The 72,089-nt window shown below is 45.3% G+C and overlaps 3 protein-coding genes and 1 long non-coding RNA gene across 7 annotated transcripts in view; 2 read left to right on the top strand and 2 right to left on the bottom strand.

Moving 5' to 3' along the window:
• The window catches only part of parn (poly(A)-specific ribonuclease (deadenylation nuclease)), a 153,535-nt gene extending 143,633 nt beyond the window's left edge, over positions 1-9,902 (bottom strand). Inside the window, exons 1-3 of one of the 3 annotated variants that reach the window (XM_072481641.1) lie at positions 9,815-9,902; positions 5,702-5,779; positions 3,602-3,681 (exon numbers count right to left, since the gene is read on the bottom strand). In XM_072481641.1, coding sequence (XP_072337742.1) covers positions 3,602-3,681; positions 5,702-5,779; positions 9,815-9,833 — 177 coding nt within the window. In that variant the 5' untranslated portion in view covers positions 9,834-9,902. Of the gene's footprint in view, positions 1-3,601; positions 3,682-5,701; positions 5,780-9,373; positions 9,531-9,814 lie in introns of those variants that run through there. The other 2 variants (XM_072481642.1, XM_072481643.1) reach the window with 2 other exon arrangements.
• A 114-nt stretch (positions 9,903-10,016) lies between these two features.
• On the top strand, positions 10,017-14,250 carry LOC140394402 (uncharacterized). The gene is made up of 2 exons (XR_011935872.1): positions 10,017-11,401; positions 13,562-14,250. It is a non-coding gene; the product is annotated as an uncharacterized lncRNA (long non-coding RNA).
• Positions 14,251-27,382: 13,132 nt separating this feature from the next.
• LOC140394400 (bifunctional apoptosis regulator-like) lies at positions 27,383-49,737 on the top strand. Of its 2 annotated transcripts, XM_072481639.1 has the most exons (10): positions 27,383-27,535; positions 30,940-31,100; positions 35,837-35,923; positions 36,344-36,678; positions 38,647-38,845; positions 40,432-40,598; positions 41,272-41,416; positions 44,061-44,237; positions 47,601-47,800; positions 48,898-49,737. In XM_072481639.1, the coding sequence occupies exons 3-10, from the start codon at positions 35,852-35,854 to the stop codon at positions 49,088-49,090; spliced, it is 1,488 nt and encodes a 495-aa protein (XP_072337740.1). In that variant the 5' UTR covers positions 27,383-27,535; positions 30,940-31,100; positions 35,837-35,851; the 3' UTR covers positions 49,091-49,737. The 2 variants fall into 2 exon arrangements, with proteins under 2 accessions (XP_072337740.1, XP_072337741.1); XM_072481640.1 differs by lacking the exon at positions 35,837-35,923.
• A 15,620-nt stretch (positions 49,738-65,357) lies between these two features.
• The window catches only part of LOC140394399 (5'(3')-deoxyribonucleotidase, mitochondrial-like), an 18,378-nt gene continuing 11,646 nt past the window's right edge, over positions 65,358-72,089 (bottom strand). The window contains exons 4-5 of the mRNA XM_072481637.1: positions 71,527-71,641; positions 65,358-68,992 (exon numbers count right to left, since the gene is read on the bottom strand). Coding sequence (XP_072337738.1) covers positions 68,853-68,992; positions 71,527-71,641 — 255 coding nt within the window. The 3' untranslated portion in view covers positions 65,358-68,852. The remainder of the gene's footprint in view (positions 68,993-71,526; positions 71,642-72,089) is intronic.

Genomic DNA, 72,089 nt, shown 5'->3' with positions numbered 1-72,089 from the left:
GATCTGATGCAGTGTGGGTCCTATAGACCTATTTCACTATTGAACGTGGACGCCAAACTGCTAGCAAAGGTGCTGGCATCGAGGATAGAGGACTGTGTCCCAGGGGTGGTGCACGAAGACCAGACAGGGTTCGTAAAAGGGAGACAATTGAATGTTAACGTGCGACAGCTATTAGGGGTGATAATGATGCCCTCAGTGGAGGGGGAGGCAGAGATAGTGGCGGCAATGGACACAGAGAAGGCATTTGATAGGGTGGAGTGGGAGTATTTATGGGAAGTGTTAAGGAGGTTTGGGTACGGATTTATTCGCTGGGTTAGACTACTTTATGGGGCTCCAACGGCAAGTGTAGTTACAGGTCGACATAGATCGGAGTATTTCCGATTATGTAGGGGAACAAGACAGGGATGCCCGCTGTCTCCATTGTCGTTTGCGCTGGCAATTGAACCTCTGGCCATGGCGCTGAGAGACTCCAGGAAATGGAGAGGGGTGACTAGAGGGGGAGAAGAATACCGAGTCTCGTTATACGCGGATGACCTATTGCTATACGTGTCGGACCCAGCGGGGTGGTGGAATGATAGAGGTTATGCGAATCTTGAGGAGGTTCGGGGAATTTTCGGGGTATAGGTTAAACATGGGGAAGAGTGAATTATATGTGATACATCCAGGGGACCAGAGTAGAGAGATAGAAGGCTTACCGCTAAGGAAAGTGGAAAGAAACTTCCGATACTTGGGGATTCAGATCGCTAGGAGCTGGGGAACCTTGCACAGACTTAATCTGACATGGCTGGTAGAACAAATGGAGGAGGACTTTAAGAGGTGGGACATGCAGCCTTTATCGCTGGCGGGCAGGGTGCAGGCAATTAAGATGATGGTCCTCCCGAGGTTCTTATTTGTATTTCAATGTCTCCCTATTTTAATCACCAGGACCTTTTTAAATAAAATAGATAGGAGCATTACGAGCTTTGTGTGGGCAGGGAAAGTTCCGAGAGTAAGGAGGGGGTTCCTGCAGCGCAGTAGGGACAGAGGAGGACTGGCACTACCGAATTTGGGAGATTATTATTGGGCCGCCAATGTTGCAATGATACGTAGATGGATGATGGAGGGTGAGGGAGCGGCGTGGAAAAGGCTGGAGAGAAGGTCCTGTAAAGGGACGAGTCTAGAGGCGCTGGTGACGGCGCCGCTACCGTTCTCACCGAAAAAGTACACCACGAACCCGGTGGTGGCGGCAACACTGAACATATGGGGACAGTGGAGGCGACAGAGAGGGGTGCGGGGAGCCCTGGTGGGGTCCCCTATCAGGAACAACCATAGGTTCGCCCCAAGAAGAATGGATGGAGGATTTCAGAGCTGGCACCTGTTGGGAATTAGGAAGGTGGGAGATTTATTCATAGATGGGACTTTTGCGAGCTTGGGAGCACTGGAGGAAAAGTATAAGTTACCCCGGGGGAATTTCTTGAGATATATGCAGGTGAGGGCGTTTACTAGACAACAGGTGAGGGAATTTCCACGGCTCCCGACACAGGGGATACAGGACAGGGTGCTTTCAGGGGTGTGGGTCGAAGAGGGCAAGGGGTCAGAGATTTATAGAGAGATGAGGGAAGAGGGGGAGGAGTCGGTGGGCGAACTAAAAAGAAAGTGGGAAGAAGAATTAGGGGAGGAGATAGAGGAGGGTATGTGGGCTGATGCCCTAAGCAGGGTAAATTCCTCTTCCTCATGCGCCAGGCTTAGCCTGATTCAATTTAAGGTGCTACATAGAGCACACATAACAGGGGCAAGATTGAGCAGGTTCTTTGGAGTGGAGGACAAATGTGGGAGGTGTGGCGGGAGCCCGGCAAACCACGCACATATGTTTTGGGCGTGCCCGGCACTGGAAGGGTATTGGAAGGGAGTGACGGGAGTGATTTCACAGGTGGTGAAGGCCCGGGTCAAACCAGGCTGGGGGTTAGCTCTATTTGGAGTTGCGGAAGAGCCGGGAGTGCAGGAGGCGAAAGAGGCCGATGTCGTGGCCTTTGCGTCCCTCGTATCCCGGCGCAGGATCCTACTCATGTGGAAGGAGGCGAAACCCCCCGGACTGGAGGCCTGGGTAAACGATATGGCGGGGTTTATTAAACTGGAGCAGATAAAGTTTGCCCTGAGAGGATCGGCTCAAGGGTTCACCAGGCGGTGGCAGCCATTTCTCGACTACCTAGGGGAACGTTAGAGGGAAGACGGATGACCAGCAGCAGCAACCCCGGGGGGGGGGGGGGGGGGGGGGGGGGGGGGCAGTTGAGTATAGGTCAATAGAGTACGAGGTTTTGTTACTTGTATATTATTACTACTATTATTATTATTATTGTTAAAAAGTTTTAAAATTTCTGTTTTGTTCTTGTTATCGTTTCGCTGGTTTTGTAAGCGGGAAAAATTTTGCTCAGGGAAAAAATTTCAATAAAATATATTTTTTTAAAAAACAGGAAGGCAGATTACTACCTGAAGGTTGTAAATTGGGAGAGGGGAGTGTGCAGTGGGACCTGGGTGTCCTTGTGCACCATTCGCTGACGGTAAGCTAAAGAAAGCTAATGGTATGTTGGCCTTCATTGCAATCGGTTTTGAGTCTAGAAGCAGAGATGTGTTGCTGCATTTGTACAGTGCCTTGACGAGGCCACACTTGGAGTATTGTGTGCAGTTTTGGTCTCCTTCTCCGAGGAAGAATGTTCTTGCTCTCGAGTGAGTGCAGCGAAGGTTTACCAGACTGATTCCAGGGATGCCGGGACTGTCATACGAGGAGAGATTGACTAGGTTGGGATAGTTCTCGCTGGAGTTCATAAGAATGAGGGGGGATCTCATAGAGACTTATAAAATTCTAACAGGACTAGACAGGGTAGATGCAAGGAAGATGTTACCAATGATAGGTGTCTCCAGAACCAGGGGTTACAGCCTGAGAATTCAGGGTAAACCATTTCGGACAGAGATAAGGAGACACTTCTTCACACAAAGAGTGGTGAGCCTGTGGAATTCAGTATCACAGAAAGTAGTTGATGCTAAAACTTTGAATATATTCAAGAAGGGGCTGGATATAGCACTTGGGGAGAATGGGATCAAAAGCTATGGAGAGAAAGCAGGATTAGGCTATTGAATTGGATGATCAACCAGGATTGTGATGAATGGCGGAGCAGGCTCGAAGGGCCAAAATGCCTCCTCCTGCTCCTATCTTCTATGTAACTATGTATCTATGTACTAGCAACACTCTTTTCATCTTCAAAAGGTTGTTTTTTTCTCTCTCCCAATGCACTCCCCACCACTCAAATAAAATGGGAAAACTCACCCTGTTCTGGAGGATATCACCATATTGTGCTTGGAAGGCTCTATAGTTCCTTGCAACAGGACGGGTTTATTAAAAAAAAAAAATTAAATAAATAAAAAATGTTTTTAAAAATTTAATTTTTTTAAAATTTAAACTTCCGACTTCACATCACCTTTCTCCACCCAAGCTCATTTTGTTCAGAGGCTGGGTTGTGAACCAACAAAACCAGTCTGCCCCATTTCACAACCTGCAGACTTTGACAGCTTTCAATATGCACAATCACAATGAATTGAAAAAAAAAAACACATTTGCCTAGTTTACCTTTTTCAGCTTTTGATACCTTTCTTCTGGGGTATCCAAGCCATTTGTCAGTGTGGTCACTGAAGGTCCATCACTTATTCCTGAAACAATACAAAAAAGGGTATGGTGCAATTTTTATGCATCTACAGTAACAGCCAATGTCACAAATGTTAAGATCTCACGTTCTTCTCACTTCAAGTTCAAGGTGTGCACTGAACTACACATGCTTGGCTGCAATGATGATTTACACTAAAACCATGATAGGTCTCCAAGGACCTAGCAGTGTCTACTGAGCCTAATCCACTGTGGAGAGAAAGGTCCTGCAATATTCAAACTATTAGAATTCTTATCACTCACTGTGTGTATTCCAAGAACGGGGCTGAAATATCTATGCAACATATCTCACTCTGACTGAGTTATGCCTCAAATGTAGAATACCAAGCAACCTAGGGTTCATTCTTAGTAATCTCACTCAACACGCATTTATTCCAGTCACTGATTTCTGAACCAGCTGAATTCCAGAAACCGCCCAAAACCGCTTCAGTCACTAAGCCCACATGGTACCAAGCAGGATGTAAAAATATTGCAACATTCTACTCTTCCTGAGGCGGCTTGCAATAAAAATATATCATGATCAGATTGCTGGTGATGTGGAATTTGAAGCTGTCAACCATCTCCATCGTGGCCCCGTTGATGCAGACAGGGGTGTGGCTGTTGACGCAGACAGGGGTGTGTACGATACTTTGCTTCCTGAAGTCAGTGACCAGCTCTTCAGTTTTGCTGACATTGATAGTTGTTGAGGAACATTGCCTAGTTCTTCTTTGGCAGCGGTATGATGGTGGTCTTCCTGAAGCAGGTGGGGACCTCGGAGTGGAGTAGGGAGAGGTTGAAGATGTCTGCGAATACATCTGTCAGCTGATCCACGCAGGATCTGAGTGCACCACCAGGGTCCCCGTCAGGACCCGTCGCATTCCGAGGGTTCACTTTCAATAAGGCCGCTCTGACTTCGGAAGCTGTGATGGTGGGTATCGGATGTGTCCGGGGTTGCTGGGGCAGTTGACAGCGTTTTGAAGGTTGCCTACTTGAACTGAGCATAGAATGCATTGAGTTCATCGGGGAGAGGTGCGCTGCTACCAGAGATTTTGCTCCACTTCACTTTGTAGCCCGTTATGTTGTTTTTAAGCCTTGCCACAACCAACGAAAGTCTGTGACGTTAGTCTGTGAGTCTAGCTTGGTCTGTATTGTCTCTTGGCATTCCTGATGACTTTGCGGAGGTTCGTACCTGGAATTCTTGTATAGGTCAGGATTGTCTGACCTGAACACCTCAGTCCTGCCCTTCAGTAGGGAGTCAATCTCCCGATTAATCCATGGTTAACACCTTTGCTAAGCATGAATCTGAGTTTTACCCTTTCTCACAACGAAACATTAAATTAAACTCACTTAAAAACATGCCTTAATTTCTAATATCTCAACAAGGCAAACATAGATCACTTAAAACCACCTCTGCTTCCTGACAATCCTCTAAACTCAAATGGATACAGACCCAGCATAGATGTGGTCCCAGCCTAGATGTCTCAATTCTACAACTGTAGCGTGACATCCCTGTTTACATTTTCCATTACCCTTGCAATAAACAACATTCTGTTTGCCATTTGTTATAACTAACCACTGCTATAACTAACAATAGAATTCCTGGCAAATCCAACAGCAACACGACAATGTCAACACATATACTTGCATTACAATTCCAGCTACAATAAGCTTTCCCTAGATGTTTTTGTAAATTTTTTCCAAGATGGTAATATAGGCTAAAGGAAAAGACAAGTGTCCCAATGGACTAGAAGCTTTGGCCAGATAGTTGTCACTTCTTACTTGCAGCTGAAGAATTATTAAAACCTGCAGTGACTAATAAAGAAATTCTGGCCTTATCTAGAGACAGCTTATGCTAATAAATATGAGAACATAGGAAAAATATTAATTCATTCAGCTCATATATGTGACTGTAGCGTGCAAATGTTTGTTTAAGAATCCGAATAGACAATTCTACCTCAAAGTGGTATCCCTTCCAAAGCAAATGCGATGAATTTAAGGGGCTTTATGCATAACTATTAGAGTGAATACCTGAAAATTCTCCATCAATTGCCAGAAAATCGGCTTCTTCAATAGCTTCATATATTAGGTTTAGGCACTCCTTAAAATCTGTTGAAAAACCACAAACACATAGTAATTATAGCACAGATGCAGACCACTCAGTCAACAGGTCCATTCCAGTGGTAATGTAGCAGATCCCTATGTATCAAACTTAAATACAGCTATGGTAATCACCACAGCTACTCCATGTGGTAATTGCTTCTTTAAGCTCACCATACTCTGGATAAAAGCAGCTCTCCTGAATTTATTATTGTATTTTCTTATATTCATAGAATGCTGGAAAAGCTTTACGGCAAAAAAGAGGCCAACTGGCCCATCATGTCTGCACCGGCTGTAAAACGAGCCACCCTAACCGAATCAGACTTTCCAGCATTTGGTCCCAAGCCCTGCAGGTTATGGCACTTGGAGATACACATCCAGACAACTTTTAAATGAGTTGAGGATTTCAGGCTCCTGAAAAACATTTTCCTCATTCCCCCTCTAATCTTTCTACCAATCACTTTAAAATATATGCCCCCCCATCCCCAGTCATTGACCTCTCTTTGCTAAAGTAATCATAGAATCAAGAGGCCCTTCCACCCATCGAGTAAATATGCCCTTCCCATCCCGTCTATCCAGGCCCCTCACCATTTTGTGCATCTCAATCAAATCCAGTTTCAGCCTTCTCCATTCCAAGGGGAACAACTCCAATCTTTCCTCAGAGCCTGCAATTTTCCTGCTCTGGCAGGAAAATCCTCTCTGCATGCTCGCTGATGAAATTACATTCTTTCAGTAATGAGGTGACCAGAACTGCACAAAGTAAGTTGTGGCTGGACTAATGTTTTATAAAGCTCCAGCATAACCTCCCTGCTCTTATATTCTATGCCTCGGCTATTAAAAGATTCCATATGCTTTCTTAACCACCTTATTCACTCTCTTCTTTAACCTTCAGGAATACATGGACATGCATTCTAAGGTCCCTCACTTCCTCACTGCAGGACCTTAAATGACAGTGGCCGCGGTCATGTCGGGACATGGGACGGCGAAGGGGAAACAGGAGTACTCGTCAAGCAACATCTCGATTTTAAAATTCTCATCCTTGCATTCACATCCCTCCGAAGAGTCATACGGACTCAAAACATTAACTGTTTCTCTCTCCACTGATGCCTCAAAACCTGCTGAGTTTTTCTCACGTTGTCGTGTTTTTATTGCAGATGCCCCTCCTTATCTTCAGAATCTTCCCCAATCCCACAACCCCAAGATCTCTGCATTCATCTAATTCAGGCGTCCTGTGCATTTCCAATTATAATTCCTTCACCATTGGTGCCCGTGCTTTCAGTTGCCAAAGCCCCAAGCTCGGGAATTCACTCCCTACACCGCTCCACCTCACTTTCTTCCTTCAAACCACTTCTTAAAACCTACCTCTTTACCAGGTTTTTGGTCATCAGACCCAATATTTCCCATGTAGCTTGGGGCCATACTTTATATTACATTGTTCCTGTGAAACACCTTTGGACGTTACATTTAAATAAATTTAGAGTACCCAATTCTTTTTTTCCCCAATTAAGGGGCAATTTAGCATGTCCAATCCACCTACGCTGCCCATCTTTTTGGGTTGTGGGGGCTGAGACCCACACAGACATGGGGAGAATGTGCAAATTCCACATGGACAGTGACCCAGAGCCGGGATCGAACCCGGGCCCTCATTGCCATGAGGTAACTGTGCTAACCACTGTGCTGCCCAATAACCTGTTATATGTCAATAAGCATTGGAAATCACAGCAGCACAATGCGAAATCAAGCTTAAAAAAACCAATCAGGTCGATTGCCAGCTCCACCTGTGTGTTACATGATACCGAAAGACCCTGATAAATTTTCAATACTGTTACAGCATATGAATTGCCCACTAGTGTTCTTCAAGTTGCTGCCCAGGTTCACACAGTAGACTGAAGAACATCAAACCAACTTAATCCAAGAAAGGCAGGAATTTGACCTCAAATTTTAATATGTCAGAGAAAAATATATAACATCCCACTCCAATTTACCAGATCAGTACCAGTCTGCTTATATTTACCGTTATATTATTCTTGGAGAAAAGACAATCGAGTAGACTTGTAAGCGGTCAGCCACAGCAAAACAGGTAGCACGCTCACCTGTGTCAGACTTGTGGCTTCATCCCATTCCAGACAAGAGGACAAAATCTCGACTGGCAGTCCACACTAAGGGAGTATGGCACTGTCAGGAATGAAATGAAATGAAAATGCTTATTGTCACAAGTAGGCTTCAAATGAAGTTACTGTGAAAAGCCGACCTTTGGGCTAGATGTTCAACTGAGGCACTGCCTGCCCTCTCAGGTGAATGTGAAGGATCCCAGGGCATCATTTCAAGAGTAGGGCAGTGCTTCCCAGCATCCAGCCTATATTTATCCCTTAGCAATAATTGGGGGGGAAAAATGATTTTCTGGTCACAAGCACCTTGATATTTGTGGAATGTGTCAATTGGCTGTTAAGTTTTCAAAATTACATAATTGATCATAGTGCTTTGGCACACCAAGATCATAAAAGGCACTATATAGATGCCAGCCTCTTCTTTTATATTACATTCCATTCACTATTTTGATTTTTATGGGGGATAAAATCTGTTTCTTCCTTCTTTACTTAACCCATTCATGTATTAAAAGAGAGCAGCCTGCGCATTAAACTTTTCACAGCACAGAATAGGAGGATCACATAGTGCACGGCGGCAATGGAATCAAAGTCAGAAAAGCTGTCAAGAAAAATGGCACTATAGCACTTTTGACCCAGATCCCATATTTTCAAGAAACAACCAATAATTATTTACTAACCATTGCATGGGGTATGGGCACCACTAGCAAGGCCAACAATTATTGCTCTCAAAATGAGTGGCTTGTTAAGCCATTACTGTGGGTCTGGAGTCATAGATGAGGCAAGGATTGCAGATCGTCCTTCAGGGAAGGTATGAGCTTTTACATCAGTCAAGGAAGGATAGGTCCCTGATCACCATTACTGAGACGAGCTTTCAATTTATTTATTTCCAAATTTATCAATTGAATTCAAATTCCACCAGCTGCATGGTAGGGGTCAAACACACACCTCCAGGGCATTAACCAGGGTTTCTGGATTAATAATTCAGTGACATTACCACTACACCACCAACTCCCCATATACACACATTTCATTAAAATATAACATTGCCAAGATAATAAATCATCAAGACACCTCACTAAAAAAGGTTATCTGCTTAAATCACACGTTATATTTATCTATAATAAAACAACAATTACACTTCAAAAAGTACTTAATTGGCTGTAAAGCGCTTTAGGAGATCTGAAGGCTGTGAAAGGCACCATGCAAATACAATTTTTTATTTTACAGGAAGCGACATGAAGCTTTAAACTTGGATCAACAACTGTCCTTTAATAAAGTAATTTTAGAGAGACGGGAAACCATCAATGCAAGCAGGGCCTTTAGTGGCAGCTTAAGCAAAAGCAAAATGCTAGGGAGGTTTAAAAAAACAACAGATGATGCTGGAAAAACTCAGCACGTCTGTGGGGAGTGAGAGAGAAACAGACTTAGCGTTGCGAGTTTGACATGACCCTTCTGCAGGGAAGGAGCCAGTCCCCACAGATGCTGCTAGACAGACCTGCTGAGATTTTTTCCAGTGTCTTCTGCCCTTCAGCGTGTTGATCTGGGGGTGACGGGGGGGGGATTCAAAGCAATGCGCAATTGCAACGTGTTATTGAAATGCTGATTCTGCTGGGAAAAGCAGCCAGTTCTCACAAGCAGAGAGAGGGCGTACAGTAAGTTTCCCCCCTCCCCTGCACCGGGCCCTGTCAGTAGGCTCCGCACCCCCAAACACTGAGGAGGGTGCCCCCGGATTCACCAGAACACTTCGGCCTGGGCCCCAAAGTGAGGCGTCGCCTCCAAAATGGCCCCATCGCCCGGGCTGCAAACCCCCCGCACCCCCTTCCTTCCTTCCGTCCGTCCGTCCGTCCGTCAACCCCCGCCCGCCCGGGCGGCCCCTCTCCTGTTAACCGGCGAACCAGGAGCCGACCTTCCCGTCCCCAATCGCCCTCGGACTTACTCTGCCTGGTGATCTCCATGGCTGCCCAGGCAAACACCCCTCCCCCCCACAAACACACAACACAGGAAACAGCACCAGCACCACCACCTTCAACCTTTCCCCTTTAACCTTCGCTCTGCAGCCACTTCCGGTGAACACAACACGTGGTCTGTCACTCAACCCAGTCAGTCAGTGTGGTGAACATATTGCTACTGCAATTCACCACTGTATTGTACTGTATTATGTTGATGCCCCTGTGGGCTCCGCTCCCTCGGGGGTGGTATATAAACCTGCAGCCTGTAGGCGGCACTCAGTACAGAGCAGTCGTAGATCTAGCTTATTAAAACCACTGTTTACTTCTACTAATCGTCTTGTGTGAATTGATGGTCGCATCAATTTAATAAGCTAAGATATCGCAATAGAGCCGCCCTCAAACCTGATCGACTGGAACACGACCCACAGCAGCTGAGGCTAAAGGAATCTTCTCAGATTGGCTCCGCTGCTTTGAAGCTTACCTCGCCTCCTCGCCCGCTGTCACTGAGGCACACAAGCGGAGTCTCCTCAACGTCCGGGTGAGCCACAGAATCTTTTTACTAATCGAGGACGCAACCACGTACGCAGACGCGGTTGCGATCCTGAAAAGACATTACGTGAGGCCGGTGAACGACATGTTCGCGCGGCAGCTCCTCTTCACATGTCGTCAACGCCCCGGGGAATCGCTGGAGGAATATCTACGTGACCTGAGGGTACTCGCTCGAAACTGTAACTACAAGGATGTCACGGCCTCGTAGTACATGGAACTCGCCATCCGGGACACCTATGTGGCTGGCGTCCGGGCCAGCTATGTCAGACAGCGCCTGCTCGAAAAGGGCGCCCTCGATCTAGAAGAGACGGTAAAACTATCCACCTCATTAGAGGTAGCCTTCCAGAGCCTAAATGCTTTCCCCTCCGACCACGCGATTTCCTCGTGGGCGCCGGTGGCGCGACCATCACCCGACCCGAGGGTGTCCCAGGCCTGTGCCGCGCAGCTGCCCGCCCAACCCGGGGGGCCGTCTTGCTATTTCTGTGGTCAGAACCAGTACCCCAGGCAGCGTTGCCAGGCTCGGAATGCGACCTGCAGCGACTGCGGCAAGAAAGGACATTTTGCCAAAGTCTGCTTGGCCTGACTCAAAGTTCCAAAATCGCAGGCCCGACTCACAGGCCCACAGACCCCGCAGCATGGCTGCGTGCCTGCCGGTACCGCCCCCTTCTAACGCGTCATCCGCCTCGTGCTATCCAAGGGGGCCGCCATCTTTAACTCTGCCCGACACGTGCGACTCATGGGGGTCGCCATCTTGGCCGCCATCTTCAACCCAGCCCGCCATGTGCGACTCATGGGGGCCGCCATCTTCAACGTCGCCCGACACGTGCGACCGACGAGGGCCGCCATCTTAGGACCGCCTCGCTACCGCCGACCACGCCAGCTGCCCGCAGCTCGGCGTGGTCACTCTCGACCAGTCATGGCCCAAGCACCTCAAGAACTCCATGATGACCGTCCGGGTCAATGGGCATGAAATGCCCTGTCTGTTTGACTCCAGGAGCACAGAGAGCTTCATCCATCTGGACACGGTAAGGCGCTGCTCCCTCCAGGTTTCCCCCACGTTCCAAACAATCTCCCTTGCTTCCGGATCACATTCAGTGCAGATCCGGGGGTACTGTGTCGCGAACCTCACGATACAGGGCGCCGAGTACGCCAATTTTAAACTCTATGTCCTTCCCCATCTCTGCGCTCCTCTCTTGTTACTACTGGATTTCCAGTGCAACCTCAGAAGCCTGACCCTGAAGTTCGGCGGACCCCAACCCCCCCCTCACCGTATGTAGCCTCGCGACCCTTAAGGTCGCCTCTCCCTCGCTCTTCGCGAACCTCACCTCCGACTGTAAACCCGTCGCCACCAGGAGCAGGCGGTACAGTGCCCAGGACAGGACTTTTATCAAGTCGGAGGTCCAGCGGCTCTTGAGTGAGGGGATCATCAACGCCAGTAATAGCCCCTGGAGAGCCCAAGTGGTGGTCATCAGGACCGGGGAATGCAACTCGATGCGTACCCCCTTCCCCGCATATCGGATATGGTTAATCAGATTGCACAATACCGGGTTTTCTCCATGGTAGATCTGAAGTCCGCATACCACCAGCTTCCGATCTGCCCGGAAGACCGCCACTACACTGCCTTCGAGGCAGACGGCCGCCTCTTCCACTTCCTCAGGGTCTCCTTCGGCGTCACCAATGGGGTCTCGGTCTTCCAAAGAACGATGGACCGAATGGTGACCAGCACAGGCTGCAGGCCACGTTCCTGTACTTGGATAATGTCACCATCTGCGGCCATGATCAGCAGGACCACAACGCTAACCTTCAGAAGTTCCTTTAAACCGTCCAATCCCTTAATCTCACCTACAAGAAGAAATGCGTTTTCCGCACAACCCAACTAGCCATCCTCGGCTATGTCGTGGAAAGGGGAGTCCTCGGGCCCGACCCCGACCGCATGCGCCCCCTCCTGCAACTCCCACCGCCCCAAGGCCCTGAAAAGATGCCTGGGATTCTTCTCATATTATTCCCAGTGGGTCCCCAACTATGCGGACAAAGCCCGCCCACTTATCAAAGCCACCATCTTTCTCCTGATGACTGAGGCCCACCTGGCCTTCAGCTGCATCAAGGCAGACATCACCAAGGCCGCGTTGCACACGGTGGACGTGTCCATCCCCTTCCAGGTGGAGAGCGATGCGTCAGACGTCACCCTGGCCACTACCCTTAACCAGGCAGGCAGGCCCGGTTTTCCCGTACCTTCAACGCCTCCGAGATTCGACACTCCTCTTTCGAAAAGGAAGCTCAAGCCATTGTGGAAGCTGTGCGACATTGGAGGCACTACCTGGCCGGTAGGAGGTTCACCCTCGTCACCGACCAACGGTCGGTAGCCTTTATGTTCAACAACACACAGCGGGGCAAGATCAAGAATGATAAGATCTTGAGGTGGAGAATCGAACTCTCCACCTATAATTATGATATCGTGTATCATCCTGGGAAGCTCAATGAGCCCCCAGATGCCCTGTCCCGCGGCACATGCGCCAGCGCGCAAGATGACCGACTTCAGGCCATCCACAATGACCTCTGTCACCCGGGGGTCACCCGGCTTCTCCACTTCATCAAGGCCCACAACCTGCCCTACTCCACCGAGGAGGTCAGGGCCATGACCAGGGACTGCCAAGTCTGCGCGGAGTGCAAGCCGCACTTCTATCGGCCAGACAAGGCCCACCTGGTGAAGGCCTCCCGCCCCTTTGAGCGCCTCAGCACGATTTCAAAGGGTCCCTTCCCTCCACTGACCGCAACATGTACTTTCTCAACGTCTTTGACGAGTACTCCTGTTTCCCCTTCACCGTCCCATGTCCCGACATGATCGCGGCCACTGTCATTAAGGTCCTGCATAGCATTTTCACCCTGTTCGGTTTCTCCACTTACGTCCACAGTGACCGGGGCTCCTCTTTTATGAGCGATGAGCTGCGTCAGTACCTGCTCGGTCAGGGCATTGCCTCGAGCAGGACTACCAGCCAAAACCCCTGGGGAAACGGACAGATGGAGAAGGAGAACGTGATGGTATGGAAGGTCGTCCTTCTGAGGTCGTCCTTCTGGCCCTTTTCCCGCTGGCAGGTGGTCCTCCCTGACGCGCTGCACTCTATTTGGTTGCTCCTCTGCGCAGCGACGAATGAGACCCCTCACGACTGTCTATTTGTCTTTCCCAGGAAGTCCATCTCCCGTGTCTCGCTTCCGCCCTGGCTTACAACACCGGGGCCTGTCCTCCTCCGGAATCATGTGAGGAGCCATAAGTCCGACCTCCTGGTCGAGAGGGTCCAGCTCCTACATGCCAACCCTCAGTATGCCTACGTGGCGCACCGCAACGGGCGACAGGATAGTCTCCCTCCGGATCTGGCACCCACAATTCCCCAGCGACCATCGCCAACGCGCCCCCCCCACACCACCTATCACCACCAACTGAATCCCTCACGGCGGGCTACCAGCTGCCCCCCTGGGGATCCTGAACACCGCCCCGCCCCCACACGGCCTACACCCCCCCTTCCCCCATCGCCGACACACCGTGGTGAAGCTCCAGACGACACTCTCCCAGAGTCAACGAGTCCAACATCCGTACCCGCAGCAAAGCCGGAGCTGAGGCGATCACAGAGAACGATTAAGGCTCCGGACAGACTCGATATGTGAGCCCACTTCACACCTGCTGGACTTCAATTTTTAACGGGGTGAATGTGGTGAACGTATGTTCACCACTGTATTATGTTGATGCTCCTGTGGGCTCCGCCTGTGGCTCCGCCCCCTTGGGGGTGGTATATAAACCTGCAGCCCGTAGGTAGCACTCAGTACAGAGCAGTCGCAGGCAGGCACAGATCTAGCTTATTAAAACTACTGTTCACTTCTACGAATTGTCTTGTGTGAATTGATGGTCGCATCAGTCAGCCACTGGATAAAAGCAAATTACTGCGGATGCTTGAATCTGAAACGAAAGAGAAAATGCTGGAAAATCTCAGCAGGTCTGGCAGCATCTATAGGGAGAAAAAAGAGCTAACGTTTCGAGTCCGATGACTGTCAAAGCTTTGGGGGCTACTTCTATTATTATTTTGCCTATTGACACTATTGTGTCCTTAGGTGTTTTTAAAATAAGAAAAGGCACACAAATACCTTACTCTATCACCCCCACTTAACTGCTCCCCACACAACCTCCCTACCTGGTCCACATGCTTTTGTGTAAATGGTTCTCCTCAGGTCCAGTTCTCCCCACCCTGTCACTTAATTCAAATTTGCCGTCATCACCCCTCCTCAAAATGTCTACCCTTGGTTCCTCTGGCTTAGCAAATCGACTAATATCTAAAAATGTATGACATAATTATGAGGGCTGCTCTATGTCTGCATCCTGATTCAATAATGCCAAATGAATTAAAAGTAAAGTCGCCAAAGTCCTAGATGACCTTTGGCAGCTTTCCCCTTTGACCGATGAGAGCTGACTACTGGAGGTGATTTATCATGAGGATCACCACACCTCAGGCAAGGTTGAGAAGGCAGCGCCCTTCATGGATGACCTCAGGCAGCATAGGTCTTGAACCCACATGCTTGATCTCACTCCAGCCAACTGAGTTAAACCAGCCCCAGAATGTCTGGGTGCTCCAGTTTCCTCCTAACGTCCAAAGGTGTACAAATTAGGTGGATTGGCCATGATCAAAAACAAAATCTAAGATCCTGATACGGATACTACACTTGGCCTTTACATCATTCAAGTCATTATTTTTTTAAAATTTTAGAATACCCAATACATTTTTTCCAATTAAGGGGCAATTTAGCATGGCCAATCCACCTACCGTGCACATCTTTGGGTTGTGAGGGCAAAACCCACACAAACACGGGGAGAATGGGCAAACTCCTCACGGACAGTAACCCAGAGCTGGGATCGAACCTGGTACCTTGGCACTGTGAGGCAGCAGTGCTAACCACTGCACCACCGTGCTGCTCCTTCAAGTCATTATTTTTTAAAATATAAATTTAGAGCACCCAATTATTTTTTCTTCTAATGAAGGATCAATTTAGCGTGGCCAATCCACCTAACCTGCACATCTTTGGGTTGTGGGGGTGAAACCCACGCAGACACGGGGAGAATGTGCAAACTCCACACGGACAGTGACCCAGGGCCGGGATTCGAACCCGGGTCCACAGTGCCGTAGGCAGCAGTGCTAACCACTATGCCATGTGCCGCCCTCTTCAAGTCATTATTAATTAAGATTTGGAACTTTGTGGAGTCATGGACAAGAAGAGTTATTTGTAAGTTATCTTGAAATTGTCACTTGGTAGTACAGAACTTGAATGTTGCTGAACTAAGAGACATGCTGTCATTGGGACAGATGCAAGAATACCAAATTTCAAAGGGAGCAATTTGTACTACTTGAGGAAAGGTGCCGATTTGTTGGAAAATCGACTGATTGGTTGAGGATTTGCCATGAAGAATGTATCGAGGAACTATTTTCCCCCATGCTTTTGTTTAATTCAAAAATGTGCAGTACTTGAACATGTTACTTTTGCTTTCAGCTCATTGGCTGTTTGCAATATACAGATTATTGACTATACTCAACCAGCACAAGCTCACAAAACTCATAACATAATGTAATAATAATAATCTTTATTGTCACAAGTAGGCTTACATTAACACTGGAATGAAGTTACTGTGAAAAGCCCCTAGTCGCCACATTCCGGCACCTCTTTCTATACTGTAGATTCTATGATGCTCGCTGACTATTATTATTATTGATTGTTGTAAAAACCCATCTGGTTCACTCATGTCCTTTAGGGAAGTAAATTTGCCATCCTTACATGACCTACAATGTGATTCCAGATCCACAACAATGTAGTTGATTCTTAAATGCCCTCTGAAATGCTATTCGGTTCAAGGGCAATTAAAGATGGGCAATAAACAGTGATGTCCAAATACCATGAATAAATAAAAGATAGCAATCATATTGACATTTTAAAAAAATCACACAAGCTAAAAATACAGATAGGAATATAATACTGTACGCTGAGTCGGGGAGATGGGCAGTGCAGAACGTTGATGCACATGTATTAACGTTTGAACCTGCTTCCTACATCAGAGCGAACATTGGAAAGTCAAAACCGACATTGGAAAGTCAAAGGGTGTCAATTTGTAAATGCTGTAAATGCCGTTCATTGTATCTCGAACATCGTAGAGTCAAGGAATGCCTGTGAACCCTTCCAACCCTCTGAGATATCTGTGCACCTCTAATTCAGGCCTTTTGCATACCTCCAATTTTAATCTCTCCGCCATTAACAGCAATGTTTTTGGTTGCCAAAGCGCAAGCTCTGGAATTCCACCATATCTCTGCCTCTACCTGTCCTCATTTAAGACACCACTTAAAGTCTACCTGAGACTTTTGGCCATCTGTCCTAACATCTTCTTATGTTGCTTTATATTTATGTTTTGTAAGACTCTTGTGAGGATGTTTACCATGTCAAGGGACTATAAACAAAAGTTATTGTTGCTGCTGATTTTAGAGTTAATGGTGGATAATATGGAAGAATATGGTAATAGGGCATTAATGTGACAAGAGAGGAAGGAAGAGAAATGTCTGGTTAATTTTCTACTATTCTCCAACTTGAGGAGCACCTTGTGAGTCACAAAATCCCTCTCCACCAACAATTCTAACATCAGAAAATCCATGAGAGAATTAAATCAATATGGCAAATGTAACTCTCTCTATATTCATTGCATAGAAAAACCATATTTATATCTCCAACGTAATAAAGGACAGAGACAACGCGCATAATGGCTGTGTAACAACATTTCTTTGAAAATTCTTTCAAAATGCTTATGCAGCTAAAAAGAAAATCTCATGTTAAGAACATGGGCCTAGATTTTCCTCGGAGATTACGCCTGTTTTCTGGCAGCATCAGAACACAAAACGGTTGAAAATGGGTCCATGTGGCCTTGAATCTCAGCTCCAAAAAATGCACCTACATAGCTGTTAGTTGTGACTCGGCGGTGCTCTCACTCTGGGTCAGGAGATTGGGTGACAAGTCTTGTTTCAACACCTCTCTGCTTGTACTGAGGGAACATTCTCCTTCAAATTACATTGAACTGAAGCCTCACCTGCCCTTTCAGGTGGATATAAAAAGTACTTTTGTTAGAGGCATTTCCCTATATCTTTCTCAAGAATCATGGCACATTAATTAATCTGTTGTGCTAAAATGTTGACAAGTCCAACTCAGGATAGCACAAATTATCCAATTAGAATGATGCCATGGTTTCAGTGTAAAGTGTGAATGCTTTATTCATATTTACAAGTATCTTCCAGAATGCAAGAAATAAATGGGACAAACAGCATTACTACAGATCTCCAACTGTGACTCATAAGGCAGCAAAGGCTCAGAGGAATGGCCACTGAAGCCCTCCCGCTATTGCATATCGAAGGGTTGGAACACCTGTGAACCCCATGGACTGTAAGCACCAGAGAACATTTGCCATGAAATGTGTTTTGATGGTCACGAAGGACACATGGGTTCGTCAATAGATCTCTCTTTGGGCTTCGTGGAGTACAAATTCCCCTATTGAGTAGGCAGAGGCTCGCCCAATAGGAGATGCATGGTGGGAGATTAAAACTTGCAGTTCCAGTGGGCAGCACGGTGGTGCAGTGGATTAGCACTGTGGCCTCACGGCGCCGAGGTCCCAGGTTCGATCCTGGCTCTGGGTCACTGTCCGTGTGGAGTTTGCACATTCTCCCCGTGTTTGCGTGGGTTTCGATCCCACAACCCAGAAATGTGCAAGCTAGGTGAATTGGCCACGCTAAATTGACCCTTAATTGAAAAAAAAAATGAATTGGGTACTCTAAATTTAAAAAAAAAAACTGCAGTTCCAACCCAGAACCAGCATCTCTAGGTCCCCGGGCTGGCACGTAAGTGTTCTACACAATGGCTGCGGCCCTTTTGGTTACTTTAATAAACAGAGTCATTTTTAGGAGACTGGCCTTGGTGAAGTTATTACAAAATGTAAATGGCCCTTGGAAATATCAAGTGTAATGAGGCACCTCATGTACTGTATTGAAAGAAACTGTGGTGCCCTTTATGTAATCTCAAATTTGAACTGTTATACAGTTTACATTTATACATGTTATGAATACAATGTATTGGGCAATGGTGAGACTGCTCCTAGAGTATTGAGTACATTTGGATTGCCTTATGAGGGACCTACTTGCATTGAAAGCAGTTCCAAGAAGGTTCTCCAGCTTGATTTCTGGGATGAAGGGGTTGTCTTATAAAATTAGCAGGTTGGACCGAGACTCTTTGGAGTTTAGAAGAATGAGAGGCAGGCAATCTTATTAAAAGGTAAGATTCTCACATTGACAGCAAAGATGCCAAGAGAATGTTAGAACTAGGTGTTATATCTCTGAGTTTGCCGCAAAGAGAAAAGGTATGAGATGCCACACACTTGGATTCTTACAAACATGATGAGAGGTTTTATTCGGAGTTGTTGCTCATACAATCTAAGATGGGGAACTGCCCGTGCAAGACACTGATTTCACTACAGGTCACGTGACATCCCATCAGTAGGGATGTATTCTCTGATACATAACATCCCTCCCCCTTTACTTTTTAAAAAAATTATATTTTATTCAAATTTTTTTCCGGCCAAACAAAACAGTACAAAAATGTTTCCCTTTTACAACAATAAAACAATATAAATATTAGTGACCGTTTTTAACACATAAATAAATAATATATAAACTAAATGTCAACTGCCATAACAAAATATTAACTCTCCCAAATAATGAAATCAAACAAGCCAATATACATATCCAAGTAAAAATATCCATACAAAAACACCCCTGAGGACCCACCCGAGCCCCCCCCCCCCCCCCCCCGGGTTGCTGCTGCTACTTTCCCAGTTCCTTTATCGTTCTGCGAGATAGTCAATGAACGGTTGCCACCGCCTGGTGAACCTTGAGCCGAACCTCTTAGTGCGAACTTTATCCGTTCCAGTTTTATAAACCCTGCCATGTCGTTTATCCAGGCCTCCACGCCCGGGGGTTTAGCTTCCTTCCACATTAACAATATCCTTCGCCGGGCTACTAGGGACGCAAAGGCCAAAACATCAGCCTCTCTCGCCTCCTGCACTCTGGGCTCTTCTGCAACCCCGAATATAGCCAACCCCCAGCTTGGCTCGACCCGGACCCCCACCACCTTCGAAAGCACATTTGCCACCCCCACCCAGAACCCATGCAGTGCCGAGCATGACCAAAACATGTGGGTGTGGTTCGCTGGGCTTCTCGCGCATTTCCCGCACCTATCCTCTACCCCGAAAAATTTACTGAGCCTTGCTCCGGTCATATGCGCCCTGTGCAAGACCTTGAATTGTATCAGGCTAAGCCTGGCACACGAGGACGAAGAGTTTACCCTGCGTAGGGCATCTGCCCACAGCCCCTCTTCGATCTCTTCCCCCGGCTCTTCTTCCCATTTTCCCTTCAGCTCATCCACCATGATCTCCCCCTCGTCTCTCATTTCCGTGTATATATCTGACACCCTACCATCCCCCACCCATGTCCCCGAAATCACTCTGTCCTGAATCTCCTGTGTCGGGAGCTGCGGAAATTTCCTCACCTGTTGCCTCACAAAAGCCCTCAATTGCATATACCGAAATGCATTCCCCTGGGGCAACCCGTATTTTTCCGTCAGCGCTCCCAGACTCGCAAACGTCCCGTCTAGGAACAGATCCCTCAGTTGCACAATCCCTGTTCTCTGCCATGTTCTAAATCCCCCATCTATTCTCCCCGGGACAAACCTATGATTATTCCTTATCGGGGACTGCACTGAGGCACCTGTCATTCCCTTATGCCCTCTCCACTGCCCTCAAATTTTCAGCGTTGCCACCACTACTGGACTTGTGGTGTCTTTCTTCGGGGAGAACGGCAACGGCGCCGTCGCCAATGCTTGGAGGCTGGTTCCTTTACAGGACGCCATTTCCAGTCTCTTCCACGCCGCTCCCTCCCCTTCTCCCATCCACTTACACACCATTGAGATATTGGCGGCCCAATAATAATCACTTAAGCTCGGCAGTGCCAGTCCCCCACTATCCCTGCTACGCTACAAAAAACCCCTCCTCACTCTCGGGGTTTTCCCAGCCCACACAAAGCTCATAACACTCTTCTCAATTTTTTTGAAAAAAGCCCTCGTAACCATCACCGGGAGGCACTGGAACACAAAAAGAAATCTCGGGAGGACTACCATTTTGACCGCCTGCACCCTGTCCATCAGTGACAGGGACCCCATGTCCCATCTCTTAAAATCCTTCTCCATCTGTTCCACCAATCGTGTTAAATTAAGCCTATGTAGGGTTCCCCAGTTCCTGGCTATCTGGATCCCTAAGTACCGGAAATCTCTTGTTACCCTCCTCAGCGGTAAATCATCTATTCCCCTGCTCTGCTCCCCCGGATGCACCACAAACAACTCACTCTTCCCCATATTCAATTTGTACCCCGAAAATTCCCCAAACTCCCTGAGTGTCCACATTATCTCAGGCATCCCCTCCACTGGGTCCGCAACATACAGCAATAGATCATCTGCATACAATGATACCCAGTGTTCTTCTCCTCCCCTGAATACTCCCCTCCACTTCCTAGAGTCCCTCAGTGCTATGGCCAGCGGCTCAATTGCCAATGCAAACAGTAACGGAGACAGGGGACACCCCTGTCTTGTCCCTCTATAAAGACAGAAGTAGTCGGACCTCTGCCTGTTCGTGATCACACTTGCCACCGGCCCTATATAGCAGCTGTACCCATCCAATAAACCCCTCTCCAAAACCAAATCTCTTCAACACTTCCCATAGGTAGTCCCACTCCACTCTGTTAAATGCTTTCTCAGCGTCCATCGCCACCACTATCTCCGCCTCCCCCTCCGGCGTGGGGAATCATCATCACCCCTAGCAGCCTCCGTATATTCGTGTTCAGCTGTCTCCCTTTAACGAACCCAGTTTGATCCTCATGGACCACCCCCGGGACACAATCCTCTATCCTTGTCGCCATCACCTTGGCCAGGAGCTTAGCATCCACGTTCAGGAGGGAAATAGGCCTGTAAGACCCGCACTGCAGCGGGTCTTTTTCCTTCTTTAAGAGTAACGATATCGTCGCCTCCGACATAGTCGGGGGCAACTTCCCCCTTTCCCTGGCATCATTAAAGGTTCTCGCCAAAAGCGGGGCCAGTAGGTCCATGTATTTCCTATAAAATTCCACCGGGAACCCATCCGGTCCCGGGGCCTTCCCCGCCTGCATGCTCCCAATCCCCTTTACCACCTCCTCCACCTCAATCCGTGCTCCCAGTCCCGCCCTCTCCTGCTCCTCCACCTTCGGGAATTCCAGCCGATCTAGGAAATGCATCATTCCCTCCTTCCCTTCCGGGGGCTGAGCCTTATACGGCCTCTCGCAGAATGCCTTAAACACCCCGTTCACCCTCTCCGCTCCCCGTTCCATCTCACCTTCGTCATCCCTCACCCCACCTATCTCCCTCGCCGCTCCCCTCTTCCTCAGTTGTTGGGCCAGTAACCGGCTCACCTTCTCTCCATACTCATACTGTACTCCCTGTGCCCTCCTGCACTGTGCTTCTGCCTTGCCCGTGGTCAGCAGGTCAAATTCCATATGTAGCCTTTGTCTTTCCCTGTACAGTCCCTCCTCCGGAGCCTCTGCATATTGCCTGTCTACCCTCAGAAGTTCTCTCAACAGTCGCTCCCTTTCTTTGCTCTCTTGCTTCCCTTTATGGGCCCTTATGGATATCAGTTCCCCTCTGACCACCGCCTTCAGCGCCTCACAGACCACTCCCACCTGGATCTCTACCTTATCATTAAGCTCCAGGTACCTTTTGATACACCCCCTCACCCTTCGACTTACCCCCTCATCCGCCAACAACCCCATATCCAATCTCCAGAGTGGGTGCTGCTCCTTTTCCTCTCCTACCTCCAGATCTACCCAATGTGGAGCGTGGTCCGAAATGGCTATGGCCATGTACTCCGTCCCTGTCACCTTCGGAATCAGTGCCCTTCCCAGGACAAAAAAGTCTATCCGTGAATACACCTTGTGAACATGGGAGAAAAATGAAAACTCCTTACTCCTAGGCCTAATAAATCTCCAGGGGTCTACTCCTCCCATCTGCTCCATGAAGTCCTTAAGCACCTTGGCCGCTGCCGGCCTCCTCCCGGTCTTAGACCTAGACCGGTCCAGCCCTGGATCAAGCACCGTATTGATGTCTCCCCCCATTACCAGCTTTCCCACCTCCAAGTCCGGGACACGCCCCAGCATACGCTTCATGAAGTTTACATCATCCCAGTTCGGGGCGTATACGTTCACCAGAACCACTGCCTCCCCTTGCAATCTGCCACTCACCATCACGTATCTACCCCCACTGTCCGCCACTATGGTCTTTGCCTCAAACAGTACCCGTTTCCCCACTAAAATAGCCACCCCCCTATTCTTCGCATCTAAGCCCGAATGGAACACCTGCCCCACCCATCCTTTATGTAGTCTAACCTGATCTGCCAGTTTCAGGTGCGTCTCCTGCAACATGACCACATCTGCCTTTAGGTTCTTTAGGTGTGCGAGTACCCGTGCCCTTTTAATCGGCCCATTCAGCCCTCTCACGTTCCACGTGATCAACCGGGTTGGGGGGCTCTTTACCTCCCCCCCATGTCGACTAGCCATCCCCTTTTCTAACCCAGCTCCTCACCCAGTTCCCACGTACCCATATATCCCACCGACGGTGCTCTCCCGTCCCGACCACCCCGCCCCATAACAGCTCCCCCTTCCCCTTAGCAGCAGCAACCCAGTTAACTCCCACCCCCCCTCCGCTAGATCCCTTTCTAGCGTAGTTGCACCCCCCATGTTGCTCCCAGAAGTCAGCAAACTCTGGCTGACCTCAGCTTCCCCCGTTTGTCCTCGGCCCCTCATTGTGCGAGGCCCCCTCCTTCCTGCGTCCCCGTTCCCGCCACAATTACCATAGCGCGGGAGCAAAGCCCGCGTTTCCCACTCGGCCCCGCCCCTGATGGCGCAGTTCCCTTCTCCTTCCCCTTTCCTTCCCACCGGTGCCCACAGTTCCCCATACTCCCCCCCCCCCCCACGAGGGGAAAAGAGAAAAGTTACAAAATTCAAAAAAATTCCTCCCCCTTCCCCTTCCTCGTCCCACATAATCACCCCACCACTTTATTACAGAAGCTTTTTCTCTCGCCAGACTATTCCAGCTTCTCGTCCACAATGAATGTCCACGCCTCTTCTGCCGTCTCAAAGTAGTGGTGCTTCCCTTGGTGTGTGACCTACAGTCTCGCCGACTGCAACATTCCAAATTTAACCTTTTTGTGGTGCACCGCATTGGCCCGGTTGAAACTTGCCCTCCTTCTCGCCACCTCCGCACTCCAATCCTGGTACACGCGGATCACCGCGTTCTCCCATCTGCAGCTCCGAGTTTTCTTCGCCCATCTTAAAACCATCTCTCTGTCATTGTAGCGGTGAAACCTCACCACTGTGGCTCGAGGTATTTCTCCTGCCTTAGGTCTTCGCGCCAGAACTCGATAAGCTCCCTCCACCTCCAAAGGGCCCGTCGGGGCCTCCGATCCCATTAGCGAGTGAAGCATCGTGCTCACATATGCCCCGACGTCCGTCCCCTCTGTGCCTTCGGGAAGACCCAAGACTCTTAAGTTCTTCCTCCTCGAGTTATTCTCCAGGGCTTCCAACCTCTCCACACACCTTTTGTGCTGTGCCTCGTGCGTCTCTGTCCTTACCACCAGGCCCAGTATTTCATCCTCATTCTCCGCAGCCTTTGCCTTCACGACCCGAAGCTCCAACTCTTGGGTCCTCTGCGCCTCCTTTAGCCCTTCAATCGCCTGTAGCATCGGGGCCAACACCTCCTTCTTCAGCTCTTCCACACAGCGCCGCAGGAACTCTTGTTGCTCCGGGCCCCATACCAAACAGCCACCTTCCAACTCCATCTTGCTTCGAGCTTCCCTTCCTTCCCGCTGCTCCAGTGGATCCACTGCAATCCGGCCGCTATCCTCTCCTTTATCCATATTTATCCGGGGGATACCCTCCTTTTTCACCGCACAATGATTTTGGCCGTTAAAAATTGCCGTTGGGGCTCCTAATAAGAGCCCAAAAGTCCGTTTCAACGGGAGGTGCCGAAACGTGCGACTTAGCTGGTCATCGCCGCACCCGGAAGCCCCCCCTTTACTTCTTGAGTACAATGGCAACTGCTTAACTTACTGCAGACCCACTTATGCATTATCTCTATACATATATATAACTTAATAAATCAGTCACTCAAGTGAAAGTCTAATCCTTTTGGGTTGAGTTCCACATTCTGGAACCTGGCTACTTGAGATCTTGGAAGTGTTCTCTTTTCCTTCAGTAAGTGGTTATTCCTGGGAAGTTACTCCAATGTCCGTCCTTCTAGTGATTGAAAATTACTCAGAAACAGAATCTGAACTTGTCTCTGTCTTTGGCCTCTGTTCAGAAGTACTGCTGTCTCGATTTTCCAATGGAAATAATTATTTTTAAAAATAAATTTAGAGTACACAATTCTTTTTTTTCCAATTAAGGGGCAATTTAGTATGGCCAATTCACCTAACATGCACATAATTTTAGGTTATGGGGGTGAGGCCCACACAGACACGGGGATAATGTGCAGACTCCACACGGACAGTGGCCCGGGGCCGGGGTCGAACCCGGGTCCTCAGCACCATGAGACAGCAGTGCACTACCACTGCTAACCATTGCGCTACAGTGCTGCCCCCAATGGAAATAATTCTTGAGAAGTTTCAGCGAGTTCACTTTGTGAAGCTTGTAGCTGGTCAATAAGACGTTGACAAACTCTTTCATCATCTGTCTTCCTGGTGTATGATATTGGATCTGTCTTTACGACGATCACAGCAGGTATCCAATTCTCATTGATAGTGCAGCTTTCTTGCTAGCACTCGCTCTCCTTGAGTGCAGACTCACTTTTTTAGAGTTTTGTTCCATCCTAGCAATCTAATCTTTATTATTATTGTCGCAAGTAGGCTGGCATTAACACTGCAATGAAGTTACTGTGAAAAGCCCCTAGTTGCCACATTCTGGTGCCTGTTCGGGTACACCGAGGGAGAATTCAGAATGCCCAATTCACCTAACAAGCATGTCTTTCGAGACTTGTGGGAGGAAACCAGAGCACCCGGAGGAAACCCATGCAGACGCGGGGAGAATGTGCAGACTCCCCACAGACAGTGACACAAGCAGGAATCGAATTCGGGGCCCTGGCGCTGTGAAGCAACAGTGCTAACCACCAATCTATGCTTGTTGTTAAAATTTGAAAATCTCTGAAGTAGGGCGGCACGGTGGCGCACTGCTGCCTCACACTGCCGAGGCCCTGGGTCACTGTTCGTGTTGTGTTTGCACATGCTCCCCGTGTCTGCATGCCGGAACTGTTGAAGAATAAGACCAGTCTCACCAGCAACCATTTCAATAGAATGGTGTACAGGAATAGTCATGGTCCCAAAGCCAAATGGCTCAATAAGAATCTGCATGCATTTAACTCAACTGGAGAAATCAGATCAGCTATGACATTATCGAATGACTGCACAGGCTCAAGTGTCAAAGGGCCTACTCCTACTCCTAATTCTTGTGTTCTTGTCTTCAAAGGAGAATGCAGGTGGTGGTGGGGGAGGGGTGGTATAACTGGTGTCCTTTTATAGGACCCAATCAACTAAATAGAAGGACACAAATTAATTGGTGGGCAAATTAAAAGGGACCGCCCCCAAAGGACAAACGGAGCACAGCCCAAAAGGAATAAAGAGGTAACGGAAACTTAAAAACCACCAAACCAAGATGTGAAAATCGGGGTTGATAAAGCAGTTCAACCCCTGCGATGCCCACCAAGCACAGAAGGCCTTGAGTGTGCCCGAGAACACTGCATGCTCCCTTTCCAGGGATACCCGGTCGCAAATGACACCGCGGAAGAGGGGCAGGCAGTCAGGTTGGATGACCCCCCTCGGTCGCATGCTGCCTGGACATATTTATGCCAAGTTTGGCAGGTTCACGAGGAGGGTGTCCTGTCAGTATCCCTCAATCATTACCCCTCGATGATTATCCGATCTTCAGCACATTCCTGTCTGTGGGACCTTGTGTACAGATTTGTTGCTGCATTTGTTTTTTTAAAGTGGTTGCAGCACATTACCACAACTTCAAATGTACTCCACAAACTGTAAAGTGGTTTGAGACATCAGCTGTGAAGGCAACAGCAAAATACTGTGGATGCTGGAAATCTGAAATACAAACAGAAAATGCTAGAAATACTCAGCTGGTCTGGCAGCATCTGGAGAGCAAACAGAGTCAACATTTTGCCTCATGGCCTTTCATCAGAACTGGGTAAAATTAGAAATAAAAAGGACAGCACGGTGGTGCAATGATTAGCACTGCTGTCTCACGGCGCCGAGGACCCAGGTTCAATCCCGGCTCTGGGTCATTGTCCGTGTGCGTTTTGCACATTCTCCCTGTGTTTGTGTGGGTTTTGCCCCCACAACTCAACGATGTGCAGGGTAGGTGGATTGGCCACGCTAAATTGCCACTTAATTGGAATTGGGTACTCTAAATTTTTTTTTTTTAAATAATTTAAAAATTAGAAATAAAAAGCAGAAAATGTTGGTTAAATTGATGGCTGCCAGACTTGGCTGAAATATTTCCAGCATTTTCTGTTGGCCTTTGTCTGATGACTGATCATTGGTAATACTCCAGGCCGGGTTTTCTCAGTGTCAGAGAGAGAGAGACGGGTGCGCGGCGGGGGTGAGTCGCAAATCGCGGTCTGGATAATCCATTACGTCATGGCGCTGACAAGCCGGCCAATCAGCGGCTCCCGGCGGAACAGGCGGGCGGATGATTGACGTCGGCCGCAGCCATTCAGCGCGCGGGCCGGGCAGGGTGGCGGGGTGTGATTGGTGGGTGGGGTAGGTCGGGCGCTCCAATGAGCTGGGCGGGCGGCCGGGCACCCCCCCCCCCCTCTCTCACTCGAGGGGGAGGCCGCTTGTTGTCCGGTGGGAGGAGGAGGATTTATCTTTGGTTCCAACCTTAATGGCGGCCTGAGGGGGAAGATGTGGTACAGGGGCAACTGGAGCTTTGAGATGCAGAAGGGATAGTTTATTTGGAAAGGTATTTATGATTTTATAAGCATTGTTCAATAAAAAAAAAATTAAAGGTGCTTCCTGTGGGCGGGCGGCGGGCCCTGGCCAGTTATATATTTCAGGCCCACGATCTGCTGCTCCATTTTCTCACAGGATGTTTAATCAGGAATTGTTCACAGGCCTGGCGCACTTTATACCCACGCTGCGGGGATCATAATGTGCAAACAGAACCACCCTTTCAGCCAGTGAGGAGGGAGGGGCGGATATTGAGTAAATTCACCCAGGCACAGGCTGCACCTCCAGCTGGTTTAGTTAAAATACTTAAAATAACTTGGATTTGAACCAGCTGTACGAGGCATTGTTTTTTTTGGCCACAGGTGGTTGGAAGTGTGAATTCCGTTGAGGGCGCTGACTTGCCAATAAAACCCCCCTGTGTGTGTGTGTTATTCATTAAAGAGTTCTTTCTCCCACAGGGGGAAACACAAAAGTCTGTGGGGCGAATTGAGTGGCAGTGTCACGTGAGGGTGTCGGAGTTAAAATTGCTTCCAAAGCAAAAGTTGTTGGTGGGTGGTTGGAAGAAGAGGGGTTTTGGTGGTGGTACGGTGGTTAGTACTGCTGCCTCACAGCACCAGGCTTCAATTCTAGCCTTGGGTGACTGTGGGGAGTTTGTACATTCTCCCCTTGTGGGTTCCTCCCACAGTCCAAAGATAGTTATAATTTTTATTGTCACAAGTAGGCTTACATTAACATTGCAATCAAGTTACTGTAAAAGCCCCTAGTCTCCACATTCTGTGCCTGTTTGGATACACCGAGGGAGAATTCAGAATGTTCAAATTACCTAACAACACATCTTTCAGGACTTGTGGGAGGAAACTGGAGCACCCGGAGGAATCTCACGCAGTCACAGGGAGAACGTGCAGACTCCGCACAGAAAGTGACCCAAGCTGGGAATCGAACCTGAGACCCTGGTGCTGTGAAGCCATAGTGCTAACCACTGTGCTACCGTGTTGCCCTGGTTATGTAAGTTAGTTGGGGTTGTGAGGTTTTGGGAATAGGGGAGTGGGCTTGGGTAGGGTTTTCTTTCAGAGGGTCGGTGAAGATTTGGTGAGCCAAATTGCTTCCTGCACTAAAGAATTTCTATGGTTCTAAACATTTCTCTGTTGACTGATTTTAGAAAAGGGGAGTATTGTAGCAGAAACATTTGTATTCCTGCTGGGCCTTATTTTTAAATCTCAAAGCTCTTTGCAATTAAGACGATAAGATGTAGGCCCTTTGGCTCATCAAGTCTGCTATCTCATTCAATGAGCTTGTGACTGGATATAATCCTCAACTCCACTTTCCTGCCTTATTCCCATTACTGATAAAAATCTATCTATCTCCGCCTTGAGCCTGTGCAGCTGTCTATGGTAAAGAATTCTACAGATTCACTACCCTCTGAAGAAATTCCTCCTCCTCTCTGTCTTAAATGGGTGACCCCTTACTCTTAAGAATATGCGGTCTGGTCCTAGACTCTCACAGGGGGAAACAACTCTCAGCATCTACCATGTCAAGCCCCCTGAGAATCCAAATGTCTCAAGTTTGCCTCTCATTCATCTAAACTCCAATGAGTGTACACTCAATTCATCTAAACTCCAATGAGTACAAGCCCAAGCTACTTAAATAACCTCCTCAAAAGAAAATTCCTCCATACCTGGGATCAACCAAGTGAACCTTCTCTAGACTGGCTCCAATGTCAGTATGTCTTTCCTTAGATAAGGGAACCAAAACTTCACCGTATTCCAGGTGTGGTCTAAGTAGTGCCATGTATAGGTTTAGAAATATTTCCCTATTTTATATCCTTTTGAAATAAGTCCAACATTCCATTTGCCTTCCCAGTTAAACCTTCTGAATATGCATGCTAGCTTTTTGTGAATTATGTATGATGACCTCCCAAAACCCTTTTTGCTGCAATTCTCTTCAGTCTTCCTCCATTTAAATTATATTCAGTTCCTTTATTCTTCCTCCCAATATTCAGTTCCTCTTTTCTTTCTCCCAAAATCAGATCAACCACTTGGCATCGATCTAGGCACTGGAAATAACAACTTCACACCTGTTGATTCCACAAAACAATCCTTGCATAACATCTGTGGTTTATGCCAAAATTGGGAGAGTTCTCCCACAGACTAATTGAACAACAGCCTGACATACTCATGAAAACATCCCAGCACCATCAGCCCTGAGTATGTCCTGTCCAATAGGGCAGATCCACCAGAACTACACACAGTACTTCAAATGTGGCCGTACCAAGGTTTTATACAGCTGCATCATCACCTCACGGCTCTTAAATTCAATCCCTCTGCTAATGAACGCAAGCACACCATAGGTCTTTTTCACAGCTCTATCCAGTTGAGTGGCAACTTTTGAAGATCTATGAACATAGACCCCAAGATCTCTCTGCTCCTCCTCAGTTGTTAAAGAAAATTATGAATGAGTGTTTTTAAGCAGTTTGACATGCCATTGCTACCATATGTTTCATTGGTTCTGTACAGTGTATACTGAGTGAATGGACATGGAAGTGCCATGAGTTAGCATGGAGATTGAGAGGGGCCATTGGTTTGGGGTCTTGAATTAACATGCATTGTGAGGGGCCATTGGTTGGGGGGCTTGGATTGGCATGGAGGGATGAGAGGCCATTGGGGGCAGGTGGGGGGGGGGTCATGAGTTGGCATGGAGGTGACATGGGGTGTGAGGGATGAGGGCTAGGGCCGCTAAAATATAAGCAAGCAATGTCCCAGAGAACTAACACATGTCTTTTAAGCAGCCCATGTCGGCACTTGGTCATCCCTGTTGCTGCCTTCGATATTCTTCTGAGGCCGGTAAGCTCGACTCCCTTCCGCACCTGCACCCTGAAGCAAAGATGTGGGTCTGACAGGGCACCTTAGGCGGGTTGGGAAATTTTGTGATCCAAGCTATCTGCTTCTGTAGCAAATATTCGGCCAAAAACTCTGAAATAATTTTTGAGGATTACAGGGTGATTACATTTTTTTTTTTTTTTAAGTGTGCCCAATTCATTTTTTCCAATTAAGGGGCAATTTAGCGTGGCCAATCCACCTGGCCTGCACATCGTTTTGGGTTGTGGGGGCGAAACCCACACAAACACGGCGAGAATGTGCAAACTCCACACGGCAGTGACCCAGAACCGGGATCGAACCTGGGACCTCGCCGTTGTGAGGCAACAGGGCTTACCCACTGCGCCACTGCACTGCCCATGATTACATTTATAACCTTCCTTCCAACAATGTTATCACTGGGTCGGAAAGTTGAAAGATTGAGTCCAAATTGGTATTTATACTGTTCATGCAACTGTATCTTCCACCGCTGTGCTGCTGGAGTATTGAATTGTAGTGCTGTTGTTTTGGGAAACTGTGATGCCTTTCTATTTTGGTGATTCAGGTTAATGAATGATGCAATTGAAGGAAGTACAGGAGATTTCTCCAGTATCCTGGCCAACGTTACTCTGCAAGCAATATCACCAAAAAAAACTGATCAACTATTTGGCAACCTGATTGCTGTTTGTGGAATGTTGCTGGCCCAGAATGGCCATGTTTGCCTAGGTAAGTCACTGCATTTCAATGCAATTCATTGCACATGTGTTAATGATATCAAGACACTTTATAAAAGGAAATTTATTACTAGCAGATTTCGTATTGAATTGCTCACAGTAAGTGATGTGTTGCCCAATAATGAGTAAAGTAAGCACAAAGTGTTACTCTGCCACAAACTGGTATTTGTTCTTGGAATGTGTGTTACACTGGCACGGTTGTATTGCCCATTCATAATTGCAATTGATCTCACAACTGAGCAGCTTCCTCGGCCACTTCAGAGGTGATTAAGACATTATATGCATCTGGAATGGTGCAGACCAAACTGGGTAGAATTTGGCAAGATGTTAATCAGGGGAATTCATTTTGTGATTGGAAGGGTAATTTATATTGTTAGGATCCTGAACAAAAACCCAATTATTTGTAATTTGTAAAATTGTGAGGAAATGTTACTGTCCCACAGTAGTGATAACACTGACCCACAGGTATATTTTATGTTAAAACAAACTTTAATTTAAACACAGAATTAACCACACCAGAACAAAGGAATAGCTTTACAGTCAATAGTTGCAACAGTTCTGAAGTAAAAGAGAAAACTTTAACTAATGTCCTAAATCTGCCACTTTATTTCAATTAAGCAAACCAATATATTGTAAATATGACTTATGAATAAAGTTAGCAACCAGGTTTCTACTTGCTTTTCTCTGTGCAGAATCTTTGAAGAGAGAACATTTCAGGACCAAACTGAAAAACTGTTTAAATTAGAGTTCTCGGCCCAACTGCCTTTTCAGACAGACCTGGCTCCTCCCATTAACGACATGATCTGTACCCAAAGCATTAGGCATTCTTTTGTTTCTTTAAAAAAAAATTTAGTATACCCAATTCAGTTTTTCCAATTAAGGGGTAATTTAGCGTGGCCAATCCACCTAGCCTGCACATCTTTGGGTTGTGGCGGCGAAACCCACACAAACACGGGGAGAATGTGCAAACTCCACACGGACAGTGACCCAGAGCCGGGATCGAACCTGGGACCTCAGCGCCATGAGGCATCAGGACTAACCCACTGTGCCACTGCGCTGCCCCTTTTGTTTCTTCAAGATGTCCCTTGACTGACTTGTTTAGCCAGGACCAATCATAATATCCCTCATAAATTATCCAAACCCAAGGGGTCCTTTAAATGTAAACAATATTCTATTAGCAAGCTATCTGTAAACCAGTAAATGGTTCTCAATATCTATTAGCAGAACATTTCACCTGCAAATCAATGATTACCTCACTTTTAGGACACCTTAATCACAGCTCTAGCAGTCATACGATATTTGTATCTGAACCCAGGTTCTAATAATATTACTGCAATAAAATATGACAATTTCTTACATTGATCACAATATAAGAAAGGCTGATGAACATCATGGATTTGTGCACTGTATCTTTGTGTTGTTGACTTTAGTTTGAATGCAGTCTGTATAGCCTATCCTGACAATACCCTACAAGAACACAGTTGTGGTTATGTGTCCATAACACTAAATAGACAATCTCAGTTGGAGGCTATAAAGACATTGGGAAGTTGAATAGTTCTTGGAGAAGGGGCCCTATTCTGTGACTAGGCAGTGTTGCAAAGCTTGTCTTTGCATTCTTGACGTTGGTCAAAATGGTATCTTCATTTAGTGCAAGTTGGCTGTTCTAAATTGTACGCAGCCTCTTCAATTTAAGTGGTTTTGAACTGACCAAAGTACTATATAATTTTGACAACTTTTCGGCTTTTGAATTTTATTGTTCTAATAATACGCCCCAGAGCTTTGCACTTGTGACTTTGTTAACCCACGTTGCTACTTTTAATGACTAATGTATCAGAACCCCTAAAACACGTTTTGTGTCTCTATCCCATTTAAAGCCTTATTTTCCCAGGATTAAGTTGCCTCCTTATTCATCTTACCTAAATGCACCACTTTTCCTTTTAGACACCCAATATGTAAATTTGTTTTAGTGTCACCTTGGAGTTTGTTACAGTTCTCCTTGTCCTTTCACTTCTGGTATTTGATTCAACTCTAAACCAAAAGGAGAAGAGGAAAGTATAATTGATAACTGGGTGCACTACTTAGATCATATGCCCACTGGCCCTGTTAGCCGTTGCACAATTCAATATTAAATGCATTAGAAGGGGGCAGCACGGTAGCATAGTGGTTAGCACAATTGCTTCACAGCTCCAGGGTCCCAGGTTCGATCCCCGACTTGGGCCACTGTCAGTGCTCCCGTGTGTGCGTGGGTTTCCTCCAGGTACTCCGGTTTCCTCCCATAGTCCAAAGATGTGCAGGTTAAGTGGATTGGTCATGCTAAATTGCCCTTAGTGTCCAAAATTGCCCTTCGTTTTGGGTGGTTACTGGGTTATGGGGATAGAGTAGAGGTGTGGGCTTGGGTAGGGTGCTCTTTCCAAGAGCCGGTGCAGACTCGATGGGCCAATGCACTGTAAATTCTCTGATTCTAAAATGCTAAGAAAAACTGTTATTGGGACAGGGTAGTATTGGCAAGGCTGCATTTATTGCTCAACTGACAGCTGAGGCTTGCTTGACTTAGGAGTCATCCACATGTTGCAGGCTGGAGTAGTTGGGAGTGACAGTAATCCAGCGGTTTGTGTTTGCATGTTTATTAAATTCAATTTTGCATCTTTCTATGGTGGAACTTGAATCAGCAACCTTCACATTCCATTCCACTCTACTTAGGAGTGGGATAGTCAGCATAGACAGCGAAGCATCAGTTTGCATTAACTAGTCCCAGGCATGGCCCTGGAGTGTGCCATGGCTTCAATAAGGGGAATAAAGTTTCAGTCCTTTGGCCGAGAGGTGGGTTGTGGCCTAGGAGCTGAAGGCAGTAGATTGTGACTGTATTCAGTTCAGGGAGTCACTTCTGCTTCCAGATCAAAGAACAAAGAAATGTACAGCACAGGAACAGGCCCTTCGGCCCTCCGAGCCCGTGCCGACCATGCTGCCCGACTAAAGTACAATCTTCTACACTTCCTGGGTCCGTATCCCTCTATTCCCATCCTATTCATGTATTTGTCAAGATGCCCCTTAAATGTCACTATCGTCCCTGCAATGTTAATACAAGCTTCAGTGTCGCTCTTTTAAAAGTACTCCGAAGTACTCCTGAGTGCTAAATATAACACCGGCAGTTACCTCTTGCTTTTAATCACCTCCAGCAATAAATGGGAGGGAGCATGTGGACATTTTGTTACAAAGATCAAAAGCATGTGTTCATCTGCCTTTGCCTTCCCCCTAACCTGCTGGACCTAACTTTGTCGAAATTTTCTTCCATCCTCCCCTTCCCTTTCTCGAATTCAGACCTTTCTTTTGGTTAATTTACTCTTTGCTCATGTCCTCCTTAAGCTCAACTTGTCGATTTGGCCCATCTTCTGCTCTCTAGATCCTATTCCCATGAAATTCACGATCATACTTCCTGGCTCCCATGTTAGCTGATCTTTACAGCTCTCTCTCAAATACAGCACCTCCCCCCACTTCAAATTTGGCATTATCACACCCTCCTCAAAAACAAACACTTGATCCCCCCCCCCCAAACTACTAATCTAGCTCTAATCTTACTTTCCTCAGTCTTGACCCTGTTATCACCTCCTAAATCCCCCTCAAAGCTTCATGTTTCATTTCCTCAAATCAGGTTTCTGCCCTGTCACAGTACTGAAACAGCGCCTATTAAAGTCCCAAGTGACATCTTATGTGACCATGACAAAGATAAACCATACCTCCTTGACCTGTCTGCAGAGTTTGACATGGTTGACGATGCAATTCTTCCTCAGTGCATTTCCACCATTGTCTGGCTGGGTGGGTTTGCTCTTGCTTGGTTCCATTCTTAGCTGTTCGCTCATCCACCTGTAATGCTTCCACTCCTGCACCATCATCTATGGTGTTGCCCTCCTAATTCTCATCTCCACGCTGCCTCTTGACTTCCATCACAAACACACCAGATTCCATACTCAGCTCTACATCATGGCTTGACCCCCTCCACTCCCTCTGAACTGTTGAGACGTCTTGTCTGATATCCAGTACTGGATGAGCAGAAATTTCCTTCAACTAAATATGGGAAGACAGAACACATTGTCTTCAGTCCCCAGCACAAACTCTGTTCCCTTGCCACCAACTTCATCCCTCTCCCTGGCAATTGTCTGAGCCTGAACCAATCTGTTCACAACCTTGACCCCTAACTTAAAAATCCGACCACACATCTGCAACTTTGTTAAGATTGCTTATTTCCAATCTGTAACATTATAGAATCCCTACAGTGCAGAAGGAGGCCTTTCGGACCATGAGTCTGCACTGACCCCCTGAAAGAGCACCCTACATTGGCCCATACCCTGCCCTATCCCAGTACCACAGTTAACCTGCACATCCCTGGACACTACAGTGCAATTTAGTATGACTAATCCACCTAACCTGCACATCTTTGGACTGTGGGAGGAAACCGGAGCACCTGGACGAAACCCATGCAGACACGGGGAGAACATGCCAACTCTACAGTCACCCAAGGCCACATTTGAACCCGGATCCCTGGACCTGTGAGGCAACAGTGCGAACCACTGTGTCACGGTGCAGCCAATTGCCTGACTTCACCTTTGCCTCAGCACATCTGCTCATTCATGCTGTTGTTGATTCTAATCTTCACTATTCCAGTGCCTTCCTGGCTAGCTATCCTTTATTCTTTTGCATTATTTTCATATTCTACCCATTGAAAACATGAAGCCATCCAAATCGCTGATGCTGTGTCCTAACTACCACCAAGTACTGCTCCCATCTTCCTTGTGCTGGCTCACTGACACTGGCTTTTGGGTAGGCAAAGTCTTGATTTTGAAAATTCTCATCTTTGTTTTCTTTGTGGCCTCACCCCACCCTATCACTGTAGTCTCCTCCAACCGTACAACACCCACCTGAGATCTCTGCGTTTGGCTATTGGGACCTCCGATACACAGACTCAGACTGTTGGGACCTACACAGACACGGGGGTGGGGGGGGAACATGCAAACTCCACACGGACAGTAACCGGGGTTGGGATAGAACCCGGGTCCTCGGTGCCATGAGGCAGCAGTGCTAACCACAGCGCTACCATGCCGCCCCTCCTGTATAGCATCTTGAGACATTTTATTACTTTAAGCACATTCTATATATGCAAATTGTTGTTGAAGTGAATGAAGCTGTTTCCTCTCGTTGACAATGCAAATATGATGTGTCCTAGTAAACCTTTAATTACAGTTTCCCATAGCTGCAATAAGAAGAAAATCAAACTTCCAAAGCTTCAGTGGTGATCAAATGGAGGCTGATGTGGGATTCCGCAATCGGCAAAGATACAAGGAACAGTGGGAGGAGCTGGACGACAGTACATTTCCAGAGCCATCTTGTCAGCTCTCTGCCAATGAATTTTCCTGCCATTGCTGCTATGAAATTTTAGTAAACCCAACTACTTTAAACTGCGGACACAGTTTCTGCCGGCATTGCTTGGCACTGTGGTGGGATGCTTCCAGGAAAACAGAGTGCCCAGAATGCAGAGAAAAATGGGAGGGATTTCCTAAAGTTAACATCGTCTTAAGGTACGGAATTGAGAAAGCATCTTGTCCTGCGAACAAAATACCTTTCAGAAGCTAAGAGCAAAATGAGTTGAATTTGTATTAAATGCAACATATAATGAAAATTAATTTTGTAAATATCTATAGTCGTTTTTGCTTTTTATTTAGGAATGTTGAATTGACACTATTCAAAGTTTTTAATGATTCACTTTTCTACCGTATGCTTATGGGTGCAGTATTTTCCCTTTGCTAGCTTTTACTTGAACGTCTAGTACTGTTTAACATGGTTCACTTTTGTCAGCATGTCTGAAGGTAGCTTAATTTTAGCGAACGCATAGCAATGAGCTGAGCTGTTGTGGTACCCTCTCAATTTATGTTTTGTCTAAAGGTGACTCCACTAACTGAATTTTTTGTAGCCAGAAAAATAGCTGAAACTGCATTGTGATGTCATGGATTTATGGCCATGTGGTTTTCATGGCCAATGAGCAGCAGTGGCCATTGATCAATGATAGATAAAATGTTTTAGTCTCCATTGTTTCATGGACAAACATGGTGTTCAAAACACACTGACTAGGAATTACAACAGAAAGGTTCAGCTGATCACCAGGCATCACTGTCTGTACTGCATAGCTCTCCATTTTATGCTAAATTGCATAGTCCACTTATGACCCTGGAATAGGTCTTGAAGGGTTTTTATTGTATTTCTAAAATGGCTGTGATTTTAGTAATATCAACAATCTCCCCCAAATTTTGCATGAACCTTAAGAAAGTAGTAGTTTTTTGTTATAGATGGGGAATGGAATTGATAAAACTGTTGACTCTATCATCATTGTTATAACCCATATTCATTGATTGGAAATTTTGCAACGGTTGATCTGATTCTTTGAATAGATTCAACTTGAAAGCAATTCTCTCACCGTTTATGTACTTAATAAAGTCTCTGTACAAAAGCTGTGCACATCCCCAAATTAAATCTTGGACTTGATTATTGCCTGGTGTAGGTCCTTCATCTTTCTTGAAGAATCAATACGGGGAATGAATTTCTGTTATTTCCTCACTTGCTTGGGAATTTGAACTGAGTAAAACATAGGAATTGGGCATAAGAATTCCAGGTCTTGTGATGTGAGACTCCTCATTACTATGCTATTACAATGCTTTTCTGTTTAATTGGATTTTATGCCGGTCTTCCCTTCATTTCTCTTGATCTTTCAAGCTGGTTGGTATAACCCAACAATCTCTTGATGGTACTGGCTGCTTACTACTGGGGAAAATTTGCATGAGCACTGGCAGTCCCCCACGACTTGGCCCAATTAACCATTATTGGTGTTTGAGCCTAAGCAGTGAACTTTAACAGACAGTTGGACTTTCAAGATTATAACAGCTGAGCATTCAGTCTTCAGCCAATGACAAAACCTGGGCACTTTCCAGTAAAAAGTGTTTGGGGAAGCGCACAGTGGATGGGGGATAGTCGATTGTTGCAGCCGTGGCTTAAGCTTGTGAATGTGGCTCAGATGAAGAACTGAATGTCATATGAGGCAGTGCACATTCTCCCCGTGTCCGCATGGGTCTCACCCTCACAACCCAAAGATGTGCAGGTTAGGTGGATTGGCCACACTAAATAGCCCCTTAATTGGAAAAAAAGAATTGGGTATTCTAAATTCAAAATAAATATGAGGCAGTGCAGTTATCCACTGAACCATTCAGTGTGTGAGGCAGTTTCAATGAAAATTGCCGATAGAGATGCTATTTATGTTCCTATCCATTTCATAGCCAATCAATTACAAAGAAAATGCAGACCTACAGGACGTGCCACCATTTTGTTATTAAATACCAGTTGTTCCTTAATTTATCTCTTGAATCCTTCATGCTGACCTGAACTATGGCACCTATCCCTTTAGTTAGAACTTCTGTTTTTCTAGTACAAAAAGTCAGATGTTTACAAGTCTTTGAGTCATGTATATTTTCCATGTTTTGTGTCTCTGTCCTCACCAGGGATGCGGTTGAGAAGCTGTTCCCTGATGATGTCACACGACGACAGGAGGAGACCAGGAACAACATTAAAATCTCAAATAGCGTTTTGGCTTTCCAGAAATATGGTAACGAACAGTCAAGACCTTTCAACAACTCGGGGCATTGGCGGCGAGGAGGTGGTTTTTTCTCAGGAGTACTAACTTCGTTAACTTGTGTGGCAGTAAGTATCCGTTTAAAGTCGTGTGAGAGTGTATGCATACTCGTATCATTTTCAGGTCCTGTTGAGTGATTAATTAATCTTTGATCTGTACTCGGACGATTTACTAAATCAATGCTGTGTTTTCCAACCTCTTGATGTGATTAATAAAATTACTACATAATCACCTGATATATGTCATTTTAATGAAAGATAGAAAAAAAGATTAATCACGTTTCCACCACTAAGTAAACAAACTGATTTCTGTGGTAGAGGAAAACTGTTTTGCATTACAATTTTATCACTTCATTCTATTATTTTATCTGATTTAACTGTAAAATCAAGTTTGGCACAAAACTAATTAGAATGGAAATTTAATTGCAATTACAATATATGAATTCATGCACAACAATTTTTTTTTAAAAGTCTGTCATACACCAAACTTGAAGCAAAATGAGAAGGTGAAACAATGTGAGAAATCTCCTGCCCACTTAGCGTTGCTATTACGATTACTCCATTAGCATGAGAGAGCACCTTAAGAGACTTTCACTTTTTCATTAGTAAGGCAAGAGTATCTGACCTGGTTTGTTGGCTAAGCAGAAGCACTTGGCAGATAAATTGTTATGTTTTTGGTCTCAGCACTTGACAAGGTAAAAAAGACTCAAACACTACTGAATTGGTTACCTAGGCAATTTTCACACCTTGACAAAAACTACCTGTTAAAAGAACGAAAGCTTTTTCTCCCCAGTCTATTTATTAACATGATAGCCTTAGTGAAGACTATCAGTGCAATGAGTAGTCATCGACTTGAATTGTTTTCCTATTCTCTCTTCTCTTTTGCTGTTGCTTGATCTTCTGAGGGATTTCTGTTTTTATTTCCCATTTCCAGTATCTTTTTTATTTTGTTTTTCTTTTGGCGGGGCAGCAATCATTGGAAAAGGGATTTGTGCTTGAAGATTTTATTCTCAAACACATAATTTTCACTTAAGTGGGCTTGGCTGTAGTGGTGTTTATCCCTATACCTTCTGAATATGGTTCCTTTTGATTTTGTATGATTCTGATAAATTTCCAAATCATGTCTGCGTGGGTTTCACCCCCACAACCCAAAGATGTGCAGGGTAGGTGAATTGGCCACGTTAAATTGCCCCTGAATTGGAAAAAAATAATTGGGTACTCCAAATTAATTTTTTGTTAAATCCAAATTATGTAGATTGTTTTTTTTTTTGTTAATTCACCCTTGATAAAGTTTGTACTCAATGGCTGGGTTTCTATGCTTAATTTTACAGTCGAAGTTCGAGTGAATGAGAGGAAAGAAATCCTCGGCTGGCCAGTGCCCAAGTGAATCCACCAGCCTTACTGTAAATAAAGTGGTTGTTTCCCTTGAATTTAATAGACTGTATTATCTTAGGTTTACATTGCCTCTTTCCTGCTTTGAGGGTACAGTGCAATATTGAATTTGAGAAGATACTGTATAGTACATTCAACGTTATGAAGAGTTAAAGGCAGAACAGAAAAATATGATAATCACAGAATCATAGAATCTACTGTGCAGATTGCTATTACAGGATATTAGCACTGAAGTTATTTGCCTTGGTTATTTTTTGTGCTAGGTGGTGTTTCTAGTTTATCTCTGGAGCAGAGAAACTGAACAAGATCTTCTCGTACACAAACCTGTGACAAAATGGACTGCAAAGGAAGTGACTCTCTGGTTAGAACAGTTGGGTCAGTGGGCTACTGTTTACAAGGACAGATTTTTAGAAGAGGAAGTTAATGGAAGGTGAGGCTTACTTCTTGAATTCAGCTATGCTACGTCACTGCCTCTAGTGTAATTGTGGACTTGGGCCTTTAGCAATTCTCCCAATAGTAGCATTGAAATGAATTTCAGGAGGATGCTTCTCTCTATAATTCTATACCATAGTATTTTGGAATCACTCTTGTTGCACAATGTGGACTTGAGACAGGCATATCTCACCAAATCCAAACTTGATCTCTTTTTGTGTGGGACATTGCTCCCCACTGAAGCCATTTCTTGCCATGCAAGTTTCATTTGATGAGATTGCCGGTTAAAAACCTCTTGTGCCAAAGCCATCCCTATCAAAGTCCTGGCTATTTGGAACTACATTTATTTCTCGTGTAAGTGGCTTTTAGACGGTAATTTTTCACTTAAAAGCAATTTTTCTATTTAGTTTTGGACTCAAACAGAATTGTTTGGTTGAAGGGGTCTAAAATAAAAAAGATCTAAACTTTAAGAGGATTCTATTTTATTCCTTGTAGATACAACTGATATAACCTTTTAACACTAGGTTAGATTATTGCAGTATAGTGGATAATCGTGTTGAACTCAGCATTTGAGACCAATTTGACAGACAATTTAATAAGTTACATTAAAGTGAAATCTCTCGTCTAGGTTGTTCAAAAGCTTTCTGATCTTCCATTAAATGTATTTTTAGGCTATTATTGACTCTAGGCGAAGAAGAATTTTCAAAGCCTCCTTTCAACATTGAAAGAGAGCTTCATAGAAAAGCCATACTAATGGAATTGGACAATGTGAAAGCACTTGGAGTGAAACCCCCTCAGAATCTCTGGGAATACAAGGTAACTGTTTTTGAAATGAAACAGTCTGGTGAATATCTTTTTTTCTAAAAGTACAATGAATTTATTTTGTTTTTGCATGCTCCTGGATTTTATGGCCCCCTGCCGGGCATATTTTTGTGGTGGAGAGAGCATAAAATACAGGTGGTGGCAATCAGTAACTGATGAAAGGTGTCATCAACCGTGCTATCAAGGGGCACTTGCTTAGCAATAACCTTCTCACCGATGCTTAGTTTGGGTTCCGCCAGGCTCACTCAGCTCCGGACCTCATTACAGCCTTGTTTTAAACATGGACCAAAGAGCTGAATAAATGCCAGATGTGAGGTGAGAGTGACCATCCTTGACATCAAGGCAGCATTTGACTGAGTGTGGCATCAAGGAATCCTTGCAAAACTGAAGCCAGAGGGAATCGGGGGAAGAAAACTCCGCTGGTTGGTGTCATACCTAGCACAAAGAAAGATGGTTGTGGTTGTTGGAGGTCAATCATCTCAGTTCCAGGACATTTTGCAGATGTTCCTCAGAGTAATGGCCTAGGTATAACCACTTCAGCTGCTTCATAAGGTCAGAAGTGGTGATAATTGCACAAAGTTCAGCACTATTTGCAACTCTTCATACTGAAGCAGTCCATGTCCAAATGCAGCAAGACCTAAACAATATCTAGTCTTGAGCTTATAAATGGCAAGTAACATTCCCATCACACATGCCAAGCATTGATATCACCGACATGGGAGAATCTAACTATTGCCCAGTGACATTTAATGGCATGACCATCTCTGAAACCCCATCTATCAATATTCGGCGGTTACCATTGACCAGAAACTGAACTAGACTAGCCATCTACTACATCCTGTGGTAACAAGAGCAGGCTATTAATCCTTCAGTGAGTGACGCATCTCATGATCCCCCAAAGCGTGTCTGCAAGTCAGGAGTGTGATGGAATACAGGGCAGCACGGCGCAGTGGTTAGCATTGCTGCGTCACGGCGCCGAGGTCCCAGGTTCGATCCCGGCTCTGGGTCACTGTCTGTGTGGAGTTTCCAAATTCTCCCTGTGTTTGCGTGTGTTTCGCCCCCACAACCCAAAAGATGTGCAGGGTAGGTGGATTGGCCACGCTAAAATTGCCCCCTAATTGGGAAAATGAATTGGTACACTAAATTTGTTTCTTTTTTAAAAAAAAGAGTGTGATGGAATACTCTCCACTTACCTGGATGAATGCAGCTCCAACAACATTTAAGAAGCTCAACACCATCCAGTGGTCTCTTGATTGCCACTCCATTCACTCCCTTCACCACTGATGCACAGAGGCAGCAGTGTGTATCTTCTACAAGATGCACACCAAGGCTCCTAATACTGCTCCTTCCAAAGCCATGACCATCTAGTAGGACATGCGCAGCAGATACCTGGGACCACCATCACATGGAAGTTCCCCTCCAGCCCACCCGCCATCCTGACTTAGAAATATATCGCTATTCCATCACTGTCACTGGCTCAAAATCCTGAAGCTCCCTTCCTAACAGTACTGTTGATGTACCTACATCACATGGACTGCAGCGGTTCAATAAGGTAACTATCCACCACCTTCTAAAGGACAATTAGGGATGGGCAATAAATGATGACCTAGCCAGCAACGCCCACATCCCATGATGAATTAGAAAATAACCGATTATCTTCTTGCCCATCTCAGGGCTATCCTCTTTATACTGGAGGTGGATGGGTATTTTAAGTAAATAATTAATGGCCCATTGAGTTTGTTGCCAAGACAGTTGACCTGACCAATACACTGCATGCTCCATAATATGACTGGAGTGGGGGAAAAAAACATGTTTGGAGTGGCAAGGTGTTTCTTTTAAACTGTTGTAGAGGCAGGAAGGAGTGTGGAGGTGTGTGGATATATGTCCTTATGGAGATGCTGTGTGTGCATCAGGAGGCCCTCTCCGCCACTCCCCCCCCCCCCCCCCCCCAAGTTCATACCTCTCCCTTTGTTCCTTCAAGCCTGACTTCAAAAGCCCACCCACTTGCCCTGCGTCCTAATCTACCTGATACCTCCCTGCCCCAAACAGGCCTGACTTGTCCTGCTCAGGTCTCCTTCTCTTCCTCGTGGAGATGCTTGTACTCCCAACATTGCCCATTACTCAGTTCTGATGGTACATGAATTGCTATACATTGAGGCTAATTTGATTGACTGACAGCTTTTACAGGCGGGACTTACTCCCACTGAGGAGCAAAAGTTCCATTCTCAACTCTTTCATACTGCCCCACAGTGTATTATTGTTGCCAGCCGTCTTGATTAACAATGGTCGGCTGCTGTCTTGGGATTTCGCCCTTTGAGCAAGTGATATAGCGCGCTCACTGTAAAATTCAGTCCATATATTTGTCAATCTCAAACTTTAAATACTCAAGGGCTTTGTGCCTGAGGTGGTGCATTTTGATGATATCATTCTGAGATGTATAACATTGTCCCTCTATTTTAATTGATTCCTAATGTGTTAACATTTAGGTTGCACTTTTTAAGATACATTATATTCTGACTGGCTAATTGGTGTTCTCACTTCTTAACCTTCTGCCTGGTTTTATTTGTGTGAAATTAACTAAGTTCAGTGGGTATTTTTTTCTTTGCTTGCTGTCGAATACAAATACTTATTTTTTCAGGCAATGCATGTAGGCAAGTCACTGTTTCTGCTGTATGCACTGAAGAGCTCCCCACGGTTGACCATGCTGTATCTCTACCTGTTTGATTACTCAGAACTATTTCTGCCACTTATTCACACCATTTCTCCTGAGAAAATTGAGATGACCGAGGATGCAGATATTTTTCGTAAGCACTGGGTAAGTAGTACAGACATTCTGTTGTTTTCCTCCTAAATGAAGCAATCATTTTAAGGAAGTAACCCATTTGCATTAGTGAATATGGTAAACTCCTTATTGTTTTCAACTTTAAAAAAAATAAATTTAGTGTACCCAATTCATTTTTTTCTAATTAAGGGCCAATTTAGAGTGTTCACTCCACCTACCTTGCACATCTTTGGGTTGTGGGGGGGAAACCCACGCAAACACGGGGAGAATATGCAAACTCCACACGGACAGTGACCCAGAGCCGGGATCGAACTTGGGACCTCGGCGCTGTGAGGCAACAGGGCTAACCCACTGCGCCACCGTACTGCCCTTGTTTTCAACTTTTTTACTTGTCTTTTGCAGTATTTGAATACTTATCAAACCACAGGCATGAAAATTAATTCCTTTGGTTATAGTCTGAACTTTGTATACACTCCTTTCACCCTTGTACCTGGCATCACATTTGTGATTGTGTTATGGTCAGATTCAAAGGTTGCTTTTGGATTTGCTCCTTATCAGGTTTATTTTTTATTTTTAAAAATAAATTTAGAGTACCCAATTCATTTTTTCCAATTAAGGGGCAATTTAGCGTGGTCAATCCACCTACCCTGCATATCTTTTGGTTGTGGGAGCGAATCCCACGCAACACTGGGAGAATGTGCAAACTCCACATGGACAGTGACCCAGAGCCGGGATCGAACCTGGGATCTCAGCGCCATGAGGCAGCAATGCTAACCACTGCGCCACCGTGTTGCCCCTTATCAGGTTTATAAGAGTATCAAAGAAAAAGAAATGTACAGCCCGGGAACAGGCCCTTCGGCCCTCCAAGCCCGTGCCGACCATGCGGGTTACCCTATCCCAAACTATGGCACCATTTGTCAATTTGTCAGCTCCAAACTTTTAAATTTCATTGCTGTACTAGCCATATTTTGATTTTCATTGAATGTATCGGTCATTTTTTTAATAGATAATTGACTTGGTTAGGATTTCCCTGGTCAGCTGTGATACTTGGCCAAATTGCCTGTCTTGTGTGAATTAGAGAATGAAAATTATTCAATGGTGAGAGCCCAATTCTGTCCTCATCTAAGTATCCCACTTTAAAAAATTTTTATTTTTATTTTTTTAAGAGTACTCAATTTTTTTTTTCCCAATTAAGGGGCAATTTAGTGTGGCCAATCCACTTAACTTGCACATCTTTAGGTTATGGGGGTGAAACCCACGCAGACACTGGGAGAATGTGCAAACTCCACACAGGCAGTGACCCGGGGCCGGGATCGAACCCGGGTCCTCGGCGTTGTAGGCAGCAGTGCTAACGACTGCGCTATCGTGCCGCCCTCCCACATGTACTTCTTTCTCATTCTCACTGACCTACCTTAGTTGACTGTCCCACAGTGTCATCCTCTATAACTTCCACTGTTGCTTTAACCCATCCTTTCTTTGCAAGTCAGCTCGATGCCCCTCCTGAATGCTCCAGTCCTCTTGATTTGCACCACCTACATAAAACAGTGCTTATGTAGTTACATTGTATATGTTGTGTTGCCCTATTATGTATTTTCTTTTATTCCCTTTTCTTCTCATGTACTTAATGATCTGTTGAGCTGCTCGCAGAAAAATACTTTTCACTGTACCTCTGTACACGTGACAATAAACAAATCCAATCCAATCCAATCCTTGGTCCTACCCTCAACTTCTTTCCTAAATTGCTCAACTTCTTCCCTCTAATTTAAAAATAGATTCCTTTTTGGTCACCCCTCCTAATCACATGTTCTTTTGCTGACTCAGTATCGCTTTGCCTGTTCTTATTGGACCACTTTTTTGGTGTTAAAAACATAATGTCAATGTAGATTTTTTTAAGTTGCAAGGACAGTAATTTGGAAATTAACCCAGGCTATTTTCTCCTTCACCAGGCCAAGGGCTGCAGATGCAAATTCTAACATGAGATTCCTAAGTAAGCTTCAGTTTTTATGGGTCAGTGCTCTGATGTGAGGTGGATTTGTCTACTTGGGTGCGAGCGGCGCAGTAGTTAGCACTGTTGCCTCACGCCACTGAGGACCCAGATTCAATCCTGGCCCCAGGTCACTGTGTGTGGAGTTTGCACAATTATCCCTGTGTCTGCCTGGGTCGCAACCCCAAAACCCAAAGATGTGCAGGTTAGGTGGATTGGCCACGCTAAATTGTCCCTTAATTGGAAAAAAAAAAGTGGGTACTCTAAATTTATTTTTTTTAAATTCTACTTGGGTGCTGACATCCATTATTGGCGACCTGTTTCTGGTCTTCAGAGAACCTGAGTTACCATTTTAAGGCTTTACACTCAAAAAGCCAATCATTCTGAGAGGAGAAACTAGCCTCAAACTCCCTCTCTGCCAATTTTCTTTAGCAGATCTGGCAGTCGGAGGCAGAAAACAATTTCATTTTCTCTGCTTTCTGGCAGTTAGCTAGCAGAAATTGCACTTGTTCATGTATGCAAAGGAAGGAAATGTGTTTTCTGTCAAACATCTGCACTCTTTGAATACTGGATTCAGGAACCAGCTGCTAGATGGGGGGCTGGATTCTCCAAAATTGGGGTTACGTCCCCATGCCAGCATAAAAATGCTGGCGTTTCACTCTTGACTTTCCTCAGAAAAATCTACAGCTGTTCTCCTATCTTGCAGGGGCTGGCGGGGCCCCGGAGTGCTTCTCGCAGCTTCAACTGCGGATACGGGCCCCTGTACTTCCAGTCACGAGTCCGCGCATGCGCACGGTGGCCTGCAGCAGCCGCGCATGCGCGATGGCGGACTCGGACCACGGACCAACATCGATAGTGTAGCCCCCCCCCCCGGGATGGCGGGTGCCCGCAGATCCGAGCCGCCCGATCGCTGCCTTGTCCGCTCATGAGGCGCCCCCCCGCCTCCGGTGCTCGATCCCTCTGCCCCCCACCAGAGTTAAGTCAAGTGCATTTTAAGGAACATAGATTTCCTGATGGTGTGGTGTACAGAAAGATGGAGTAGACAGGGACTCCATTGACTTGTGCATCTATAAAAAATGTATGATTGCAGCTCATTGACCCACCACCCCAGAATCGAGTCTGAAATGCCAATTATCATCTTTGTGAGTCTCATACATTTTACAACAAATTCTGTAGTAGCTTTAATGTAGTAAGACATACCAAGTTTTAATACTTAAGCTATTAGGGAAAGAAACAATTCGGGCAAGTAACCATTTATTGTCATCCTTTTATTATTGTCATATTTTTGTTTCCAAATATAAGTGGTTTGACATTAGTTATTTACTGAACTGATCTTGTGAAATACAGTGTGAAATTTCACTTGCCACAAAAACTTGAATATATAATTACTTTGCCAATCTTTGTTTTTAAAGTCTGATGATATCAGCTTGAAGCAGTGGGCTGAATTCCTTGTGAAATACACCCTGATTCCATATCAGTTAATTGCTGAATTTGCTTGGGATTGGTTGGACATGCACTACTGGACGTCACGTTTTATAATTGTCAATGCAATGCTTCTATCAGTCTTGGAAGGCTTTGCATTCTGGAGACTCTGGTCAAGAGGAGGACTCAGGTACACACGCATTGAAGCTGCTTCTACTGTGTTAATGAAAGTAGTTCTCTCCTGAAATTGTTTTATGTAAAAATAAAACTGAATGCTGTTTTGGAATCTAGAGTTGATAATACTGTCTACCTTTTGGTCCTCTCTCTCCCCAATATCAAAAATAATGTCTTAACCAGCAACAGGGAAATGAAGTACAGAGAGACGATCAATGGGAGGTGAACAGTGGTTCTGTAAATAATTTATTATCTTAAAGTGTTGTGGCATCTGATTTTATTTTAATTAGCAGTATATATATATTTTTTAAACAGCCACTCTTATACAAGTTCCATATAGTCTGTGTTTAAGATTTCCTTTGTAATGCTTTAGAATAATTTTCTAAGTCAGTATAAATATTCATCAGAGTAGTGAATTCTGCCACCTTTTTATTCCCAAATAGCTTTATTACACTGACTTAACTTTTACAATATACTTTTTAACTGTGGGTGTCCAGCTTTCACAAATTTACCCCAACCAAAGCCACGAGTGACATTTTATGACTGTTACATCATCTTAATCCTCCAGCATTTGATAAGGTTGACCACATCCTCCTCCTCCTTTGCCTAGCTCTATATGACGACTCTTGCATGCTTCCATTCCTCCCTATCCAAATGTAGCCAGTGCATCCCCGTCAAAGGCTTATTTGTCTTCTGCACATCTCCTTCCTGATCCAGGGATTTATCCATGGTCCCGTCTTCTTGATCTAAAACATCAGTGTCATCTGTGTCACACAGCACGCTTTCGCATTGTTTATACAAATTAATTCTCTTCCCCCTTTAACCAACTGTGCTGTCAGACTGGTTGTTTCATATCAAATCTTGAATGATCACAACTTCTTCAAAAATCATCACGTTCAGTCCAGATCACAAACTCTTCACCCTTGTGAACTGACTCCATTCCACTCTGTGTCTCTTGGACCATTTACAACTTTACCGTCTTATTTGACAGTTGAACTGAACTTCATATTCCACATCCTATCCCTCAATTTTACAATCTAATGTAAACCTAAATTAGTATGCTAAGTTTTTTAATCCATGGATTGCACAAATAATTACAATATTCTCTTCTAGGACTATTCCTCAGAAAATGTGGAGTCATTTCTGGAAGGTGTCAAGCCAAGGAATCCTTGTTGCCATTTTATGGCCAATAATTCCTCAATTTGTTTGTGACTGTTTATTTTACTGGGCTTTGTACTTCAATCCAATCATAAATATTGACCTGGTAGTCAAGGAAGTCCGGCGTTTAGAAACTGAAATGCCATGAATATTTGTGACTAAAATGGAGCAGTCACATTGCCCAAGAACAAAATAATTGTTAATGGTGTACATATTTGTAAATACTGTTTCACAGTTTCTAGTTATATGCAAACACATACTGAAGCAAATGTTCAGAAATTACTGTATAACTCAAGAGTTTAAAGAACTTAAATCTGTATTCTGCTGTCCCAACTGTGTGGAAGTTATATGCTATGACTGTGGACTGATTACCATTCTTTAATTACCATTCAGTATTAATTACTGCAATTAACATATCCTTGTATTTAAACAACCGGTTTCTTCCATTTTTAACTTCTGCATTTCTCCTTTGTGTTTCAACATCTTCCCTCCTCTCAAACTTCACCCAGGAAAGTAATTGCTTTTTCATCTGGGGAAGTCTCCTTGTATAATTCAACAATACTTGTAATTCTGCAAACTACGTGTGCCAAGTCACCCTTTAAATTTCCTTGTATGTTGAGGGCTACAGTACATCATGTATCATAAATGTAAATTGTGGACAGAAGACAAAAATTTCAACACCTATATTTAACACTTCTTCATAAATAATTTATTTAGCTGATTTGAATTTTTGAAGTTGAATATGAAATCTGTGAATTTTTGTAATCAATTTGCTGAATAAACTCTATTTTTGCATTTCTTTTATGGTTAATCAGACTGGAATAGCACATTGTTAAAGCGATATAGCTGGTTGAATGTAAATGGTGATCTACAATCTTGTTTCCATTGAAATTGTCCGTTTCTGAAAATGATTAAATTGAGTTTTTTAAAAAATGATTACGTTTGCCTTTTTAAGGGAAATTTGAAATGATAATCGTTGTTCATATCTCTTTCTCCAAGACAATGAAAATATACAGTAGGTATATTGATATCTGAAAAAGTCTGCTTGATGTTTCAAGGACAAATAGTTTGTGTTTTCAACATTTTCTGTTTATTTTCTTTCTTTAAACCTGATTAGCAAAATGTGGCCCATTAGCCAAAGGTTAATATCAGCAGTGAGTTGTGTTGCTTCAGTGAAAACTTCTTAAAATAGCCATTAAAAAAAATTGTTTATTGACCATCCCTACTGCCCTTGAGATGGTGGTGGTACTATCCTTCTTGAACGCTGCAGTACACATGGTGTAAGTACACCTACAGTGCTGTTAAGAAGGGGAATCTAGTGTTTTGACCCAGTGACTGAAGGAACAGTGCTATTGTTCCAAGTTAGGATGGTGTGAGGCTTGGAGGGGAAGTGTTCCCATGCTTTTGCTGCTATTGTCCTTCTAAGGTCATGGGTTTGGAAGGTGCTGTCAAAGGAGCCTTGGTGAGTACTTGCAGTGCATCTTGGAGATGGTATACACTGCTGCCACTGTGCATCGGTAGTGGAGGGTGTTTAAGGTAGTGAATGGGGTGCCAACCAAACGGGCTGCTTTGTCCTGGGTGGAGTCACGGCACAATGGTTAGCATTGCTGCCTAACAGCGTCCGAGACCCGGGTTCAATTCCACCCTTGGATGACTGGAGTTTGCACTTTTTCCCCCGTGTCTGTGTGCGTTTCCTCCGGGTACTCCGGTTTCCTCCAACAGTCCAAAGATGTGTAGGTTAGGTGGGGTTACGGGGATATGGTGGGTGGGGGGGGGCCTTAGGGTGCTCTTTCAGAGGGTCGGTGCAGACCCAATGGGCCAAATGGTCTCCTGCACTGTTGGTATTCTATGCAGTCAAGCTTCTCGAATGTTGTTAAAGCTGCACTCATTCAGGCTCACTCCAGACTTGAGCCTTGCAGATGCCTGAGCTGCTCTTGCAGCCACAGTAGTTATATGGCTGGCCCAGTTCAGTTTCTGATCAGTGATGTTGACAGTGGAGGATTCAGCAATGTAATGTCATTGAATGTCAAGAGGAGATGGTTAGATTCTCCCTTGTTAGAATTAGTCATTGCTTGGCATTGTGTGATGCAAATGTTACTTGCCACTGACCAGCCCAAGCCTTTGTTATCCAGGTCTTGCTTTAATATCTGAGGAGTCGAGAACATTGTGAGGGATGAAGTGCTGAATAGTGTGCAATCATCAGCAAACATTTCCACTATTTTTTTTAATAAACATTTTATTGAGGTATTTTTGGTATAGAAACAACAACAAAATAGAAAAGATACATGAAACCATAAGCATAGTGCAAAAACCCTTTACCTTTTGTACAGTTCCCAAACATTTCCACTTCTGACCTTATTTTTTAAAATAAATTTACAGTACCCAATTATTTTTTCCAATTGAGGGGCAATTTAGTGTGGCCAATCCGCCTATCCTGCACATCTATGGGTTGTGGGGGTGAAACCCACGCAAACACGGGAAGAACGTGCAAACTCCACACAGACAGTGACCCAGGGCTGGGATTCGAACCAAGGTCCTACGTGCTGTAGGCAGCAATGCTAACCACTGTGCCACTGTGCTGCCCTTCTGATCTTATCATGGAGGTAAGGTCCATGAAGCAACTGAAGATGGCTGGACCCCGGACATTGCCCAGGAGGCTCCTGCAATGATGTCCTGGGAAACCAGTTAAAACTTGCTCACAATAGCAGCTCCCTTAACCAGTCCCACATGATATAAAGGTTTTTTAAATTTAGAGTTCCTAATTATTTTTCTTTCCAATTAAGGGGCAATTTAGTGTGGCAATTCACCTACCCTACAATATTTTGGGTTGTGGGGGCGAAACCCACGCAGATACGGGGAGAATGTTGAAACTCCGCACGGACAGTGACCCTGGGCCGGGAACAAATCCAGGTTCTCGCGCTGTGAGGCAGCAGTGCTAACCGCTGCCACTGCTGCCCCCACATGATCTAAAGTTGATCTTTTTTTTTGACACTGCCCCTGTAAAGCTATATAATTATCTAATTTGATGTACTCTTTTTAGTGTATTTGATAATGTTGCACCATGTTATTTGCATCAAATGTATTGCCACACGGACGATGGCACAATTTTGCAAGTTCGATCTTGTTTCCAGCACTTCAATATTGTAAATGCGATAATTGCTAGTAAAAATGAATTGTGAGATGCAATTATTCTTGTTTTTAGTCAATCGGCTATAGTCTAAACTTCAAGACTCTTCATGACGTTTTAAAATATAATGCAGACACCTAACGGAACTAAATATTTTTGGTTACTAATACCACATTTTCTTTGACTAACTCTCCTACAAATGCTGGCTTCTCCGCTATAATTCTAAATGATACCAACAGTCTTCTGTTATCTCGCCTTAAGTGGCAGATACTAATTGTAATGACCCTCAATAAGGCAACAGTTATACCCTAATCTATCTCCCCGTGGGCCACCAGCTGGGGCTGATTCCCAGACAAGTAAGCCGGACTGGAGAGGAACTGGTATTCTGAGCTTGAATGTGGCCCAGCCCGAGGAGGCCGACCTGATGCATCTGAATTGCATCACGACCCCTAAAGTGACACCGATGCAATATAGACTTCAAGTCAACATTCCGGGGGCTGCCGTCTCCCATCATCAACAAACCTTCCGTTGGTTTCGCACGAGCATCCTGCCCTTATCCTGCCGATATATAGTGGAGAGCAGTTGAAGATCATAGGGACCACCATGACCCCAGTTGCCCACAGGCAGCAGACAGTCCGACCTATAGTGGTCCCGGGCCCAATCTGTTGGGCTGCTATTGGCAGCGAACACTTCACCTCAATGGCAACAAATCTTCTGAATGGACACCGGTAGCCTGTTCGAGGTCGTCGGGAAATATCCAGAGGTTGTCCAGGGGGGCCTGGTAAAATTAAAGGAGGCCAAGACAAGAATTTACGTCGACCTGGAGGCCCATCCCAAATACTTCAGAGCATAACCGGCCCCCTGCACCTTGCTTGTGAAGGTGGAAACCGAATTATGATGCCAGCCCGATTTGCAGTGTGAGCTGCACCAGTGGTCCTGGTAGTTTGTCTCTGCGGTGATTATAAATTGACAGTGAACAGGGCCCCTGCCTGGACTGATATCCCAAGCTAGATGGGAGCCATTTGTTCATGAAACTGGACATGAGCCGAGCGTATCTTCAGGGAAGCCCCCCCCAGCAGCCCTACATCATGAAGCAGCAGGAGCTCAGTGTGGAGGATGGTATCCTCCTATGGGGAGATTGCATGTGGCCAGGTTGAGAGATGATCTTACAGGTCCTGCATCGTGGACATCCTGGGACCTCGAAAATGACGCTAACGAGGAGCTATGGGTGGCAGCCTGGAATTGACAGTGACATTTAGAGCGTCGTAAAGTGGTGCCCGGCAAACCAGGAACACCTGGTTTAAGATCCCTCTGTTGGCCTGGCTCCATACCTGGGAATTTGCCAGGGCACCCCAGGGTGTGGTTCATGCCAACTTTGCCGGGTCGTTCATGAGGTCATATTTCTGGTCCTTGTAGATGCCCACTCCAAGTAGCTGGGCGTGCACTGGATGCCCACCACCTACTGAGAACTACTGTGGAGAAATTATGGTAATCATTTAGCACCCACAGGATACCTCCGATATTGGTCACGGAAACGGGATCCCATTCACTAATGAAGGGTTCCAAACATTTATGCCAACAGGGTAAGGCACATCTGGATTGCTCCGTATCCCACGTCCTTGAATAGTTTGGCGGACCAGGTGGTTTAAACATTGAAACAAGGCAGCATGATGAAACAGAATATGGGCTGCCTTGATACAAAACTGTCCCAAGGTTCGTATTCAGTTTCGTACAAGGTCAGAACCCGAGAAAAGACCGTACGGAAACGCGTGTGTTGATCTCCAAATTTCTTTCTCTGTCAGTCTGGCCTCAATAAAAGTTGAGACGGATTCGCACGTAAACAGAAGTTATTTATTCAGCTTGCAAGCTTAATCATCTTACAGAAATGTAAGAGACATCCAGCCTCTTTCATTCCAGAAAACGACTGAACTAACAGACAAAGGGATCTCTGCAAAATCAGTTCAAATGGTATCAAGTTTCACATACTCGACGGACATAGGTCAGCCTATGTCCCTCCTGACCTGTTCGATCTATTCTGATTGGCTCACTTCCAATCCCTTTCTCTGGCCCCTATCAATGAAGCATCACCCTCATAGACACACCTCTTCCTGCTTTTTCCATGCGGTCTCAAATTCCTTTGTCCCTAACTGCAAAAATCAAAGTGGCTTATTTCTACATTACATTAACTAGTAACTCTAAAGTAACTATTTTATATCACATTCGTCATTCCCTCCTTTTATCATTCCATGATAACCGAACTATCCAAGCTATAGCTACGGTTCCTCATCTAAAAAGATCCGTCGCTGCATTTCCAATTCCTGTCTTAGCCCCCCTTCATCTGCTTCACCCTCATGGATTTTAACAGTTAAATTTTTTTTCTCGGTGATTGGGGTGGTGATCTGATCCAGTGCACCCAGCATTCTACCCATCACACATTTAAGGATGGCCAGGCCCACAAAGATGCAGCCGATAGCTACCACTAGATACATGGCCATATTTATCAACCAGTCCTTCCATCCTCCAAATCCCCAGTTACCCCAAGAGTCAGGATCCTGCATCCCGTCCAAGTGATCCCGTATGCGATCCATAAATTTAGTAATGTTAGCAGTCAAGTCCTGAATCCCCATAATACACTTGCCCTGTACTATGGCGCATACCCCACCCTCACGGGCCAGAAGATAGTCAAGAGCATACCGGTTGCGTAAGGACCTCCCAGTAGCCCAGTTTATCCAATTTTGAAATGCCCATTCGGGCCGCCCAGCAATGCAGAAAGCCCTATTCCCAACAGTGATATGAGAGACATTCGCCCAGCCACAAAGGAGCTGGAGGCCAGCGTTCAATGGAACGCAAGTGGTGCTATAACAAACGCATTGGCCAGACGCCTGGGTGATATGGCACCTCCTGTCCGTACAGGTGGGAAACAGACATGTTATATTTGTGTCCACCTCTACCAGCAAACAGCCATATCCTTCACTGCTGAAGCAATTCTCGTACGACCGGGAATCCCTATTGGGAGTGAAGTGGCTAGGTATGTACGCCCTCCACCGTCGCAGCCTATCGTACTGTGAATGGGAATTATCCCGAGGGAGGGGAAGGCAAATAGCCGGTGGTGCTGAATCCGGATCGTAAGGAAGAGTGACTTGCTCGGGCAATGGCTCGGAACGCTGACAATGAACCACCGTTTGGGGAGTGCCCCAAAGCGGTGAAACAGAAAATAACCTAGACACCGCTGCGGGGTTTGGGTAGCAGACAACCCGTCCCTGGCCATACAGACGGTGGTAAATCTGGTAGAAGAGATTCATACTACCCGGGTTTTCCTCAGTTTGGCCTTTAATTAACTTAAGTGCATCTCCCGGTAACCTACGTTCTAGCTGTACTTCCCTTCTCACACGCCCCGTCCTCTCTCTAGTCCCTTTCTCTTTCTCATGGTCTCTTCCTACACTCTTCTGACAGCCTGATGTTACCTTTATTGTACCACTTTTAACACATCCAAAATCAAATTTACATGTATTCCAAAAACAAGGCAATGTCCATATAATGTTCCCTTCCCATCGCCGGGGCCGGTGCAGCTGCTTCATGACTCCCGCATTCTCCTTAACTTTGATGACCTTCCATGAGTCGATACCATGTCCTCGTATATGGGGGCAGTGAAGAACATCACCTGTGCATAGGTGATGTATCCTTGTAGATTGGTTGGGGCTACACAGATACATAATATTCCCCTTTTCCATGTCCATCGCCAATAACACGCCAAGCGAAGTGAGGCCAAATATCAGACAGACGATGCGTAGCCACTCCATCATGCTCCACACCTGTAAAATAGCACTGGAGAAGGGAGGCAGGTTAGTATCCGACCTTTTACAGTAGTGGAGATGGACTCAATTTACAGTGATGTAGGTGGACCCAAGCACTTCGCCCCTCCACTTTAACTGCTGTGGGGGTGGTAAGGAGAACTTGGAAGGGCCCGTCCCATCGCGGCTCCGACCCCTTCCTAGTCCAATTTTTTGACCATTACATAACTACCGGGCTGGACTGAAAGTGAGCTAGGTACTGGGCAATGGCTCGTGAGCCACGCGGACTTGGCCATGGAGTTCCTTGAGCACTTGCGTAAGGGCTAGAACATAGGTGGTCATTTCCTCAGTCATCTGATGAAACTGAACCCGTCTGGGAACCTGCAGGCTCCAGGGAGTTCTAAGAGGCCTGCCATAGAGAATCTCGGCGGGAGAGAGCCGGGCCGCTCCCGCAGGTGTAACCCGCAGCTGGAAGAGGGCAACGGGGAGCAACTTAAGCCATGTCAGTCCCGTGTCTGCTCTTAATTTAGCCAATTTAGTTTTGAGGGTCTGATTGTGTCTTTCAACCACCCCGGCTGCCTGTGGTCTGTAAGCACAGTGTAACTGCTGGCGTATGCCCAACTGGGAGCAAAACTCCTTGTTAATTTGTCCAATAAAATGAGGCCCATTATCAGAACTTAACTGAGCTGGTATACCGTACCGGGGAATGATTTCCCTCATCAAGACTTTAACCACAGTAACAGCTTTACTATAGATAGTCGGATACGCCTCAACCCATCTGCTGAACACATCCACAATGACCAAAACATATTTATAACATTGACACCTTTCCAACTCAATGTAATCCATTTGGAGCGTCTCAAAGGGACCACTGGGCAACGGGGTTTGCCCCTTCCCACAAGGGATACCTTTTCCGGTGTTATATTGCTGACAAATCAAACACCGATTACTGATACTTTGGGCCAACCCCTGCATTTTAGGGTGCCACCAAGTGTCCAGCAACAAATCACTAGTCCCCCGAGCCCCACAATGAGTTGCAAAGTGTACACATTCGATGACCCATAAAGCCAGTACATCAGACATACAAGTCTGATGTGCAGGCGTGGTCCATAAAGAGGAAACAGAATCATATGTACAACCTAACCGTTTCCACATTTGTTTATCACTCTCAGGAGCGTCCTCCTGTAACCTTATGACGTCTTGGATGGTTGGCATTGGCTTGTCAGAAGCAGACACATTCATAGTAGATCGTTTAGTCTGACTTAACATTTTAGGCACCATCACTTGCTGAATTTGTGCGGCTGTGTGCGCTGCACAATCTGCTCGTTCATTACCAACGTCAACTGGGGTTGTACCATTCGTGTGGGCAGCACATTTAATAACGGAAATCTGCGCTGGCAGAAGGAGGGCCTGCAGTAGGTCATTAACTAAACCCCGGTGGGATATTTGACCACACATAATCATGTCAGGTTGTTCTGACGAAATGTCACTCAAATCGCCCCTTATTGTGGTAGTTTCCTGAATCAAGGCTAAACAGTCGTGGCCAGGTGCGTCTTCATGGACAGGGGGACCACTAAGAAAACAGGCTGGATTGATAGTGGTACAGTATTTAAATGTCAGACGTGGATTGTTCAAAAGGTATATCTCATACCTATTCTGACGAGCTGCGGTAAGATGCTGACCATTCGCCCCATATCCCTGGCATGGTACTGGTCATGGACCTGACGTGTAATATGAGGGCTTACCGAAGCTGACTGTGGCCATAAATGTGGTGATATTGTAACAAAATCGGCTGTACCTTCTTTTCCCGTGACTGTGGCTGTAACCTTGACTGGCCATTCGGTCTCAAGTAATGGCCAGTATTTGTCCTCCAACTCCCTGTTTCGTCCAGTTCTGTCATAGGCCAGGGTAACGTGATGCAGTGATAGTGGCTGTTCAATGTCTAACGTCCACCACTGGGGGGGTGATAGAAATATAGCACTGTTGTCTCATCCTCCTCTTCGCTGATCCACCCACCCAAAGTCACTATATTGGAGCTCCTGCTGGTAAACTACCATTTCTGCCGCTTGTTGGGATCGCAGATCATCCTTTTTCATTACATACTCAGTCTTAACCTTTGTAACTGAGCCTCCTTCTTGGCCTACACCCTCCTTCCAGTAAAATCTGACTGCCCTTGCCATCTGGGAAGGGTCGTTCTCCGTCCAATTCATGTTATTACATTTCACAGCAGTAACCACAGAAGGTGGTAGGCAATGCATTAACATAGCACAGTATTGAGGGGAATTCTGACCATTTTGATACAGCAAATCGCCTGACTGCCCCCGGTAGATTTCATTAAAACGCCCCAGACATTCCTATGGCTCATCAATCTTCCTAGGTTTTAGGTCTAAGATAACAGAAAGATTTATGGGCCTTTGAAATGTGCTATTCAACGCATTCAAGATCTGTGTCCTTCTTTTCTCTATTTGCTCTCTTTTTTTTTAAAACTTAAAAATGTTTGAAAATTCAAATTGAATTACTGCAACTTGCAAGCTTAGCTCTGATCTCAACTCAGAACTAAATTTACAATTTGCTTAACACAAACTTGTATAACATTTACAACTTAATTATTTCTTTATCTTAACAATTTTTTCTTTTAACAAGTTTTTTTTTCTGTTACATACACATAAGTATTAGCAAAATCAACTATCATAAGTATTAGCAAAATCAATTATCATCTTCAGATTGACACTTTTTAAAATGGTGTCCATGATCTTCTTTAAGTTTCTATTAATCTCCAGATAAAATGAGATAAACCTTATTTCAAGTAAGTAAAATTTAAGATTCTGGCAATTTCAATCAATTGCTTTCGAAAATAATAACTTTTATCAAAGAGGTGGAGAAACCCACTGGTTTCCTTTAATTAATTCAAAACGTAACTTTGCTGGTGTTCACTGACTCAAAGGAAAGGTATCCGATTACACTGCAGACTGTTATCTCAAGGCCTGAGTGAGAAGCACTGTCTGTTTTCAACTCCGCCTGCTGCTGTTAACCCTTTGAGAGACTTCTGCTTCAACCTCACAATCTCAACTAGACCTCGGAACTTTACAGTCCAAGGAGACAATTTTAGCTTAATCAACTATATATTTAAAACACTCACACATAGAGTTGAACCATCTTCAGATTTAAAAACAGTTATACTGGACTGAACCCCCATCTATTGAAGTCCCATCAGCCCCTGAACCCATATAATAGACTGAACCTTTATTATTTAAAGTCCCATCAGCCTCTGAACCCTGATAATAGACTGAACCTTTATTATTTAAGTCACATCAGCCTCTGAACCCCGATAATAGACTGAACCTTTATTATTTAAAGTCACATCAGCCCAAAACCCTAACCCAAGCCGAAACAACAATATGAAATCCCATCAATTAAAGTGCTAATCCCCAGACTGACCTGTGATTTCGTCGAGGCGGTCTTTCTGTGCCAACCGCGAGTGACCAGACTAATCAGACGATAAGAAGAGGGGAACAATCAATGCTGGTCGTTTTCCATTTCTACATTGAGGGCCCTTTGTTCCCGTCCTCCTGTTCATAATCAGTCTAATTCTGATTTCGCAGTTGGAACAGGATCGCCCAGAGAAATCCCGGTTTTCGGCACCAAATGTTGATCTCCAAATTTCTTTCTCTGTCAGTCTGGCCTCAATAAAAGTTGAGACGGATTCGCATGTAAACAGAAGTTATTTATTTAGCTTGCAAGCTTAATCATCTTACAGAAATGTAAGAGACATCCAGCCTCTTTCATTCCAGAAAACGACTGAACTAACAGACAAAGGGATCTCTGCAAAATCAGTTCAAATGGTATCAAGTTTCACATACTCGACGGACATAGGTCAGCCTATGTCCCTCCTGACCTGTTCGATCTATTCTGATTGGCTCACTTCCAATCCCTTTCTCTGGCCCCTATCAATGAAGCATCACCCTCATAGACACACCTCTTCCTGCTTTTTCCATGCGGTCTCAAATTCCTTTGTCCCTAACTGCAAAAATCAAAGTGGCTTATTTCTACATTACATTAACTAGTAACTCTAAAGTAACTATTTTATATCACATTCGTCACGTGGATCACCTCAAGGACAGGGAACGCACTTCGGAGGAAACCACAGCAGGCACATCAGTACCCCCTCTGCCCCTCACCGCCATACAGCCAAGAGGCACAACCCACTATAGGCCAGCATCCAGGCTGACAGGACAACACTAACTCCGCCTCGGACATGGACGCATCAGCACTCACGGACAAAGTCGTAACCAAATCTGAGCCCCCGGTGGTGATCCTCCGTTGTTTGTCACATGAAAGGTGGTCATCGACTCGATATAACCCCTCCCCATTGACTCGAAACACCTCCCTCCCTTCGATTGTCGTTAAAAACCCTGCTTCACTAATGTCCTTTAGGGAAGGAAACCTGCTGCCCTTACCTGGTCTGCCCTACATGTAACTCCAGATCCACAGTAATGTGGTTGACTCTTAATTGCCATCTCAAGGGCAATTAGAGATGGTCCTGCCTGCAACACCCACGTCTCATGAAGAAATAAAATAAAACAGCCCCTCAGCTGGCGGAGGTCCAGCCACGTGCAAAATGGCTGATCAGTCTAATGTCCAGCCTAGATTATATGCTTAAATCTTGGATATGGGTTTTAACCCACAACTTTCTAATACAAAAGGCAAGAATACTTCAATAGAACAAGCCGAATCTAATAGAAGGCCGTACATCTATATAGTGTTATGCATTGAGCTTGTGTCAGCTAAAATAATATGAAGAAAGGAGCTAAGGTAACTTCAAGTTTTGAAGAGGTTCAAACATATTAAGTGAATGGGCAAAATTCTTGTAAACGTATTTTAATATGGGCAAGTACGAGGGCATCCATTTTAGACCACAGTACTGCATATTTTCTGTAATAAAAGGAACTCCAGGCAAACATCAGCGGATAACAGCAATGAACAGTTTATTTAGAGAAAAAACTATTTACAGAAATTCTGCAGGAACATTACAGTACCAGCTGGCGACTCCAACTCTACTTGCGACTCCAAACTGGATCTGTTGTAGAGGTTTAAAAGGTCCCCAGCCTGCTGGAATTAGGCACGATTTGCCCTGATAGGCCGGGCATCACATGGCCTCCGAGGTTTGCTGAGGCTTCGGTCAGGAGGTCATGTGACCCTCGATGTTTGCCGCAACATCCTTCCCTCCTCAGGTCCACTAGTACTGCCCCCCCCCCCCCCCCCCCCCCCCCGAGGTACTGGGGATCTTGGTCTCAATAGCTCAGCTAAGGGGGAGGCCTCTGTTCGCGTTCTCAGTGACAAAATACCACTGGGTGGGTTCTCCCTCGGGAGTTGTCTTGCTTGGGCTGGTCTCTCTAATTTTGTCTGTGGTACTGATAGCTCCTTGGCCTCCGCCACTCCTTGCCCAGTGACCACAGCATCTGGACTCATAAAGGCCTGTTTGACCACTTCGAGCGCCTGATTAGGACTAACCATGGATATGTTGGATGTCGAAGAGACTACCACCTCTAGTGAAGGCTCTCTTAAATGATCCAAATGTTACCTCAGGATCTTATCCTGGGTCCGTACCTCATCTCCTAGGCCTGTCTTGGCTACAACAAACCCCAGACCCAACTAGGTCCATTTATAATGTTCCTCATGAAAACTGGGTCATTTATTTCAAATGCCCACTCTGCCCTCGATGAGTCATGGTCCATTTTTTAAAAATAAATTTAGAGTACCCAATTAATTTCTTCCGATTAAGGGACAATTTAGCGTGTTCAATCCACCTACCTTGCACATCTTTGGGTTGTGGGGGTGAAACCCATGCAAACACGGAGAGAATGTGCAAACTCCACACAGTGACCCAGAGCCGGGATCGAACCTGGGACCTCGTCGCCGTGAGACTGCAGTGCTACCACTGCGCCACCGTGCTGCCCTTTGGTTCATTTTTTGGGAGATCTTGCCTGAATTGGGTACTCTAAATTTATTTTTTTTAAATAAAAACTATTTACAGGAACATTACAAAGCCAGCCAGCGACTCCAACTTTTCTCCTTGACTGGATCTGTTCTGCAGATTTTAAAGGGCCCTAGCCTGCTAGAATCCCGCTGCTTTTCCCTGATGGGCCTGGCATCACGCGGCCTCTGAGGTTTGCCAAGGCCTCAGTCGGGGAGGTCGCGTGACCCAGATGTTCACTGTAACATTTTCTTTTTTAAAAAATTTAGAGTATCCGTTTTTTTTCCAATTAAAAAGCAATTTAGCATGGCGATTCCACCTACCCTGCACATCTTTTGGGTTGTGGGGGTGAGACGCACGCAATTACGGGGAGAATGTGCAAATTCCACACGGACAGTGACCGAGGGCCGGGGTCAAACCTGGGACCTCAACACAGTGAGGCAGCAGTGCTAACCACTGCACCACCATGCCGCCCTAACCGCGACATTTTCTAACCAATGTAAAACTCAAAACATTGGAGGTCTTGAGACTTATAGGTCCATGTACATTAAAATTTCATGAGCAGGTACAGAAAACAATTGAAAAGGCTGATGGAACGCTGGCCTTTATATTAACATAATTAGAGATTAGAAGTTATGCTATGGCGGTACAAAACCCTGATCAGCCTATACCGGCTATCAGCTGCAGCTGAGTCGTACTCTCATCGTGGGTTAGAGATTATGGTGCACATTTTCGCAATGTCTGCCTGGATTTCCCATTTTCAGAGGGGGGACGGTCTGGAGGAGGGCTCGACACCCCCCCCCCCCCCCTCCCCGTACATCGATACTGAGGGGAGGGTACCCTGTTTCTCCAACACAAAATGAGGGTTTGTACCGTTTGGCCTTGTATATATTTTTTACTGTTTTAATAAAAAGATATGGAGGAGGGCTCGAATAGGAGTTAGGGCAGGCATCAGCACACTGGGCTAAATCGCTGGCTTTGAAAGCAGACCAAGGCAGGCCAGCAGCACGGTTCGATTCCCGTATCAGCCTCCCCGAACAGGCGCCGGAATGTGACGACTAGGGGCTTTTCACAGTAACTTCATTGAAGCCTACTTGTGACAATAAGCAATTTTCATTTCATTCATCATCTTGCCACCACTACCTGGTACAGATATTCTGCAGTCCTGTAGTTAGCTGCCAAGAGTCAGTGGGTGGATAAATGATGAAACAATGCTATGCTTATTACCCCATCCTCTTGCTACGCATTTATCAGGATGTGGCAATGCTGTTGATCCTTGACCAGGTCCCTGAGAGCTGTACATTATTATGGCATAGCAGTGTGACAAAGGGGAAGGAAACCAGTTGGGCTGTAGGTGGTTGCAGAGTACAGCAGACTACCATGGGAGTCACAGCCACAACACACACAGCACCAAGCATTTGTGCAGAGCCCTTTTCTCCACCACACCTTACCAGTCATCATTGATGAGATGGTGAAAATTGTAAGTGTCCGCCTTACATTTGTATTCATTGAATGTCACTGTGATACAGGAGAAGGAATGGGTCTAAGTGCTCCATGCTTTTCTGACTAGGACCTTTGCATTCTGGTGGAAGAAGTCCAGAAGAGGAGATCAGCCTTTACCCTGCTGGCTGCTGTTATCTCCTTGGAGCAACCAAGAAGTCATGGATTCAAATAACAGCTGTGGTGAATGCAGCAGGAGGTTCAGTGCAGTAAAAGGTTCCTGACCTGCTGCATTCCAGCAAGGCGTGGAGCTTCTCTCAACCATACAGAGCTCCAAGGGAAGGGTCAGACCTGAACGCTACAGCTGAGTTGCAGGACCTGGCAATGTTTCAGCATTGAGGCTTGTATGTGTAAGGTGCTTCTGTAGATGCACATATGTGAATGAGCACTGTAATGCACAGACGCAATGAAAAGCAATATCCCCACCTGCCCTGTATACCAGGTTAACATAAATTTATGATGTGGTTGCAGTTGAAAAAGATGGTCCGGACTGGGGGTGGGTCAGCCTGGCTGAGATGCATCCATCCCATGGAACAGATAGCTATGGAGATTGCCAGGGTGCCTCAACAGCTGACTGTTGGTGATGGGGCTATCACTGGGAGCAGGCGAAAAAGATGGTGCTGAAATCACTTTGGAACATGGCAGTAATGATGGAGGTTATGCTGTTACTACACTAAGCGCAAGGGGACATTGGCATGAGAGGGAGTGCAAGGATGGGGTTGTATCATGATGACAGTGCAAGTGCTGTTAAGACAAAGGCATGGATCACTGTGTGCTTTCACAATGAGAAGTGCCTAAATGACTCTGTATCTCACACAGGTCTAGCTCTGACCCCCTCATCCCTGGTCAAAGCATTCATTAGGTATTAAGAGGAGGAAGAGAGGTCCGAAGAGGCAGTGTTGCATCATACTATCTCACTCTGCCAATTCAAATGCAAGCAGATAGGATGGATATATCACAGGGTAAAAGTCACCACATCAGAGCGCAGGAGGAGATGACAGATTCATAAACATCTGTGTACAGTCCCCCTTGGAAGAGGAGGAACATCTCCAGTGGGTAGGAACATGGAGTCTCAGGAGTCACCTTTTGGGGAGCAGTATTTAGATAATCAGCAGCAGATGTGTGCTCATCCAGCAGAGTTCCCTGAAGCAGTGGGTGGTCGCACTGTGAATGGGGGTTGGGGGGGGGGGGGGGGGGTCCATCACTGTTACATTTCCCTGGGGTCTGAACCGAATGAGTTCTGACAATGACAGATTGACCAATGTCACAGAGAAATACGTGCAGCAGCTCCCGGGAGTGGATGCAAGATCACTGCACCGGTCAGGTTATCCTTCCGTAGCCTGGGTCAGTCCACTCAGAGTATGAGTGCTGACATCCATGGAAGACATGAAGAACTGCGTACCCTTAACAGGACCGTCACACTGTTGGTGGAATGGATGAATGCTGCAGACCAGTAACCAGTCCCATCAAAAGTGGGCCCTCTGTGCAGAGCACTGAAGAGGGAGGGTGAAGGTAGCAAGAGTTCCTCAACTACCTCATCTCCTCCACCTCTCCAGCCACTATGCCAGAGATCTTGTCCGTTGCACAAATGACGACGGGCATCCAGTCAGAAGGATGTTCCAATGGGTGCCTGCTTCGTCAAGCAGGCCACCACGTTTCTCCTTGCTGTTTGGACAGAGAAATAAGCATCCTGCCTCCACCTACTCTAGCAAAGGGTGCCGTCTCATCTCCACCTTCCACAAATTATAATAATGGATGTTGACGTTGAGGTGGAAGCATTTTTGATAAGTGACAAGCCTCAGATGTGTCATTTGCTAACTTCACAAATTCACAGGTCGCGTTTCCCAGCTATCATTGAAAGCTGGAACAAAGTCTCGCGGTCATTACCTGAACCAACCTCGCTCCTTTTTCTTGAAAACTAAAGTTTGAACCTCAAGAAAACATGATACTTGATTACAAATTCTGCTGGGGCCAAATTCACAAGACAGGCTGGGAACAGAAAAAAAGTCTGGAAGCACCTTGCTATTTTGTAGTAATATTTAAATTATGTGCACAATGAAGAGAACATACAGGCAGTTGTTAACAGAGAAAATACCATATTTCTTAATGATTTGTAATGTAAGATCTGTATTAAAAACCAGAATAGAACATAGTCCAATGTCAATACCATATGCCCAAGCTTTAGTAAGGGCGTGGTTGAACTTTTGCACATGTTGAAATATCTTTAAACTAACAATTGGGAGTTTTGCTATCAACAGACAGTAGTGACATAGAAATGAACTTAAGCTATGTAGTGTCATTGAGTGAGCGGCTGCTTTTAGCTGGTTTGTAAGTCTTCATTGCAGCTATGGCGCCTTGACCAAGTCAATAGGTACAAGATATCAACTTTCTTGTTTTCATTCACCTCTCCTCAAGCCCAATTTTACATAACGTTTTCACTGTAGTAATGGTATTCCCAATTTCTACTAATAACAGGAAACTTGTTTAAATTGATAGCTACGCTTTTAAAAACAGCAAGATATTTAAGCATGTGAATATGTCCCAAAGGGACTAAAGTCCTAGGTTTGCTTTTGTTACTTTAATTCCCCTTAACTACTATTGGGAATAACAGGAAAAGTCTGAACTACTTAACTCTTGGCAATGACCTCATTGTATTTCATGTTGTATTTGCTCTGTATAGGTTACGCAATCAGAATGTGTATGTGTTCACTTTCATGTGAACATGAATAAATCTTGATTAATGTACAACTCATGGTTGGTTTTTTTTCGCATGCAAAGTTTCATAGAATCTTATGAAAACTGATATTTGCTAAATATGCACAAATCACATAAATATGCATTGAAACCAATGAAGTTTTCTTGTATTTCGATGCCACATTTTTAGTTTTGCATAAAACAAATTACCCCATAGGGTAGACATGGCAAACATGTTTCCACTTGGATGGAGTCCAAAAATAGGGGCCATAAATATAGGATAGCCACTATATAAATCCAATAAAAAATTCAAGAGAAATTACTTTACTCAAGGGAATGGTGATTGTCTGGTGGTCAGGGTGAATACAATAGATGCATTTCAGGGAACATTAGATAGGTTCATGAGGAAAAAAGGGATAGAAGGATATGTTGAGATGAAGTAAATTGCAAGGAAGCTCTGGTGCAAAATAAATACCAGCACAGGCCAATCTGTCTGAGTGCCCTGTTTCTGTGCTGTAAATTTCTGCACATTGTACATAAAATACTATTAGAATGCTAATGGAGACGGGTAGATCACCAGTCTGTGTTCATAGAATCATTAAAGTGCAGAAGGAGGCTATTCGGCCCATCGAGTCTGCACCGGCTCTTGGAAAGAGCACCTTACCTCAGCCCACACTTTTACCCTAACCCCACCCAATCTTTTTGGACACCGGGGCAATTTAGCATGGCCAATCCACCTCACCCGCACATCTTTGGACTGTGGGAGGAAACCGGAGCACCCAGAGGAAACCCACGCAGACACGGGGGGAACGTGCAGGCTCCGCACAGTCACCCAAGCCAGGGCTCGAACGTGGGACCTGGAGCTGTGGAGCAACCGTGCTAACCACTGTGCTGCCGTGACGCCCCAGGCTATTCTTAGCCTGCTCAAGTGAACAGCTTCTTCTACAGTGTTAACTCTGTGTCTTTCATCTGACATACAAAAACTGGCAAAACTCTTCAAATAGTCGGTAATGCACACATCACAATATCCTACAAAGAGTTTCTCTAAACCTTCCAGGGCGATTGCAGAGGTTTGAATTTCCTGATCGCATATGAAGCAAAAAGTTGGGGCTAACTTTAACTTAGTTGTAATTACTAGTATTTAATAAATCTATTCCCACACTTTTTCAAAGCACCATTGTAAACTTTCAGTGGCTCATACCTTTGTACCCTTACAAGCACTTTACACACATCAGAAAATGGCGCACTTGCACCAATCTCTTACAGAAAGCACCAGAATAATTTAGTGTTTGACTACCATTTACAATATACCAAACAGGATGCATTATCTGTCCTAAAAGGCCATGGGATTAATGGCAGTCTGTTTTACAACAATAATTACATGAGTTACAATGCTATTATGGTTACAATGCAATATAAAATTAAAATATATTTCAAATATATAAAATTTTAAATGACTCTATAGTAGATTTAAATATATTAGCTTTTTAGCTGCCATTTTAGCTAATCCTTTTGGGCCAAACGTGGTTTATAATTTTTGTGCACAGCCAGTGACAATATTGGTTACTCACAAAGAAAGTAGGAGCTAAAATGTCAAATTCTGAACTGTGCCTGATTTAAAAGTAAACATTTATCCATGGGTTTCAATTTCTTTAACTGTGTAACGCATTTGTACACTTTGAATTGCCAGCCATAGAGTAATCAGAACGGCAGTTCATTGATAATTAATTGGATGAGCCAGTTAAGAAGTTAACATCAGATTACCGTTGAATTTTTGGAGCAGTTGGATTTCTAATGTAAAGCAGCACATGTTTGCGTCACCCATTCTGCATGCGACTACAGTCCTGCCTTACAGAATATCCCAGAGGATGAGTTAGGCAGGGATTTTCCAGCTACCATAGACTGCACAGTAGGGTGTCATATTCAGTGTGCATCATCATCAAACCTAAAATAAATGTAATCCTCAGTAAAAATGCTATTGTACTGCCAGAGACGACAAGTCTAGGACAGTGATGGTTCATTGAACAATGTTCTCCTATGACCACGAACGGCAGTATCCACTGCAAACTACAGCAGTAGAGTCAATCACTATAACAAATTTTACTCAAAATTGAAAAGCAGCAGGCAGGAAAGATAAAATCAATACCTTGGTGTGGAATTAAATTGGGTGGGTTTGCTATTTGACGATGTGGCATTTGTCAAATATTTCTGGATCTGCATTTAGGTCCTCCCCAGCAACGTATTAAATGCCACAGAATAGCTGAAGATGCTGCTAGCTTCTCTATGTCTGCAGTTTTGGCAACTACAATGCGCGATGTCTGAATGGGGGATAGAAAATTGGCGCACCTATTAGTATGTTATTTAAAAAAAATAAATGTGGAGTACCCAGTTCATTTTTTTCCAATTAAGGGGCAAATTAGCATGGCCAATCCACCTACCCTGCACATCTTTGGGTTGTGGGGGCAAAACCCACGCAAACACGGGGAGAATGTGCAAACTCCACACGGACAGTGACCCAGAGCCGGGATTCGAATCTGGGACCTCGGCGCCGTGAGGCACAGGGCTAACCCACTGCGCCACCGTGCTGCCCTATGTTATTGGTTCTTAATCAAACCTGTATCACCTAAATAATGCACCACTGATTGAAAAATACCTGAACAACCGAAAACACAGGAAAACAGAATCTTTCACACAAGGTGGTTTTCACCCAAAATAACCTCCAGTTATCAATTAAGTTCACATGTAACTCATTTGAGTTCTGTGTCAGGCAATCACTTTTCATTGTTCCACGGTTACTGAAACGTTGAAGGCTCCATTCAGTTCATCACTGCCGTTTGCTGTCCAGTAGAGTCTTCCAGCCATCGGCCCAAGAATGCAGCCGTCTTTTCGGGGGTCTCAGTTGCACGTGCATATTGTGACAGGCTGAGAAAAGTATGTGCTCCCATTTAGGATAAAGCTCCACACCTGCAAAATGCAATTGTCAGTGGAAAGGATAGGCATCATTTTGGAAATCATTTTGAAACAGTTCAAATGGTACAAACGAATTACACACTGAATTCTAAAATCCTCTGAGAATCAGAGCCAGAATTAAATGGCTGGTAGAGTGGGGCTATGGAGGGTGCTGATGGCTTTAATCATTTTGAGCTGGGGAGAACTTTTATGATAGTAATAATAATCTTTATTAGCATCACTAGTAGGCTTACATTAACACTGCAATGAAGTTACTGTGAAAAGCCCCTAGTCGCCACACTCCGGCGCCCGTTCGGGTACACGGAGGGAGAATTCAGAATGTCCAAATTACTGGGGACAGCACGGTGGCGCAGTGGTTAGCACTGCAGTCTCAGGGCGCCGAGGTCCCAGGTTTGATCCCAGCTCTGGGTCATTGTCCGTGTGGAGTTTGCACATTCTCCCCGTGTTTTCGTGGGTTTCGCCCCCACAACACAAAGATGTGCAGAGTAGGTGGATTGGCCATGCTAAATTACCCTTTCATTTAAAAAAAATTAATTTGGCACTCTAAAATTTAAAAAAAAAAGAATGTCCAAATTACCTAACAGCACGTCTTTCGGGACTTGTGGGAGGAAACCGGAGCACCCGGAGGAAACCCACGTAGACACGGGGAGAAGGTGCAGACTCCGTACAGAAAGTGATCCAAGCCGGGAATCGAACCTGGGACCCAGGCGCTGTGAAGCAACAGTGCTAACCACTGTGCTACCTTGATCCTCCTGGCTCCATATAAAAATCCACCCATCAGTATATGAGGTAGTGTGGAGTTCTACAACAGGAGCAGCGACAGATTTAGATACTGAAATAAAAAATGGTTTGGGTAGGAAGGCTGTGCACTCATTTCAAGGTCCATTCCAAAATTAAATTGGTTACATCTTGGGTGGCCACTGGGCAGAATTTCAAAGAGAAATTCCATCTGATTTTTAGTGCAAAAAGTATCCCCCCCACCTCAACCAGGAGGATCGCCCCTCGTAGACAGTCAGGCAATCAACTAGCAGAGGTTTGAGTTCTCTTTAGGTGGACAGCGGGTAGTAGGATCTCTTCTTCACAACTTGCCATAGATACGAGTGCTGTGGACCATTTGATTAACCCCTTGTCTACTGTTTCTGCTTTGAATGGTTCAATGTCTCGTCTTTGACAGGTGTGTTTAGCCTGTTATGGAATGTATGTGTTGTGACTCACGTTCTCTCCCTTCTGAAGTGATACACGACACAGTCCTATTGTCCACAGAATCCCATGTACTAAATGGATGAAGAAGACGGAGACGAGGAAGGATTTCTTCTCTCACAGAATTCTTTGGAATTCTCTACCCCGAGAGCAGTCAAGGCTAGGTCAATCAATACATTCATGGATGAGGCAGACAGATATTTGAGCTACTGGGTTACTGGCAGTGATCAATCCACCTACCCTGCACATCTTTGGGATGTGGGGGCGAGACCCACGCAGACACAGGTAGAATGTGCAAACTTCACACGGACATTGACCCGGGGCCGGGATTGAACCTGGGTCCTCAGCACTGTAGGCAGCAGTACTAACCACTGCGCCACCATGCCTCCCCGTGTTTTTGATCATGCGGATTACAGGATACCCTATTGATAGGATTCTAAACGAGAATCCTACTATTTGCAATTTACAAAACTGTGAGAATCCCGCCGGCAGGTTGAGGCAGAAATGTGGCGCGGAGAATCCAGCCCCAGGTTTCTACTTGCTTTTCTCTGTGCAGAGTCTTTGGAGAGAGAACTGTTCAGGACCAAACTGAAACACCCCTTTTCAGATGAGAGCTCTAGGACCAACTGCCTTTTCAGACAGACCTGGCTCCTCCCATTAACTACATCACCTGTACCCAAAGCATAAGGCATTCTTTTGTCACTTCTTACAAGATTTCCCTTGACTTATTTAGCCTGGACCAAACACAATACCCCATAAATTATCTACACTCCAGGGGTCCTTCAAATGTAAACAATATTCCATTAGCTAGCTATCTTTAAACAAGTAAATGGTTCTCAAGATCTATTATTAGTGTCCTTCACCTGAAAATCAATGATTACCCCACTTTTATGACACCTTAATCACAGTTCTAGCAGTCCTATTGTCTGCATGCATCTTAACCCAGGTTTTAATAACATTACTGCAAAAAACATATAGAAAATGACAATTTCTTACATTCATCACACTATGGATGTTGGCTTTTTTCCTGAGAACTAGGAAAAGGAATCTGGACCACCTGAACTGTAACTATATTCATTGGATCATAAGACTGGCAGGAATACTCTAAGGCTTCCATTTCAAAAATATTGATATGTGTGTTTATTTTTGTATAAGCTTCAATGGTCTCCGTGTGGAGTTTGCACATTCTCCCCGTGTTTGCGTGGGTTTCGCCCCCACAACCCAAAGCTGTGCAGGCTAGGTGGATTGGCCAAGCCAAATTGCCCTTAATTGGAAAAAAATGAATTGGGCACTCTAAATCTATTTCAAAAAAGCTTCAATGGTCTTACCTGATATATCGGGTTTGTCATCTATCAGCAAATTGCCGGCTACTAGCGTTTTGTCCCGTGTTAGCACCATCAGTTCCAGAAACTCTTTCCCGAAATGTTTCTCCACCCAGGCATACTGCGAACATAGAGTGAAAATTATGTCCAATTAGTGTTTTGCTATTACTAGGAAGATGAAAAGCATAGTGAATTTTAATACCTTTATTTTGTCTTAACTTCCCTGTTAGTTACTCCAACAGTGTTAGTGTTTCCAGCACAGAAACCGTTTGACATAAAAAAGGCCATGCTGCTGTTTATGCTTCACATGAGCCTCTCCCCACATATTCCAGCGCTTATCCTTCTATTCCTTCATGGAATATGTGTTTATCTTGCTTCCTCTTAAATGTATCAATGCCGTTCCCCTCAACTGCTCCCGGTGGCGGCATAGAGTTCCCCATTCTAACTACTGCCTAGGTAAATAAATTCCACCTGAATTCCTTATTGAATTTATTAGTGGCTGCCTTACATCGATGGCCCCTGGTTCCTGCCCATTCCACAAAGTGAAAACATTCTTTACATCACATCCC

This window comes from Scyliorhinus torazame, chromosome 17 (genome assembly GCF_047496885.1).
Source record: "Scyliorhinus torazame isolate Kashiwa2021f chromosome 17, sScyTor2.1, whole genome shotgun sequence".
Classification (NCBI taxonomy): Eukaryota; Metazoa; Chordata; class Chondrichthyes; order Carcharhiniformes; family Scyliorhinidae; genus Scyliorhinus; species Scyliorhinus torazame.
The sequence above is the reverse complement of the archived record's forward strand: the minus strand, read 5'-3'. Positions and strand labels throughout refer to the sequence as shown.

Coding starts and splice junctions, on each gene's coding strand:
- LOC140394400 (XM_072481639.1), top strand. CDS start 35,852: ATGCTGTGTCCTAACTACCACCAAGTACTGCTCCCATCTTCCTTGTGC. Junction 44,238..47,600: donor ATATTTTTCGTAAGCACTGG/GTAAGTAGTACA, acceptor TTGTTTTTAAAG/TCTGATGATATCAGCTTGAA. Junction 47,801..48,897: donor TGGTCAAGAGGAGGACTCAG/GTACACACGCAT, acceptor ATTCTCTTCTAG/GACTATTCCTCAGAAAATGT.